Source organism: Mytilus californianus, unplaced genomic scaffold, assembly GCF_021869535.1.
Source record: "Mytilus californianus isolate M0D057914Y unplaced genomic scaffold, xbMytCali1.0.p SCAF_4, whole genome shotgun sequence".
NCBI lineage: Eukaryota > Metazoa > Mollusca > Bivalvia > Mytilida > Mytilidae > Mytilus > Mytilus californianus.
In genome coordinates, this window is record NW_026262690.1 from 12,393,759 (window position 1) to 12,454,706 (window position 60,948).

Sequence of the window (60,948 nt, forward strand, 5' to 3'; positions counted from 1 at the left end):
TACCGAATTTAAATGATTCATATTTTGATGATGTAAATAAAAGTCAAACGCACCCACAAACGATTATCTCCCTCCATTCTGTATCTGTTATATAACTTCTGCCAATGTAGGCACACCTCTTCCGAGTAGTGTATTTAACAACATGAATAAAAATATCTTCTACCAATATCACTGTACATTATTTATATTCTTGGCAATAAAATTGGGCTTAATGTCAATTTAGACTGCATCAACACTTTAAATACTTTAAAATCTAAATTATCTATCTAAAGATATCACTGTTTAAGAGTAGACAACCATTAATCACTTAAGGGTTTATATAAAGTTATTATCTACTTTTTCTTCTTTTTCTTTATATCATCTAATTGCAACATTGAATAATACAAGTTTCGATGTAAATAATCAACATGCAGAGTCGGTCTTTCAGAGTCTACTTGGATCCAGGAAAAAACACCCAAGTAACTTCAAGGTAGCATATATGAAAATAAATAGCATTAGGTATAAGTTCAATGAGATTAAAAAACTACTATATGATAAAATCTTAGATCTCCTTAAAGTTGCAGAAACGAAAATTGACCAATCAAAGAGGTCAAACTATTAGGCATAACCATTGACTTTCAACTAAATTTCAACACACATATATCAAACATCTGCAAAAAAGCATCCAGACAACTAAATGTCTTAAAAAGACTTGGCAAATAATTGAATAAACTTTGAAAATTAACATTATATCACTCTTTCATTATGTCAAACTTTAATTTCTGCTCATTGTCCTGGCATTTCTGCAGCGAGGCAAACACTACAAAAATTGAAAAAGTACAAGAAAGAGCACTCCGCTTCATTTACCAGGATTACAATAGCACATATGAAGACTTACTTTTAAAATCAAAAATGCCATCACTTCAGTAAGGCGCCTAAGAACCATGGCAATAGAGGTATTTAGAACAGTCAATATTGAAAATCCAGTATACCTCCATGATCTAATAAACATTAAAGAAACAAAATATTCTTTCAGATATCAAAACTTAGCGGAAATACCTGCTGTAAGAACTACAAGGTATGGCTTAAAGTCCTTCAGATATTCTGCTGCCAAACTATGGAATGAGTTGCCAAACCACTTTAGAACTGAAACATCTTTTACAAAATTCAAGAGTCTAATAAACTCATGGAATGGCAACTCATGCCATTGCAATGCATGTGCTTAGTATTTATTTTTATGTTTTATGTTACAGCTTTGAAACATAATAGTGCTGCTTTTTTGTGTTTATTTGCTTAGCTTTTTATAATTTGTGATTGCTGTGCTTTATTTTTTACAGTTGCTTTAAGCTTAGTGTTCATGCATGTATAAAATATATAGTATTTAAATTAGTTCAGCCTAAATGTGCATGAAATGTATGTTCTATGTCTTTTATGTTTTAATATTAGTATTGTGTATGATTATTGTGTAAATGTATGTCTTGGTCGGTTATAAAAGCTCAAAGAGCTTATGTTTATTTGCTATGTGACATGCCGACTATAAATAAAGCTTTGAATTGAAAGCTTTGAATTGAATCGTTTAATGATAACTTGTTCAAAGTGGATGGCTACAAACTTCATCGACGAGATAGAAACAAACAAGGTGGTGGCATCATGTTATTTATCAATTCTGACTGTCCATCTGGTCGTAGAGCTGACAAAGAATCTGATAGTTTAGAGAACATTAGTTTATAGGTTCACTTGAATAACACCAAATGGCTGATGATGGCTATTTATAAACCCCAATCAGTATCTGACAATCATTTTTCAGATAATTTTACAAACATATAGACAAATGTATAATGAATTATGACAATATTTCAGTACTTGGTGACCTGAATTTTGACATGTTAAATAGTAAAAAATGTCAACCTATGAATGACACATGTGATATTTTCAACTTATCACAATTAGTATTAAAACCAACTTGTTTTGTGAAAGGATCTAAACCCTCACTTGTTGATGCTATACTTACAAACAAGGAAAATATGTGTTTTAACACCCACAATTTATCTACAGGTATTAGTGATTGTCATAATCTTATATCAGTTACAATCAAGGGTAAAGTTCATGCCCCAAAACAGCAAAAAATATCATATTGAAGTTAGGGAGCTACTATTTGATTTTTAGGGGGGGGGGGGGGGGGGGACTAGGATGAAATTTGAAAAAAAGGCAGGACAGGAGTTTTGAGTTAAAAAAAGGCAGGATGACAATTTATGTAAACAAAAGTCAGGATAAACTGACAAAAAAAAAAAGCAGGACCGAAAAGAGTGAAAAATAAAAAGGCAGGATAGAGATTACAACTTAAAACAATGCAGGACAAAATTTTTCATCCTAGCCCCCTCCATAAAATTCAAATGGTAGCTCCCTTATAGAAATTTTGATGTAGATAAATTTAACACTGATCTTAACCAAGTAAAAATTCCACTCACAGAAAATGTCACTATTTCTGAACAGTTAAACCACGCATACAATGAATTTGAAGATACGTTCACAAAGATCCTGAACAAAGATGCACCGATTAAAACAAGACAACCAAGGAAACAACCGTTACCATGCATGAATAGTGAACTAAGACGAGCCGTACACTTGCTGTACACGTAATTTACAATGCATAAAGATTCAAAAACATGGGAAAAATATATAAAACAGCGAAATCTTGTTACAAAACTTAAAAAAGTATCCATGAAAAATTATTTTTTAGAACGTTGTTCAGGTGGGGTCAAAAACATTAACTTTTGGACAACTATAAAGCCGTTTTTCTCAAAAAAACAATGTCACTCCGGGGAACAAAAAAATGTTTTATGTGAAAACAACAAAATCATAAACAACACCAAAGATGTTTCAGAACACTTTAATACATTTTTTTCGACAGTTGCAGACAAGATTGGTAGTGATGTGATATACGACCCACCAACTCATGCCAGTATCTTGCAAATAAAAGATCAAAATTGCACAAACACAAAATTTGATTTTCAGAAAAACAACAACAGAAAAAGTATCAAAAATTATAAACAAAATTAACATTAAAAAAGCTACTGGAGTAGATGGCATACCAGCAAAGGTAGTGAAATATTGTAAACCTATAATCGTGTCTATACGCGAACAAATATGTAAAAGAATTTTGTCGTTATCTTTTTAGGTTACGAAGGAGATACACTAACAAGAAAAACAGTGTTTAGGGAGATAACTCTTACAATAAAAAAAAGTCTTCAGCTTAACAAGATGAGTTTTGAAAGCGCAATAACTGTTCGATATAATATCCAAAATATCTAAGCAACATCTTGCGAAACAACTTTGTACCGCAAGAAAAGAACAAATACAATAGGTCTTTCCACAAAAAAGTGGAAAGACCTAATAAACGATCGTATTGACTACTTATGTTGTTACAATATATCTCTTCAAATTTACTTTTTCACTTCCAAGATGAAATTTCTCAATTCTAACTTGACATTGCTCAGTTCCAACTTGACATCTTCCAGTTCAAAGTAGATAATTATGTATCCAAACAGAAATATCCAAAAATCCAAAGGATAACTCAGCATCTGGTGGGATTTGTACATGGCGTTTCAATAAAATGCCATTTTAATTAAATTACGACAAGATGCATATATAGCTATTTCATTTTTTTTTTTGGAGAGGATTAAAATTTAGTCAAAGGTTTGAACCATTTATGATACAGATTTCCTTGACTTGTAATCAAAATAGTGTTCGCATTAAAATCAAAACTGCTACTACAAAAACGGAGAGTACGCCAGAAAATTAATATAAATTCTATAACAGAGAAACAACAGAACATAAAAATTTAGTAAGGGAAACAATGAAATGTGCTATCGTATTTTGCGTCCAGAAGCAAAATGAAAAATCATATAAACAATTTAAAGATTCCCGTAAAATTTGCAGCTAAAAAACTCGGATTAAACAACTGCAGACACCATACTCTCTCCGTTTAAATTATAATATCATGGGACAATGAAACATATCTAAAACTTCCTCTAAAAACATCACGAACATCGTTGATCAAATAATAGGTCTCATGGAAAATGATTCAATCGAAATCAACTACTTAAACATCGTAGAAATCAGGGGCGGATCCAGGATTTTAGCTTAGGGGGGCCGTAAACTTAAATGTTTTTTGAGGTAAAATTATCGAAATATTCTTTATTAAGCCGAGGACAACCCATGCTTTGCAAATTTTAGGGGGGCACGCCCGCCACGCCCCCGCCTAAATCCGCTCCTGGAAATTATACATTCGATGATCTATTTTAAAAAGAAAAACAACAGGTTTTATAACTAGCTCCCTTACTACTATAATATAACTTATCATTAACTTCTGTTATAAAGCATATGAAAAAAATAGGTATTCAGTATTTCTAGAGTGTAAAAATCATTGGATGTTTTTGACAAATATCTCGTTTTTGATGGTCATTCTAATTCGTTTGACAGTTTTGATTTGCCGACTCTCTACACTACAATCTTAATAAACAAAACAATTCCTATAGTAAATTGAATGGTCCTTTGAAAAATCCGATTGCAAATTTATTTGCTGCATCTCATGTAAAGCGTTCTTCTGAACTACACTGAAAATGGTAAATATACTAGATATACTTACAGGATATGTGATTAAATGATTACACAAGTAAAATTTCGTTTCTACAATAAAGTTTATCGACAAATTATAGGGAGTCCTATGGCACCAATTGCGCCTCTTAAATAGCAGACTTCCATACATTTTATATATATCCCAACTCGTCCGGTATGCCCGTGTGTGTAGTGATGTCATAGGTTTTAACGAACGTAATCAATGCATCACTGGTAAATTATTAAGTCAGGGATTTCGTTACCATAAATTACTTAAAAAGATTTGATTAGTAAATTTGGCTGTACCTGTAGAAAACTTATTAAAAATGGTATTTCACATTCTTAATTTTATGGTAATATTGTACTTAAAGCGCGGAAATCATTATGTGATCAGTGTAAACTCATCGAACCTTTAAACAAACTTATTAGTAAGGGTTATCGTACCAATGTTGTAATTAGATCTCTGAATATAGTTTACATTGGCACTAATATCGATTTTGTCATTAGCAAATTAAAACATAACTAAATTTGTATTTTCTTTTCAAACCGGATGTATAGAGACACACACACGTTCATTTTTATCAATAAAGAAGTCACTCCTAACTATCCTACTACCTGTCGATACATTTAGTTTTGGCATTGCACAAGTCATGTCTTCTTTGACTGTTCATGACGTTAAAATACTTAATCCCTGGGATGTATTTTAGTTGATTTTAGTCTCTGATGCATGATTTTTTATTATTAATTGTTTTGGCTTTTAACTAGCTGTCAGTAACTGCGAGTACTCTCAAATCGTACTTTCTTTTTAATTTGACCTGTTGATACTATTTGCAATGCTTTTTTGTTATTTAATGTTAACATGGATCTTGTCTATATACCAGCTTTGATTATTTGGTATTACTACAAATTTTCACTTCTTCGTACTATGAACATCAAAATTATTTCATTTTTCCTTAGATGCTGTTCTTGGACCGGTACAGGAAGTTTTATTTAGCACTAATTGTATAGTTTTATTGTTGATATTCACCCCTTATGTACCAAGTGTTAGATTAGTTTTACTGATATTAAAGAAATTTCTTGGTATTCCTAAACGGAAGATTTTATACACACAGAAGAAGAAGTATACTTAACAACAAAATTATTTTCATTTACCTGTTTATAATATGACGCAGGTTTCTTCAAAAGTGATGATTTTCTAAATATTGTTTGACATTTCACAGTGATATCATACTTTAACTTTGTTTAAACCTGTTTATTTACTTTTGACTTTAATTATTTATCCCTTGTAATTTTTTATTAACTGTGTATTTGCATTCAGGTGTCACAGGTCAAATTTATTCGTTCATTGTGTGTTAATTTACGTTTTTTGATTGAGTTAAGCCTTCCAATTGATATTTTATAGTGTGTTTTTCTATGTTGTGATGTTATACTATTGTTTCAGAAAAGGGAGAAGGTTTGGTACCATTAAAACGTTTAATCCCGCTGCAAATGTTTGCACCTGTCCTAAGTCAGGAATCTGATTACAGCAGTTGTCGTCTGTTTATGTAGTTCATACGTGTTTCTCGTTTCTCGTTTTTATATAGATTAGACCGTTGGTTTTTCCGTTTGAATGGTTTTACACTAGTAATTTTTTGGGGCCCTTTATAGCTTGCTGTTCGGTGTGAGCCAATGCTCCTTGTTGAAGGCCGCACCTTGACCTATAATGGTTTACTTTTATAAATTGTAACTTGGATGGAGAGTTGTCTCATTGGCATTCATACCACATCTTCCTATATCTATTCAAAGATTTGGTCTGAAAGTTTGGCTGTACCTGTAGAAAACTTATTTCAAACGTAATAGCACATCCTAAGTTTTACGGTGATGTTGTTAACCGAGCCCGGAAATTTAGTTACGATCCGGGTAAACTTATAAATCCTTTAAATAAACTGTAATTGAATCTTTGAATATTGTTTTTGTTGGTATAAATATTGATTTTGTTATCAGTAAATTAAAACCATACTAAATATTATTGTTATACACAAATGTACATTCACGGTACTACAATCTGTCGATACCTATATTTTAGCATTGCACAAGGTCATGTTTTTCTCTGACTGTTTATGACGTCATACACTAAATCCATTGGATGTTGGATGTGAACTGATTGATAGTCAAGTCTTAGTTGTTAATTTTCCCTTTTTGGACGGTGATGTTCCTTTGGCCCATCTCATAGTGTCTATATATATCTAAACTCGTTCGCTACGTCCGTTTCCTTAGTGATAGATTTGGTAAATTATTCAGTCAAGGATTTCGTTACCACAAATTCCTTAAACCTTACTCAATCCTTTTATTGATACAAAGATTTGGTTAAGAAGTAGAAAACTAATAACTAACGGGATATCACAAATTGCATCGCGTACCCAATCTGCATCCATTTTGCTAAAAAAAAAAGCTTCGAAAATCTTACAGGTTTTCTTACAGATTAAACATCTTATATTTTATAAATTGTCTTTCAACACAGCTAAATATATTTAGATATGCAAAAGACGGTCACATTATATATCAGCAGATGAAGTATTCATTGAAAAAAAGTAAAATCTACGGAAACGTCGCATGTGACGTTCACAAGAAATCAACTTTTAAAAACGAGCAATTAAAATAATTCACAGGCATCCATTTCTTATAAAAAAAAAAAATAGTAAGCATAAACTGTTGAAATACAGCAGCTGGACGTAAATGACGTCAACAATCCTTAACAAGACGCTTTGTCTTCCTATTATCAGTCGAGTCGCTTGAGATGTAAAACTATCACACAAAAAGATCAAAACAAAATTACAGAAAAAAACGATAATAAAAGAATTTCAGATAAATTGGTTTTATCAGATTTAGATTCTACACATAACATTGCTGGAAAAAAAGTAGATGATTTTACAAAAAAGATAGAACATATGCCCGGGCAAAACTACAACGTTTCGTGGTGAAACTGCGGGACTGAAGAGGGGGAGAAACCAATCAGACCCAATCAGGCAAATTCCATGTATTACATTTGATTTTCAGTCACAATATAGTTTAACGAACAAAAGTTGTAGGACACTTTTTCCAAATTCTATGACATAGCCCATTTTCTAACAACTAATTTTGATCTACATCGCTGGACTTTAGATCTCCAGCGCTGGACTTAAGATCTCCAGCGCTGGACTTTTTATCTACAGCGCTGGACTTGACATCCCCAGATCTGAACTTTAGATCTACAGCGCTGGACTTTACATCTCCAGCGTTTGACTTTAAAAACTACAACTCTTTATCTGTATGAGACCAACAGGGCTTCGTATGTTAATTAGCTATGTTATCAGGGTAAACATTTCATGGTATACATGCATTGCCCGTCATATCCAGTGATAAGTTCAAATCCCAGAAAACCGATAACTTTGACAATACCAGAAACAACGTACTTTGTTTACGTTTTTCAACGTCATATTTATCCTTGCAATGTAATTTCAGTAATGCTTTAATAACAGTATATCAACCAATTTTTGCCAGTGTGTAAGTCTTTTATGTTGTTTTTATTCTAACAAATTTGCAATATATCAGTTCGACATTCTTATTGTGGTATAAATCATGTGATTTTCAATTAGGTATGCTTTTTCACATCCTGTACATTGTATATCAAATCAACCGTAAACTCGGATTGACAACTTGTCATTCGGCTATTCTCTAATTAATATTAATGTTAAAATGGCTTCGTATTAGCTGTTTGATAAATAACTTGTGATCAAAGGAGACAAATAATTCATTTATCTTGAAACTCAAAACTGCACTTCATTTTTGTGAACGAGAGGCGAAAGATACCAAAGGGACATTCAAGCTCACAAGTCAAAAATAAACTGACAACGCCGTGGCTAAAAATGAAAAGATAAACAGATAAACAACATTACACAAAACACAACATAGAAAACTAAAGACTGAGCAACACGAACCCCACCAAAGTTGACCTTAGATGGATTTGGCAATTTTTTTTAGGTCCTTTTTGGTTATATAGCTCTTCAACTGTTTAGGTTCTTATACATCCTTGGCTTTCAAATATTCGGCTTTGAGCGTTCCTGATGAAGGTAAATCCAGAAAAGCGCATCGGACGCATGAAATTTTTAACGTGTTGTTTTCATTTTTCTACATAGAAATGGAACGTTCACAATTGGGAAGCTGAAATCATCTCTTTTGTCGTAAGGTTTTGTTTTCAACCGGCCCGCATTATCAGTTTCTAGATGTAAGTAAAGATATGAGGCAGACTTAACTGTATCTGTTGTATCCTGTATCTCAAGTTCGATGGGTTAGATGCGTTCAACATAGTCACCAAATTTTCAGTTATTTAGTGAGAGAACATCGTCTATATAGCGGAAAGTAAAGTTAAAGGATACTGCTAACTTCTTTTCTTTCTTCCTAAGAAGTTCCTGTATGAAGTCAGCCATATGTCTTAAAGTTTGAAATGGGGAATACTTGTGTAAAGTGTAGAAAAGTCAACATTTACTAAATTTTATCATCGGTATAAGGACATCATTCGTAAATATAACTCAACATGCAGACATCTTATACGTTCGGGTATTTCACATCCAATCTTTTATGGTAATATTCTTTACAAAGCACAAAAATACCAGTATTCACCTCAAAAGCTTACAAAATCTTTAAACAGACTTATTAAGAAGGGATATAGTTAAGATACTGTTGTCAGGTCATTAAAGACTGCATATTTTGGCTTTAATATTGATTCACTTATAGGGTCTTTGCATCGGAATTAAACATATTTATTCTAAAACCAGTTGTTGGCATGACACGGGTTGTGTTCTTCTCATATATTTTATGACGGTATAATACTAAACCCCTAACAGGAGGGATTGTGCCTGATATTCATATGATGAAGACATAATCTTTCAATCAGTTTAATTGAGGTCTGGAGCTGGAATGTCAGTAACTGCTAGTAGTCTGTTGTTATTTATGTATTATTGTCATTTTGTTTATTTTCTTTTGTTTCCTATTCTGACATCGGACTCGGACTTCTCTTAAACTGAGTTTTACTGTGCGTACTGTTGTACGTTTGTTTTTTCTACATTGGCTAGAGGTATAGGGGGAGGGTTGAGATCTCAAAAAACATGTTTAACCCCGCCGCATTTTTGCGCCTGTCCCAAGTCAGGAGCCTCTAGCCTTTGTTAGTCTTGTATCATTTTTAATTTTAGTTTCTTGCGTATAATTTGGAGTTTAGTATGACGTCCATTATCACTGAACTAGTATACATATTTGTTTAGGGGCCAGCTGAAGGACGCCTCCGGGTGCGGGAGTTTCTCGCTGCATTGAAGACCTATTGGTGGCCTTCGGTTGTTGTCTGCTCTATGGTCGGGTTGTTGTCTCTTTGACACATTCCCCATTTCCATTCTCAATTTTAAATGTTTTAATACTTTTGCAAGATGAAAGAGACATAGATTGTATGTACTCTAAAAGATTTTTTGAATTTTTTAGTATCCACATCTGATTCACGCCACCTATAGAATAGGTAGTTTCACAATAACTTTGAAACCCGGCTTTGATTGCTGATAAAATTGATGTTAATAATTTAGAAGAGGGTTTCGTGGAGCACATAGAAGACCCATCAATATAACGTTGTTTGTATGGACATTTATGTAGTTTGGGTATCCAATACAGTAATGGAAGATCCAGTTCTTCATCTTTGGTTGAAATTCCTAAGGAACATAGAACAGACCAATGATTATCCAGGATTTTCTCTTTGGTAAGTGTCGTGGGGGTATATGTTGAGTTTCCAAGTGAATTGTCAATGCCTAATTCATTTATCAAGCAGTTAATGTAATGTGATTTACACACAAAAACGATGTTGTTTGGGGCTTTATCTGCGGAGACAACAACATATTTGTCATGGAGATAGGACAGGTGTTTTGTAACATTCGAATCTTTTATGTAGCATGGGTATTCATAGACCCATTCGTTTTTTTTTTTTTAATTCTAGTTTGTATCAACGACCTCACAGCCTTAATCCATTCGGAAAGAGTCTCTACGTCTTCTTTCTCGCGTTTAACACATTGCCTGGCATAATCCTCGACTAAATCTATCATAATTTTGAAGTTGTGTTCCAATTGATTGATTTAGACGCACGATATTTCGGGCCTTTGGATAACACCTTTCACAAGAAGAGTTATTGACAATGTTTAGGTCACCAGTGATAATGTGGCCAGCTGGATTATATATGAATGGGGAACTAGCACAGGTGTAATCAGGAGGCTTAGACTTGAAGTCCTCAATATTGAGATCCTGCAACACGTGTTTGTAATTGAAAATGTTAGTTCCAGTTGGTTTGGTATAGGTATAAGAAATTATAGGTACAAACCGATCTTTAAAATAGGGAGGTATTTTCCAGTGAACTGATTTACGATGAAGGCTATTACCCAAGAATGGCATCGAGACCTTTGTTGGCAAAGACAAGTTTTAGAAAGATCTTTTCTCCTTTCATCTTTTCCAATGCGAACTGGTTTGAAAAGTCTGTGACTTGCAATATCCCAGATAATATCTGTAAGTTTGTATTGGTTTGAATAGGGGTTTGTAACAGTTGTTTCCAAACATAGGTTGTACAGAAGATGAAGTTTTGAAAGGGGTGATGAATAAAGCTTCTTGTGGATGTGATGAATACCTAACGGCTTCTGTATAAATGGCAGCAGGTCATTAATAGAGACATCATGGAGAGTAGGTGACCATAACTGCGTCTACGTATGTGAAATATGAATCAGGCAAAAGTCTTGGAAAATTATTTGCATATTTAGATGCTACATCCATATAAACCAGATACAACCATGGGCTATGGGTAATTCTGTCATGTAGGCAAAAGAGATTAAATCATGGGGATATGGGTAATTCTGTCTTGTAGGCAAAAGAGATTAAACCATGGGGATATGGGTATTCTGTCATGTAGGCAATAGAGATACATTAGTCGGTGAAAAACATACAAAATTATCAATAAAAGGAAGATAACAAAATGGCAAACAACTTTCCACAAAACATGTCCCTGGAAACTGAAGATTGAGTAACACGAGCCTCTATCGAAGCTTCTGATGTGACTTCAGGTGGTCTGAGTAATTCAGCAATTCGTTCTCAACTAATAGCACAGTTAGTGTTAGCCATGTTAAAAACGGAAATTTCGCGTCAAAGTTTCTTCTTTTACTCTTTGTATACCGCATACCTTATTTACAGGGAAAACGGTACTATTACATTTTCCCAGCATTAGGTTGGTCTTTTGTGTACCCAAGGCAGGTGAAGGAAGTCAACTTAGGAGCGCTGTGATTGGATGTTAGGGTACAATATATTTTTTTATTTATCTATGAATAACTGCAGTGTGTATATTTACAATATAAATTTTGAAACCTATTGAAATATTTTCTAGAGAATTATTCGAAAAGACTTCAAAAATTTCATAAATTTGGTGTAAAATGACGGTGGGCATGGATAACATTAACAAGCTCCATTGGAAGTTGGTCATGATACTATTTGGCTTCAATTTTCAAAACAGAATAATAAAATACTAACACCACACATAACTGTTTTATCGGGGTTTTTATTATAAAAAGTGGTAAATTTAGAAAATGTTAGTATTGTCGCCTATGGCAGAATAAATAGTACCGTTTTCCCTACACTGAGTGACTTCTTTCGTTTTGAAAGTTCTTTTTTGCTTCAAGATGTTGTTGGGTTTTTGAGTCATTGCATATTTCGTATCTATAATTTAATTGACTCCTTCTTTGCTTGTCTTCTTATACATGGAATTTTAATCGGTTTATACATCTATGGTTCGTATTTTATACATTTTAGAATGACGATTAAAAGGACAGACAAACTTCCAAAAGACATTAAGAAGTCGACAATAATCAGATGTCTGTATATAGAAGTCGTTAAGACTGAATATATAGCCACCTTTGACCTTTTGATGGAACGAATAACACTCAACTGTTATCACCTCAATGATATCATTTAAACTTTGTTTAAGTCATCCAGACGTTTCAGTCAATTAACAAAAAATGTTTTACAGAAGATATACACCGACTGTTATATATGCCATCGTACATCGTATGCCTTTAGGACGTTTTTATCAGTTATTTTTTTTTTCTATTCTCTGCTGAACCGGTTCAGCATTAATGTAAACAAAAATATCCGATAAAAAAAACGGTTCAACATTGAGAGAAAAAAAAACTATCCGATAAAAACGTTGAAAGCAAACGACTGGGATCTACGAAGCCTCATATTATAAAACTAACACCATCTGGCACGCTCAAAATGGGTGTCATCATTTAAAACAAACGAATGTCACTGGATACAAACTAATCTATATCAATTATATAAGTAGGTACAAGCGTGGTATTTTGAAAAAATACAAATAACCATATATAACGTGTTATAATTAAACAATTAACTCTCCGTGATACATTGTCTGAGGGTTCCTGGTGAAACTGTACAACAGACCCAATAATTAAAATATGCTGAATATGTCTCGGTGATACATTGTCTGATGGTTCTTGGTGAAACTGTACAACAGACCCAATAGCTAAAATATGCTGAATATGACTGTCTCGGTGATACATTGTCTGATGGTTCTTGGTGAAACTATACAACAGACCCAATAGCTAAAATATGCTGAATATGTCTCCGTGATACATTGTCTTATGGTTCTTGGTGAAACTGTACAACAGACCCAATAGCTAAAATGTGCTGAATATGTCTCCGTGATACATTGTCTGATGGTTCCTGGTGAAACTATACAACAGACCCAATAGTTAAAATATGCTGAATATGTCTCCGTGATACATTGTCTGATGGTTCCTGGTGAAACTATACAACAGACCCAATAGTTAAAATATGCTGAATATTTCTCCGTGATGCATTGTCTGATGATTCCTGGAAAAATTGAACAGACCCAATAGTTAAACTATCATGCTGAATATGTCTCCGTGATACATTGTCTGATGGTTCCTGGTGAAACTGAACAGACCCAATAGTTAAAATATGTGAAAATGTCTCCGTGATACATTGTCTGATAGTTCCTGGTAAAACTGAACAGACCCAATAGTTAATATATGCTGAATATGTCTCCATGATACATTGTCTGATGGTTCCTGGTGAAACTGAACAACAGACCCAATATTTAAAATATGCTGAATATGTCTCCGTGATACATTGTCTGATGGTTCTTGGTGAAACTGAACAGTACCAATAGTTAAAATATGTGAATATGTCTCCGTGATACATTGTCTGATGGTTTCTAGTGAAACTGAACAGACCCAATAGTTAAAATATGCTGAATATGTCTCCATGATACATTGTCTGATGGTTCCTGGTGAAACTGAACAGACCCAATAGTTAAAATATGCTGAATATATCTCCGTGATACATTGTCTGATAAATCAATAAAATAAATAAATAAATAATCTTTATTTCAAGAGGATAATCCCATTAGTTAAAACTAATCTTCCTGAGAGTCCTCAAAATAATAATGACATATTCATAAGTACATACAGTATTATAATGATATATTATACACAATATACAATTGTATCTAGATAATAATGAAAAAGCATATTAATTTGCACAATTGATGAAAAATATGTAACATTTTGTTTTAAAAGATACAAGTACCCATTGGTGGCCTTCGGCTGTTGTCTGCTCTATGGTCGGGTTGTTGTCTCTTTGACACATTCCCCATTTCCATTCTCAATTTTAAGTGTATTACTCATTTTTATTTTATTTGGTAAACTGTTCCATATTTGAGAACCTGAATATGTAAATGTTTTCTTTAAAAAGTTTGTTTTTGGTTTCGGAAGATTTAATAGTTTTTCATCAGCTGAACGTAAATTATAATTCTGATTACCAATAAAATGAAAGTTTTCTTGTAAATAGTTAGGAACCATATCATTTAATGATTTAAATACAAGTATTGCCTTTTTATATTGAATGCGTTTTTCCACATTTAACCAGTTTAAACTATTAAACAACAAACTGGATGATGTCATTATGTCAGCTTCTACTATAACCCTAGCAGATTTCTTTAATAACTTATTAAGTTTATTTAGTCCACTTTCATAACAACTTCCCCATATATTGCAACAATAATCAAACAATGGCAGAATATAAGCATTAAAATATATAATACGTATATGCATAGGTAAATATTTTCTTATCTTTTGTAATAAATTGATTCTATTTGATATTGTACATGACATTTTATCTATTTGCTCATTCCAATTTAGGTTTTTGTCGATATATAAACCGAGAAGTTTTTCAAAATCTACATTCTCTATTTGTTCATCTGAAATTTTTATCTCTAAACTGTTCCCAGTTGAATAAAGCCTCTGTTTTGAACCAATAATCATTGATTTACACTTTTTGGCATTTAGTTTCATACAATTTTGCGAACACCAGTTTTCAATTACATTTGTATATCATGAATATCATTTTGAAGGTTAGCAGTTACCTGAAGTACATCATTACCTTTACTATGTAATGTAGAATCTTCTGCATATAAATCTATTAATGAATTTTCTATGTTCAGTGGTAAATCATTGATATATAAAATAAATAACAGAGGGCCAAGGATAGAGCCTTGTGGTACACCAGTTTTTATGCATTTAGTATTAGACAGACCCATGACGTTATTGACCTTAACTTGTTGACTTCGTTCATACAAGTATGACTTAAACCAGTCTAGTGTACAGTTTGAAACATTATAATATTCAAGCTTTTTTAATAAAATAATATGATTAACCAGATCAAAAGCTTTCTTTAAATCTAAAAATATAACTCCGTTTATTTCTCCATTATCTATATTTGCTAACCATTCATCTACTAATTTAGTAAGTGCAGTTGTGCACGAATGTTTAGGTCTGAAACCTTACTGTGTAGTATTAAGAAGGTCATTACTATTTAAATAAATATACAAACTATTAGCTATATGTCGTTCTATGATTTTGGAGAGACAAGGCAAAACTGATATTGGTCTATAATTATCAGGATTACAAGCATCGCCACTTTTAAAAATTAAGCAAACTCTTGCAGTTTTAAAAATATCTGGAAATTTACCACATTTGATGCTTAGATTAAATAAATATGTTAAAGCTGGTGCAATGACATCGCTGCACATACTCAAAATATTTGGTCCAACATCATCTAAACCAGTTGCTTTAGACTTGTCAAGTTTTTTTAAATACATTTTTACATCTAAAATACTCATTTCTGGTATAATGAATTTTTCACTACCCCTTTGTAACTTTGATTTCACAAATTTGTTGAGTACATCGAAACTTGGCCCTTCATCATTATTACATAATTTGTTATCAACTATACCTTCAGCAATATTTGTGAAATGCACATTAAATGTATTTGCTATATCAACATCATTTTGAATTACACTATTTTTATATTCCAAATGCGTGATATTATTATGTATTTTTTTGGGATTTAGACTTTTGACATACTTCCAAATAGTTTTACTATCTTTACAATTTGAAATAGCATTTTGGAAATAATTTTTCTTTGCCTGTTCTACTAAAAATGTAACCTTATTACGCCAAATTTTATAATTATATATATCCCCAATTCTATGAAAATAATCTCTTTGGTGTCTAGCGCTATTTATATCAGAAGTCCACCACTCTGGTTGTTGAGTATTTTTCACCCTTTTAATTTTCTTAGGAGCATGCTTGTCTAGGGTGCTCAGAAATATATTATACCGATAATTAGCTGCTTCATCAACATCTCCAATCGATTCAATGAGATGAAAAGGAGTATTTGTTAAATTTTCAATAAATTTATTTTCATCAAATTGTTTGAATGATCTATATTCTATGGACAAATGCTCCATTATTGATATTTTTGGGTTAAGTTTTCTTGTTACGCAAACAGGATAATGATCACTGACAGCATAACTAGGCACATTTACTTCTGTAATATGGTCTACATCGGTAGTATGAATATGGTCTATAATAGTTACACATTTATCTGTTACTCTTGTGGGTTTATGTACAATTTGTTGTAAACCATACAAATTAATACAGTCCTTCCATTTTTGATTTCCGACAACTGTATGATCTATATGTGAATAGTTTATATTGAAATCTCCTAAAAGTATAATTTCTTTATTTTCTGCTGACGCTTTCTCTATTTCTTTTTCAACTGAATCAATCCAAGATTGCAATGAACTCGGTGGACGATAAAAAATGCCTATTAAAATAGAGTTTGTGTTTGGAAAAATAATTTCAATCCATAAAGATTCAATACTACCCATTTCTAAATCGATTCTTCTCTGGTGACATACACTATTTCGTATGTATGCAATCACACCTCCGCCATCATTAATAGCGTTTCTATCTTTTCTTTCTATTTTGTAACCTTCAATTTGTAATGTTTCGGTACCAATTTCACCAGGCCAAAAAAAAAAATATGTCTGTTTACGGTTACCCGACCGACCCCACTTTTGAGCGCCGACCCTAAGTCATTTTATTTCCGTCTTAAAGTGAAAAATAAACTGAAGTCGTGTCAAAAGCGAACTTAGTGTTGCAAATAATATAAATCAATTGCCTGATACATCTCAAATGTTTACAATCGTGAATATGACAGCTGTTTTAAGGAAATTCGCAACTCGTGTGAGGATACACTTTGCCGCCATTTTTTTCCAACCAATTACCAAGGGAAATAATCCAATCATTAAAAATATGGGTAAACTCGGCCCATGATCAACTCGGACCACGACAAGACGAAACGGCATGACTCAAAATCATGTCACAAAAAATAAAATAAAAAAATAAAATAAAATGGAAATACCGACCTACCTACCCTATTTTTTTTAAAGTATGTAACCTTAAACAGACATATATATTTTTTTTGCCTCATTTAAAAATGTTTCTACCATACCAAATATATCAAATAATTGTTCATATTTTAATAGGAATTTTATTTCTTCAATTTTTGGTTGTAAATGTTGAATATTTAAACAATCTAGTTTAAACCCTTTTCTAAGTAACCAACTTGCTTCATTATTTCTACTTCTATTTACAGAACTATGTGTTTTATTTTGACTCTTTCTATATCTCTTTTGAGATTTTCCCCAATTAATATTATTAATGTTGTGTATATTACATGTACATTGTATACTACTACATTGATCACATAACAGATTTAAAATATTATATCTGTTTGAAAAATTAGAACAAGCTAAATGCTACCTCTGAATATAATCTGACTTACGTACAGAATTTGGTAAATGGAAGTAAAAAATGGTGCTCTATCTACATTTTGTCTATTTAGCGCATTATTGTTTCCCCACGAGTCACGAGAGTTCATATTGAGATCATTCCTGTCCTTTACGTTTTTAGTGTTGACTCCTGAATGGTTGAAATTTCTTCCGCTGTCTGTTGTGTTCATGTTACTCCGTGATTGATATCTTGGTTTTATAGGGCTCCTTCTGAAGTTGTTTGTGTAATATTGGTGACCGGAACTTTGGAATCTATTTCTGTTTTGTTGGTTCAAATGATACTGTTGTGGTTTTCCCTTGAATACTTTAATTATTTTATTTACATTTGTCAACAGCTTTATTGTTCCATATCTATTTAGATGAATGCCATCTATAGTGTAAAATGATTTAGCTATATGATCATCCTTGTAGACAAAAGATTCATAATTTGATATAAATTTGACATCATTATGATGACACATTTGTTTTAGGATTGTGTCATATTCAGTGACATCACATTGTATCCTTGGCAATATTCCAGACACAATTGCTCGACAGTTTTGACTTCTTACATAGTTAATAATTTCTTAGTAAATGTCCACAAATTGTTGTACATTCATTTTGCTGCTTGCATCATTGCCCCCGACATGAATTATCATTGTATTGTATGAACTCAGATCCATACTTCTTATGTCATCGTACAAATCTAGAACATTTGCTCCTCTGTGAACATGAACATCTAAATACTCTTTTAATTTAGATGGGTTTATTCCTTTTAAAACTGAACTTCCTGCAATCAAAACTCTACTTCCTGATAAAGGCAGTTTCAGTTGTGTGTCATACACAGGATTTTGTGGTTCTTTAATTAAATCAGCATTTATTGGCTGTTCTGTTTCATAGATAAGCTATGTTCATGTATAGGTTCTTGTAATAAATTTTCAAATGTTGTTTTTGGAATTGTTTGATCTTCATCTAACATTTGGGTACATTGGTTACTGAGATTTTCCACCTGCGTAAAGCTTTTTTGTAATTTAACTGTTAATTGATGGTTCCTGGTGAAACTGAACAGACCCAATAGTTAAAATATGCTAAATATGTCTCCGTGATACATTGTCTGATGGTTCCTGGTGAAACTGAACAGATCCAATAGTTAAAATATGCTGAATATGTCTCCGTGATACATTGTTAAATGGTTCCTGGTGAAACTGAACAGACCCAATAGTTAAAATATGCTGAATATGTCTCCGTGATACATTGTCTGATGGTTCCTGGTGAAACTGAACAGTCCCAATAGTTAAAATATGCTGAATATGTCTCCGTGATACATTGTCTGATTGTTCCTGGTGAAACTGAACAGTCCCAATAGTTAAAATATGCTGAATATGTCTCCGTGATACATTGTTAAATGGTTCCTGGTGAAACTGAACAGACCCAATAGTTAAAATATGCTGAATATGTCTCCGTGATACATTGTTAAATGGTTCCTGGTGAAACTGAACAGACCCAATAGTTAAAATATGCTGAATATGTCTCCGTGATACATTGTCTGATGGTTCCTGGTGAAACTGTACAACAGACCCAATATCTAAAATATGCTGAATATGCAAGAATTTGACACGAAATTAAATTGTTCACCTACATTGTAAGATTATCTTCTCACACCCTTGCCATTGATCAAGCTAAGAACAGAGCTGTTAGTGTCCTGTGAAAAAGTGTCCACCTGGACAGTTTTTCATAGAATTTTGGTATTAAATAATGTCCATTGCCATGAAATATTGTTCCTCAAGTGGACAGATTTATACTGCAAAAGTTATGAAATAGTGTCCACCCACAGGACAAGTTTTCATAGTAGTTGCTATTAAATTGTGTCCTCCAAGGGAAGTAATACAAAGGTCATTAAAAAGTTTTATTATACTTAAATTTTAATAAATTCTGAACGATTGATTAGAAATTGATTATTATACAAGTGTAAACAAACAAATAATGGATGGAAGTGAATATAGAGACATTTAAGTTCTAAGAAATACCCAGCTAATGCTAATGACAATAAGGAAGTGTGTAAAGTGTAATATCAAATGTGACGAACTTTACTATATATTAATTATGAGAAGAAGGCAAAAGAAAATATAGAACTTTGGTATTAAATAATGTCCATTGCCATGAAATCTTGTCCCCTAAGTGGACAGCATTTTACAGCAACAGTTATGAAATATGGTCCACCTACACAGGACAATTTTTCGTTGTAATTGTTAATAAATTGTGTCCTCCAAGGAAACTAATACTGAACAGCATCTGTTACTTGTTTGAATTTAAATCATTGTACATGTATAAATATTAAAAAATATAAATAAGAAGATAAGGATGGTATGAGTGCCAATGAGACATCTCTCTGTCAAAGTAACAATGTATTAAAGTTCGCAATTATAGGTTAAAATACGCCCAGTTATAACAAGGCAATTGATATCATTTAATACTTTAATAATATCAAAATGTAACAGGACTGTGTAAACCTTGGAAATATATATTTCGTGGGTTAAGACAAAGCTATCGTCTCTGGTTTGTATAATTAAGAGTTCTCCGTGATACACTGTGTTGATATTGTATTTAGAATACCCTAAAATGGACGACTTTGCAGAAGAAAACACTTTGCTCTCATGACGAATAACAACTAGGCTATTTATAAGGCCTCATTCTCTATTCTATGCACGATATTAGTTTCACTGCTGCTAACAGATAGATATTTGATGTAATTGTTGGATTGATGACGTTCTTTTTAGCCTTCCCTCTCGAGGTTAAAGCAATAAAATGGTCAATGTAGTTACCATCTTGACAATGCCCAGGACACAAAAGAGAGACAAAGTCTAAATGATATTGCATTTAAATTTGTTTATTTGTCTATAAAACTTGTGTCCAGACATGATAAGAATTTAAAGTTAAGATTCAATTCCTAAAAGTTAAGATGACTCCTTCTGAAGGTCTGTGTATTACAATATTTTAGAAGTGCAATAATATCAAAACAGCAAAGATACTAAACAAAAGAGACGAGTCAATTTTGTATAAAAACAATTGTTTACAGAAATTCCCTAAATGGACATCTCTTTCTTTTTTTTTCTGTAGTAGTTTACTTACATTTGATATGCCTACTAATTCGTCGTTTAAGAATCTAATACAATCTGGGTAATATTTCCCTTTAGAATAAACATTGCATTAGTTTCCAATCCACTATATCACAGAATTGTTATAAAAGTTTTACAATAGACATCCGATAAACATACTCACATATACACATATAGTGTGTACATGTTTTCAACAGACAGTCTGGTCCTCTTCTTCCTACTTTGTTGTTATGTTCGTATGATACAAAACATCATATAGGGTCTTCTCAAGACAAATGGAAAAAATATAGGATCAAGTCAGTAAGAAGAGTTTTACAGTCAGTTTACATAGCAGTTGTCTGTTGAAAAATAGATCCACAAAACATAACGAATATGTTGTCATTCAAAAAATCAAACACACCGAATAATTCGAAGTTCAATGAGTAAAAAGGATACAACAAGTACATTTAAGTCTCCTTTTCCTTGGCTTACATGTAGAAATTGACAATGAGGGTCAGTGTAGAAATTGACAATGAGGGTCGGTTTTGTACATGTAAGTCTCCTTTTCCTTGGCTTACATGTAGACATTGACAATGAGGGTCGGTTTTGTACATGTAAGTCTCCTTTTCCTTGGCTTACATGTAGACATTGACAATGAGGGTCGGTTTTGTACATGTAAGTCCCCTTTTCATTGGCTTACATGTAGAAGTTGACAATGAGGGTCGGTTTTGTACATGTAAGTCTCCTTTTCCTTGGCTTACATGTAGAAGTTGACAATGAGGGTCGGTTTTGTACATGTAAGTCTCCTTTTCCTTGGCTTACATGTAGAAATTGACAATGAGGGTCGGTTTTGTACATGTAAGTCTCCTTTTCCTTGGCTTACATGTAGAAATTGACAATGAGGGTCGGTTTTGTACATGTAAGTCTCCTTTTCCTTGGCTTACATGTAGAAGTTGACAATGAGGGTCGATTTTGTACATGTAAGTCTCCTTGGCTTTTATGTAGAACTTGACAATGAGGGTCGGTGTAGAACTTAACAAGAGAGATGATTTCCATGTTTCCACGATATCGCAGTGATTGTGTTTCCTATCATTTTTCGGTAACGCATTTCTGCTTACATGGAAGCTATTGAACCAAATATATTCGTTTTATTGTAAAGTTCAATTTATTTCTTTGAAAGTTTTACCGTAGTTATTATGATTAAGTCGATCGTATGGAATATCTGTGATATCCATTCCTAGACTTTAACTTGTAACGAGCAACATGACGGGTGCCGGAGTTTATCCCTGGTGTTTAAAGGGCTGTTTTACATCAATTGTTTCTTTTGTTTTTTTTCCTGCATCGAAATTCTGTACAGTAAGTTCCTGGCATTGTACAAGATCGTGTCTCTCTGTTCCTGACGTTATCATTTAGAGTATTCTATGAACTTCATCAACCGATATTATAGTGTAAGACGGAATTATGTCAATCAAAAGGTTAAATATTTTGAGTTTGCATCCAATAACTGCTAGTATTCTTTGATACTGAATGTTTACTTTTATTTATTACATTGTTTGCAATGAAATACCGTGATTTCTGTATAGTCAAATGAAAACTGATTATTTCACATGTGAAATAAATTCGATAATTTCACTCCTCTGACGTCATACAACAATGGGTGTTGTCAAGACGTCAAAACGGAGAGAGAATGCGTAGAAAAAAGATATAATAGTAGTTCCTTGTATTTTTTGCTTTATGTTCATTAAAAAGACCAATGCAATAAAAAAGAATAAATAATGGAAGAATGGAAATATCGAAAAATATTCAACTAGTGACCGAACAACACAGATGATTAGCTTCATCTTCGCTAGCCAAGGGTTACGATCCAGAGGCCGATATCATGAAGCAATATTAGTGCTTAAGATAATCTTATGATCATCTTATCTGCTAAGAGTGTATCTTGAAGTTATCTTAGAATGATTGACAGCCCTTAAAATTCATGTCCCACTCGCAACCCCAAGAGTACTCTTTGTCCTTCTCGGAACGCTCTCTTAGTTTTAATCTTATCGACTGGGTATCTCGAACGTCGATAATCAATTTAAGATCGTCTTTGATTACTCTTAGCAAAATTTTAAGTGTATCAGCATTCTTTTTTTACTGAAAACTTAACAGAAATTCTAAGAGTGGTCAGGGGCACCCCTATCTCTCTCTCTCTTAGTTGATAAAATAGCGCCTGCAGTGTTCTTGTATGTGCGTTCTAGAGAACAAAATAGGATATCCAAAAGGGTCTTCAGAGATCGAACAAATCCATTTGTTTTCCTAGACGATCGTAAGATTGTCCGTGATTACAGAATCGGAAAATGTCCATAGTAACAGTATTTTGTTCTGCTGAATAGCTGTTAGAATTGTTCCAAATCATCTTTGTTAAAGTTGGTTTTTCTCATCATGTGGTATGATTGCCAATGAGACAACTATCTTCCAAAGTTCAAATGAAGTGGATGTAAGCAATTATAGACAACTTTCAACAATGAGACAAGAAAAATATCAAACAATTCAATTGAGAAAACCAACGGCCTAATTTATAACAAAACAATTACGAAAAAACAAATATGACAGACATGAACCAACGACAACCAGTCCACTAAACTACAGGCTCATGACTTGGGACAGGCACATAACGAATGTGGCGGGGTTAAACATGTTTGTGAGCGCTCAATCCTCCCCTAGTTGACAGTGGAGTTACAGCACAATATGAGAACAAACTATAATAAACAGCTGCGCCATGAGCGCATGATACAACCGTCGTTTTGTGTGTGAATTTTTATGCAATAATCATAAATAGTTTCTGACATACGGCGCGACATGCGAAAACCCCCCTTTTTTTTTACAAAAAACTCAATATCTCTAAAATAAAATTTTGAATCAAAACCAAAACGTATACAGATCTTAAGATTAATATAGCTAAGAAGTGTGTAAAATTTTAAGCAATAATCATAAATCGTTTTTGAGATACGGCGCGACATGTGAAACCCTCCCCCCCCCCCCCCCCCCCCCCCCCTTTTTTTTTAAAATCAATATCTCTAAAATAAAATTTTGAATCAAAACCAAAAAGTATACAGATCTTAAGATTAATATAACTAAGAAGTGTGTAAAGTTTTAAGCAATATTCATAAATTTGTTTTTGAGATACGGCGCGACATGTGAAAAAAAAACACACGCATACGCGCATTCCTAAATTTATGAGTTGTTTGGTCCCTCGTTTAATATTTTTCTATATTTGAATTCTTCGATTATTTATTCTATAATTTTATTATTTTTTTCTATTCTATTATCTAATAACCGATTTGTGAATTATTCAAATGATTGGGATTACAATGGAAATCTATGATATCTAGCTGACCCCCGCCACAATTGCATGTGCATCTTAATGTTTTGTTGGGTTTATTTCTTTTTTTATGTTATCTTTTCCTTTTTTTTTTATTTGGAGAATTAAGTATTGATAGCAGTCTTTTGTTGTTTCCGCTGGATTTATTTATAGAAATTATGTCATTTTGCACTCTATATTATCAACCACTGTACTTCAGAGCAGATTACAATAACAGTGTCCTGAACACTCATGAATATGATATTCTTATGAAATGCCTAAATTGAATGAATGTCAAATTAATTTAATAGATAAGAAAAAAAGCAATACAAAAGCATCTCATACAGTATGCTGATCAAATTGTTGCTAAAAGCGGTATAACCCAATTTGACTTTAACTATACATCCTAGATTAACATCTCAATTGCATGTGTCTGTGTTTGGTGGGTTGGGAAATATTGTCACTTGCAATTTATTTTTCAAAAAAATATTTAAGCTTTGATATAATTTTGGCAATCAAGGAATCATTGACAAATTAGATGGATGATAATTTGATAAAAGTCTTAGATGCCATATGTGGTATCCAAAACAAAAACCTTTATGTCCTTTAAGGAATTCAGAGTAAACAGGATATATTTTACAGTCTTTTAAAGTAAATATGGAGTTTTTTTACTTATGATATAAACACTTTTCTCTAATTCTTAGCCGATATATCATTTTCCTGACCTGTTGATTATCTTTATTTAATCAACGTATGGTTTGTTTGATCTCAGTTCTACATTGGTCAAAATTCAATTCTGAGGTGTTTTCTTGCTTTCCTCTGAATTTCCCATTATGACGTCACGAAAGAAGGCGACCATGTCTGAAGACGTTACAAAGAAAGAACACATCTTTTGCAGATTAGAAAAGAAGAATTAAGTATATCTGCATATCGTCTAAAAATCATTAAAGAATCTGATTCTACAACCAAATTCCGTGCAATACGTAAAATATTTAAAATGCTCGTCGAGCCTTGCGTTCTAAATTTGAAAATTTTGATAGCTGTCTCGAGTGATTAAATATCGCATCACACTCGATGCAGTGGTAGAAAATATGTCTACATTGTTGAGGATAATGGTATAAAATGGTGATCTCTAGTTTTTTTATGATGTTTGTTTGCGTTCTATATGAAGTATTTCCCAGTGGGCGGCAGCAGATATATCGATATATCGTAAAACTCCCTCCCCCTTTTTGTAAAACTGTGAAGATATCGGGAGATTACAATTTTTGATTGGTTAGCCAATCAACACCAGCACTCAAAAATGTGGAGGTTATCTTTTGTATTATTGGCTAACCAATCAGAAGTAATATTATACTCCCATAGGGTATGTATAAATACCCTCACACTTTTACAAAAGAAGGACGAATGAATTATGGTACATTTTAGTATAACTTTGATTAGATGGACGTCGATTTGAGAAATGGACGTCGATTAACAACCTGACGTCGACCTGAGTGCTTCATAGACATAAAGGTCCATGATTGATCAATTATTAGCAGAGATATAGAAGGATTTTTTCACAGCATCTTAAGAAAACACGCCAGTGAAGAAATCGAAACTTTGGTTAGTAAAGTGTCATATACAATTTAGATTTTCTGTTGTTTATAAATTATCTATATACCACTGCATAAATAGTTAAGGGCATACTCCACTCTACTCAGTCTATCCGTCATTCCGTATGTTCGCTTAAAGTCTACGTGAGTCAGTGTAGCCGTCGCACCTCTTCTTGTTTTTTTGTTTTTTTGTTTACTTCACACATCATTGTGCATATTAGACTTGCGTATCATGATGATTTAATTTTTTGGACAAATTATCCTATGATAATGATGAGTTATTGAAATATACCTATTTCAATTCAGCATTGAAGTTACATAGTTCGTCGTTGCAACCCCTCCTACAGTTTCGACCTACAATTAAATCCGATTGTAATCATACCTGTTCGGCAGCCAGGATTGTGTTGTATTACCAGCAAGATTGCTAGCAAGAACTTGTTGTGACGGGATTGGGTGTATTTGAAGATAAGAGAAGGGTATCACCCCCCTTTCTAAGTCGATAATTTGCCAGAGGGGTAAAATCCGCAGAATTACTATGCAGCTTTTTAGCACCCAGATTCAGTTATTGAAGTTCAGTGAAAATCCCGACCCATATATATACTTCAATGCAAAATCATAGCTCATTCATATATTTCTCAGTTATCACATATACAAAGGAGAGGATTACCTGATGTATGCATGTTACTAGTTTTACAAGAAAAAAAAATCGCATTGGAAAGTTCGACATTCGTTTAGCAGCTATCCATCCACTGAAAATTTCACCATTGTGTAATGATGTGTAAAGCGAACAAAATATCTGTCATGTTCCATACACTTACGGCGTTCTGATGTAGCTAGCGCTTTAATCGTAGAATTGATTGTCGTTTTCCACTCCAGTTTTAATTTATGGGAAAAGTTTTTTTTTCAGCATATTGCGTAAGGTAATGATCGAGTCTATACAATAACCTTTTAAACATAGTAGCAACATTGTATCATCAGTGTATCTGTAACCACACATAAACAAGTACAGTCTATGGAGAAAAACAAGCTTTGCTGTACAGGACGCATTTAGGGACGCTTATTTCTGAAAGAACATTAGTTTTTTTTTCTTTCTGTCGATCTCAAAACAATGCCATTGTGTTCCTCCAAACTATCCATCATATCAGATCTTGTCAGTCTCTGCAAGTCTTGGATGTGTTTCAAGAAATTCCTCATTTTGTTTTTAAATGGATACTGCCGTAAATCAGTTCGGCAAATTACGTACTAGAAACATATGCAACTTTGTTAAAATAAGATTTTCTGACGATTTGTAAAGGAATGCATGGAAACGACCAATATGGAAAATTTACATTTTGTTCAGCTAGTGGTCGCAGCGTAAATGGCTCTATATGTTAGCTACAACAAATGACTTTGATAAAAACACTAATTTTGACATTCTTCACCTAAATGAATTTTCGGACCATTCACCCTTAATGTTTGAAATTGACAGAGAAATGTTTCTATGAATGAAACGTTTTCTTTCACATTTTCATTTCTGTAATAAGTATTTTACTACATGGTCTAATTCTTTTATTTTCTGGTTATTCTTTATACCTTTGCGCCCTATAATTGTCTTTATATTTTTGCTCATTTTTCTCTATTCGTTATTCTTTTGGTGCCATTATTCTCTATTCTGTAAACCTCATCCAGACCCTCATGCATACTCACAATATTATAAGTATACTGAAAGTACTGCAGTCAGTAGTGTGTGTATGTTCTGGATCAATGCTAAAAAGTATTAAAAAATTCTAAAAAGAATACCGTTTTTACTATAGCACAGAAAATACTACCGTTTCACTTTCATCTTTCTTCTAAACTGGAATCCGCTTGAATTTACGCCCAACTTAGTGAAGTAATCAGCCGTGAACCGTCTTCATATTTTCCCGCGATAAATAATTTCCGAATCGATCACGAAGTAGGCATTATCATGTGATCCGGAAATAAATAAAATCCATACACGTTGTAGAAAAAATCGCAGTGCCAGCAGCGATCATGTATAATTAATCAATAACAGCTAATACACATGTGTAGATAGTTTTGTTTTGATCGCCATTTTGTGTTTTAATTCAACAACTTTCAAAGGAAAAATGACATAAAAGGTAAAGTTATTTTTTTTATTATTGTCACGTTGCTTGAAATTTTCAACACAAAGACAATTATACTTTTAACAGACGACACCTGACATATCCAGTAAAACATAAACATGTACATGAACATATATTATGTATACATAAGTTTTAGGTAAATGTTGTAACTGTGGAATACTTTCTCAGTGTTAGTACTTGAAAGTTATATAAGGTCACAAGATGGTAGGAATGCATTATAATTATTTTTTCCAATCATATTGTGCTTAATATTGTTGTAAATGATGCCCTTTATGGGTTCTTGATTAGATTAATAAAATTCTTATCTTCTTATCTATCTTATTTAAGCTACATGTATTTAACCTTCTACAATAACACATGTATGATATTGCATAATATGTCGTTTCCATAAAATTGTGTATTGTGTCACATTAGATCGTAAGATACAAGGCCGGAAGTTAAGTGTTTGTGGAAATATTGACAACAAACTGGGAACCCCATTAATCATCATTCAGGTCATTTAGGTCACTTGTTGTATGGGTAAATATGCTAAGTTTTGCTGGAAATTCATAAGAGGTCACCAACTTTGTTGAGGGGATGCCTCGCTTTTGGGATGTGGGATATAGGGGGCCAAAAAGTTGGAACTTGGAAAAAGTGGGAAATTAAGAGGGAAAAATTAAAAAAAGTGGAATCTGGAAAATGAGCAACCCCGGGTCACCCCCACTTTGTTTTCGTATATTGCTTTCCCATATATGAGGGTAGGAATGCCCTTTACCGTCAGACGTCAAACGGTCAGTTTCGGCTACCGTTAGCGTCAAATTGGTTAAAATTTTACCGTGATTCGTCAAAATATCCTTATAGTGATTCGTCAGAGGTCTCAAATAATTATCGTTACCGTTATTTTTGAAAAAAATTAACGTGATTCGTCAAAATCAGTCGATTTTTTTATCGTCTAAAAGAAAGTGTACATTTTATCGTCATGCACCAAAAATTACCGTTAACGTCATTTTGCAAGAATTTTTACCGTTATTCGTCATGAAGGTGCCCCCATTAAGACCCTCATATATACATCATGACAGTCGTCATTTTGAAATCATCTTTTAAATATTATATATTATTTATTAATTTTATTTTTATTTCTCCTTTTATTTGATAAAGACAAAAATCTAAGAAAGTGCAAATGCATTGATCATCGGAAAGATAATTGCATTCAAATTGATAATAGGTGTTGAAGGCATGTACATTCACTTTGTAACACCTTACACAAGAAAAAATATCAATAAACCAATACAAATAAAAAAAAAGCATTTTGGTGTTAAAACCAAACTGTCAATGCTTGGGTAGTTAAAATTATAAATCTTAAGATTAAGAGCTTGAAATGACCTTAAAATTTGCTTTGTTTTGATTTTTCGCTAATTTTAAAGCAGGTAAATTTGCTCTTTTTATTAACTTATTCGATTTCTTTTAAATGTTTCTGTTGTATATTGATTTTCTATCTATGAGGATAAAAGATTGAATAAAACCATTATTTTACTATAAGGGTTGGATTGATTGATATCGGGTCAGTTTTTGACGTACATTTATATCATGAATTGTTTATTTCCGAAACAATTTTTCAACTTTATACATTTATAGTGATACTGTTGAATAATTCTTATGGTTAGGTATACTTTATAGCTCTGGCAATGTTCCTAATCATGACACGAAACAATAATACAACAATGACAACTTTTGTAGATCGCCAACGAATTTACATGCATGACGGTTTGCAATATGTAGAGTAAGCTATTTAAAAGGAGTGTATATGTGTGTTAAAACAGTTTGTGCTTACTAAGTTCTTTATTAGGGTATTATTTCTTATAAAGGAATGTCTAACATTGTACGTTGCTCCTTGTTTAATGGGAAAATAAAATCTTCTTCTATACAATGAATTTAATCTGAAATTTCGTGTTAAATAAAATTTTATATTTAATTAACATTTTACTTCGCTCAAGACCGTATCTTTTCGTCATAAAACATACTAGCTTCGCTTATCTAATTTTTTAGTTTTAATGTTTTACTTGTGATGATTCAAGCCTGGATTATAACATTAACAATATATTGGTCATAGTTATATATGTATGATGGTCAGCATTGGTCCTAGTATATTAATGATGAAATACATTGCATTATTTGAAAATTCATATCTCTCCCGTATTTTATTCTGACTTTAGTGATCAGATCTAAATATAGATATGCCTGTAAACAAAGAGATCACGTGGGAAGCATAGTTATGGACTTGACCCACTTAAAATCAGCTGATTTTTGTTTTGATGGGCGATAAAGGATAACTCTGAACAAGACTTTTTTTACATTATATCAATGATAAAAAAATAATGGAGCAATATTAGATACATTTCTTGAAGAAAACGAAAAATGTCAACATGATAAAAGGTAAGACCTTGTTTTCTATCTCATCAGGTGATAAAACTAATATATGTACAACACCTGTACAAGATCACTCGTTTCACAGGAGTAAATCTTCACAAAGTAATTACAAACACGATTGCAAATTATTTACATCATCATATTTATTGAATTAGCAGATACTTTGCACAGAGTAGAAACAAAATTGACTGCATTTAAAGTTACTTAAATCCCTATGTACAATCATGTAGATATTGATGTTTAATAGTGGGTTTGGTATACATTGTATATGATTGTCTGTGTGTGGCAATAGACAAAGAGTTGATAAAGAATATAAAATAATGAGTGTTAATAACTAAAATATATAGGATAGAGAATATTGGACAATAAAAATAAAGAATAGAGAAATATGGCATAAAAATGCAAGTGCAGTAATTACCCCTCCCCAAGTCCCTCTCATCCAGATCCTTTATTATCATTATCCGAGACTACTTTAACACACAGTAGTCTCAGTCATTATGTATTGGCATTGTTCATGTCTATAGTTATTATCATTATCTGAGACTACTATAACACACAGTCTCAGTCATTATGTATTGGCATTGTTCATGTCTATAGTTATTATCATTATCTGAGACTACTATAACACACAGTAGTCTCAGTCATTATGTATTGGAATTGCTCATGTCTATAGTTATTTGGAGAATTGGTTGTTAATTGCAGATCTCTGGTTGTTTCTGTTATATTTATTCTCAATTTTTATAGACGGGCAACATATGATATTTTATAGACATTTTGGCTATAATGTTGAAGACTGAGTGCTGCCCTCTAGATGTCATTTTTGTTATCAGTATCGTAGGTTATCGTCTCATTGACGGTTACCCGACATCTCCGTTTATTTATATGTATCATGAGGGCCCATAACACATTAATTATAAGTTGAAGGATAGACTACACCATAGCCAAAATAAAAGGTGATCATATGTACATGTACACAAAAACTAAAAATTGAGCAACATGAACCCCACCAAAAACTCCAGGTGAACTCGAGCATCTCTGGCAGAAAACAGTACCTGTTCCTGTATAGCCGGTTGCGTTCATTTTCACTTTTGTTGAATATACTCTATGAATTTTATATATGCAGTGATTACCTAGTCCTAATAATTATGACGTGTTGAAAGGCTATTTTAATGTTTTGCTATATATCCATTGTTGTTAATAAAGTTATTCGTATCTTAGATATATCGCCAGGTTTATGTGCTATTCTTTCATGTTGTTAACATGAACGTGTGATTATTAGCCCAACAACTTGTTTAAGCTGTAAATCTTTTCAAACTCTTCTCATTTACAAACATTATAACATGATATTCAAATTCTTTATATTTTCTTGGTACTGAGTGCGAATACAATTCTAACAAACACTACAACATTATATTCAAATTCAAACTCTTTATATTTTCTTGGTACTGAGTGCGAATACAATTCTAACAAACACTACAACATTATATTCAAATTCAAACTCTTTATATTTTCTTGATACTGCGTGCGAATACAATTCTAACAAATGTTGACATAGCAATTAAATGTCATGAAAATATAATATTATATAACCAAAATAATATGTTCTTCTGTTAATTCTTTTTGGGTTAAAGGTCATGTAGATGGATAGTGTCAAATGGGTTTTATTCGGGACGTAAACAGTCATTCTAATGTTCAGGAATCTGATGTACAGTAGTCATGGTAGTTGTCGTCTGTTTATGTAGTTCATACGTGTTTCTCGTTTCTCGTTTTTATATAGATTAGACCGTTGGTTTTCCCGTTTGAATGGTTTTACACTAGTAATTTTTGAGGCCCTTTATAGCTTGCTGTTCGATGTGAGCCAATGCTCCGTGTTGAAGGCCGTACCTTGACCTATAATGGTTTACTTTTATAAATTGTTACTTGGATGGAGAGTTGTCTCATTGGCACTCATACCACATCTTCCTATATCTATTCACCAAATAACTAAATGGGCTTTTTCCAAAAAAAAGATAATGGTTTTTATAAAGGGGGAAAAGGGGGAAGGGGGGGGGGGGGGGTTAGGGGTCTAATTTTAAAATGATAGAAGAGAGGCGAAAGATACCAAAGGGACATTCAAATGAATGTTCTGCTATTTTACAACCTTCGATAGGGGAAGACATCCGATCTACCTGACATTTTATAAGAAGAAAAAAATCACTGTTAGGTCACACGAACTATTTTAGTAAACTGCATTTTGGAAAGTGTCTAGCTATAGTAAATTAAACGTTGAAGAGTTGGAATGAAAGGTACATGCATACATGTACATAGTCAACTGCTAAGTAGGATTTCAATCCACAGGGATAACTGTGTAGAATGTATCGATTTTGAATCATGAAATGAGGTCAGTGACAGGTGACTAGTATTTCATACTCAAATTGTTTGTAATCTGTACCTTATTGTTTTTGTCTTAAACTTGGTGTTCAGTAGCCCATAGGATACGGTAAATGTGCGGAAAATGTATAAACCTAACTTTAAGAACATTGATATACCTCGTTTGCAGATTTTTTTACGCCAACTGTAACCTCAAATTTGGTCCTGTTGATAAAAATAAGTATAGTTCTTGTATCAGGTGAGGGATTGTGACACTTATGACATATATATTTATTTACAGATAAGGATGATAACTGTATTGATAATTTCTGTATTACTTTTAGTATAGGAAGAGGAAAGGTATTCCATCCACAGTGTACACCTAATTTAACATTTAAATATGTTATCTACTTTCAATTATTTCTACTTTGTCCTTTACAATAACAGATTATAGTTGTACTGTGTTATTCACCCTCTCGTGTTAGTCCTAAAGTCAACGAGAGCAATGGTAAGGATTTTTATATATATATATATAGTTAAAATACGTTTATACTAAAATGTATTCAATAGAAGTAGAATAAAATAAAATAGTTGATATTCTAACTATTTCAGTTTGGTAATCATTTTTTTGTCTTTAATTTAATCTGAAAATTGGAGGCCAGTCTTGCAATCTGATTAAAATTAGATCTTTAACGCTGCTCTGTTAGTTGGCTGCAACACACACACACATAATGGAGCCTTGTCAAATATCTGAATCAGATCGTTTTTCTTTAAGAATGTTACGAATTGTATATAGATTTAAAGTCCTTTATTACAAGGATAATAACAATTGTCAGGTCTATAATACAAAATAAGTGTTACATAAGATGACGACCAGAATGTTTATTGTTTATTTTTCGTTATAATTAATTGCCTAATATTTTTTTTTTTATTATTTAGTTTGAGATTCAGGAACAGTAAAAAAAATAAATAAATTAATGGTCCTTTCTTTGAAAATAGTTTTATTTTATTATAAAAATGTCAGAAAGGTGTAGAATCCTATCTTAACAATTTAAATACAAACTGTTATATGTATTATATTTCTCAATTCTTTTTAAGTTCCTGCGAATCCCTTGTTTTTGTTTACCCTGTTTTGTCTCTAATAGATGAAAGTTATGAGGCAATTTAACTAACTTGAACAAATATTTAGTAAGTATGTTCAAGTGTTTTGAAGATGCAATACCCTGCGTCCGCGCGGCCGGAAATCAGCGGGCATTCATGAGTTTACCAAACAAAGTGTAGCCAAAAGTCTAAGGTGCGCGGATACACCGGACTGCTCTGTATATGAAGAGTTTTTAGTCCCCTACCCACGAAGTCGAAGGGGACTGTCTGTCTGTCTGTCTGTCTGTCCATCCGTCAGTCCGGCAAATCAGTTTTCCACATTTTTTTTCTTCGTGCTTGAAGATATTGAATTGATATTTGTTTTATTGTTTTATCATGACAAGTTACAGATCAAGTTCGAATTTTGTTCCGGTCTAATGATTTTGTGCAGATTTATGGTCCTTGGACTTAAAAAATTCACTCAAATAATCAGTTTTCCGCACTTTTTTTCGGCATGCTTGAAGATAATTGATTTGATAATTGGTATATAGTTTTATTGTCGAGCTTGCGACTTTTATCACAGAAAGCTCGACATAGGGATAGTGATCCGGCGGCGGCGTTAGCTAACTTCTTAAAAGCTTTATATTTTAGAAGGTGGAAGACCTGGAGGCTTCATACTTTGTATATAGATGCCTTATGTTACGAAGTTTCCGTCTGTCACATGTCCATTGTCCTTGACCTCATTTTCATGGTTCAGTGACTACTTGAAAAAAAGTTAAGATTTTTTGTAATGTTGATTTCTCTCTTATTATGAGTAATAGGATAACTATATTTGGTATGTGCGTACCTTGCAAGGTCCTCATGTCCGTCAGACAGTTTTCACTTGACCTCGACCTCATTTCATGGATCAGTGAACAAGATTAAGTTTTGGTGGTCAAGTCCATATCTCAGATACTATAAGCAATAGGTCTAGTATATTCGGTGTATGGAAGGACTGTAAGGTGTACATGTCCAACTGGCAGGTGTCATCTGACCTTGACCTCATTTTTATGGTTCAGTTTTTATAGTTAAGTTTTTGTGTTTTGGTCTGTTTTTCTTATACAGTATGCAATAAGTCTACTATATTTGGTGTATGGAATGATTGTAAGGTGTACATGTCTAGCTGGCAGGTGTCATCTGACCTTGACCTCATTTTCATGGTTCAGTGGTCAAAGTTAAGTTTTTGAGTTTTGGTCTTTTTTTCTAACACTATATGCAATAGGTCAACTATATTTGGTGTATGGAAATTTTTTATGATTTACATGTCAGTCTCGTAGGTTTTATTTGACCTTGACCTCATTTTCACGGTTCATTGCTCAGTGTTAAGTTTTTGTGTTTTGGTCTGTTTTTCTTAAACTATAAGCAATATGTCAACTATATTTGTTGTATGGAAGGATTGTAAGCTGTACATGTCTGCCTGGCATGGTTCATCTGACCTTAACCTCATTTTCATGGTTCATTGGTCAATGTTTAGTTTTCTTGCTTAAGTCTGTTTCTTAGAAACTATAAGCAATAGGTCAACTATATTTAGTGTATTGAATGATTGTAAGGTGTACATGTATTTCTTGTTTGGTTTATATGACCTTGACCTTAGAAAAATGTCGAAGTTTTTATTAATATAAAACAAGTAGATGTGGTATGATTGCCAATGACACAACTATATAACAGAGTACAAATGACGTTGATTTAAGGTCAAGGAACAGTCAATGGGCTATGTCACAGATTTTGGTAAAATTTTGCATACGGTACAGCTTAAGCTCGTTGAACTAGAACTGAAATTCGAAAAAATAATGCATTTTTCTATTTTATTTTCTGAAATATGAGTGATTGAATTTTTTTGAAATAGGTGAACATTCGTATAGAAATACATAAAAGCAGCTTAAAACGGTCTTAAATTTGTCTTAAAATCATCAATTCTCCAATTTCAAATACATAGATTTTCCATAAAATATGTTGTTGATACATAAACTTCCATGCTATTGATATGAAATAATCATATGGTCACCGACTTCGTTTTTTGTGTATTAACCAAATGGTTACCTAGTTGGTAGTGAAACACGTCAAAAATGGACGTTTTATGGCCTACAACGCGACGATGATATATAGATACCACCACTGCAACAAGTGTGTTACGATATTTCTCCATTCGAGACAGTTAAATTTTAATATTTAAAGCGCGAGGCTTGCCGAGCTTTTTAAAAAATTAAAATTTAACTGTTGAGGGTGGAGAAATATCGTAATACACGAGTTATAGTGGTGGATTCTGTTCCTCTAATGATTTTTATCCTTTTTTTTCAAAGATTTGCAGAAAGTTGTGTTCTTTATATGTGACGTCATCAGGCGTGGTCGCCTTTTTTCATGACGTCACAATAGGAAATTCAGAAGACCGGCACCAAGAAAATTTGACGTCATAACTAACTTTCGAACAATTATTTGCCGAGAACAGTTATTTCACTAGTGAGGAGAACAATTTTTTTCACAATTGGTTTGGAAATGTGAAAACAGTGAAAAAATTAGAGAAACGATTATTTTGACGTTTTTCACATAGAACACCACTTTGAAGAGTCTTTGAATGAAGCTGTTTTTGTACAGGTATTTGATGATTATATCCAACTGTGGTATTGAAGTTGCTTTCTGTATGGGTAGTTGACGGTTTTTGTGTGTGTTAAAGCTGCTTTTTGTAAATGTATTTAATGCATACATGTATTTTTCAGTGTTGACAATTGCGTTTATATAATAACTATGCAAATTATACCTTATTATCATGTGGGAGATTATATCAATATTAGCAGAATTTTGGTGCCTTAATACGTGTTATTTTTTCAGGATATAAATGATTGTCATCGCCGCCAAGGGTGATTCGAACATGGTGGAAGAGACAGGAGATTGGAAGTGGGCTGTGGTTGTGGCATCTTTTTTCGTTCAGTTTATTATATGTGGGATATCCTATAGTATTGGAATATTCCATATAGTTTTCAAAGACATTTTTGAACATGATCATTTTGACACTTCATGGGTCGGATCTATCTTACTGTATGTTACAGCTTTAACAAGTAAGCTTTTTTTATTTTACTGATGTTAAAATTGAAAAGTTTATTAACATAATACTATAAGGCTGTGCTTTGTTATCAATACAGACCCATTCATACTGTTTGTCAATGCAATAATAAAAAAAGACAATAGGAATGTGTTATCCTATAATTTAGCACAACATACCTTTCCTACTCAGTACAAGTATCCGCCTGTCACTAGTCACAGATGTAAAAATCAACAGATAATCTAAGTGGCTGTTTAAGTAGTGACAATTGACTGTTAGACCCATTACAAATTGTGTATTAGATCAGTAGAACAGACAACTTGTGATTTACAACTTTTCATCAGTTGTTGTTGACCCCCCACGCCTTGCTAATTGATTTGTAACATGCATATATGTATTTTTTTTTTCTCTGTACTGGCTTCAATTTGTTATTAAATTGAATGTTCTATTCGATAGAATCTGCGTCGCTTATTACTTATTTCAAAATAAAAGCTTCGCGTTTAGTTTCTTTTATTTTTTAAATCAAAACTTTATTTTTTTTGTAATAAATTGACAAATACGCCAACAATTTTTGAGCTTTGTCTTATATATATATATATATAAAGTGCCTAGAAAATCAAACTAACAATGTAAGAGTAGATTTGATTCTTTATATATATTCAGATAGAATTACTGAATGTTGAATGGTTTTTACCTTGGTCATTTTGTCGATCTGTTCAAACCTAAGATTATATATGATTTCAAAATAAAACTTACTAATACCTTATATATGAACCTATAGCAATTTGAAAATGGCAAATACATGTGTCGATGGTCTTCATACACAATTGTCTATATTACAGGTATCGTTTTAAGATGCTTTATGTCCCAATTTGGATATCGGATCAGCGTGATGCTAGGAGGACTGATCTCCTCCATTGGTCTAGGACTGGGGATGTTTGTGACGGACCTGTATCAGGTTTACCTCACATTTGGGGTTATAACAGGTACGTGAAACAAGATAATAATTGTAATGCTATTTTAATGTAAAAAAAATTATGGAATATAGACAAATTTTACACTGCACAATATGAGTGATTGAATGTAGAAAAGGCGTACATTTACACATCCAGGTTCGAATTCTGCAAAACTACGAAAATTAGTATTGATTTTGAATACATATTTTAAACGAAATATCTTATGTAATTGCTCTTACTGTTTTATAGGTATTGGATTTGGACTGGCATGTACACCATCTATAATGGCTGTCGAGCAGTATTTTAACCATAAAAGATTTCAGGCACTATCTATTGTTATGGGCGGCATTGGAGCCGGTATAATAACATTCCCTGTAGTAATAAAATACCTCTTAGAATACGCTGCATGGAGGGGCACTTTACTAACATTATCAGGAATAGCACTGAACTTGTGTGTATGTGGTGCCGTCATGTTCCCTGTTGCCAAAGGGAGGCAAGTTCGTCTCATGCCTCTACTGTCATGTCTACCTCTCCGTAATATTGTCTTTCATGGCATGTGCATTGCTAATTTATTCTGGAGTTTTGGATCTACAATCATATATATTTATTTACCTTCTTATGCTATGGAGTTCGGAACAGACTTCGGCACTGCCTCATTCTTGATTTCCTGTATCGGCATGTCAGCCTTTACAGCCAGGATGGTATTTGCTTTCATGGGACATAACAGTGCATTGGATGATATAACATCTTTATTGTGCTCAGTAGGGTTAGGGGTTGTTGTGACTGGTATCTGCCCTCTATTGATAGATGACTATGCAGGGCAGATAGGATACTGTATTCTCTATGGATTTTACAGTGGCTATTGGACGACATTTTTACAACAAGCCTCACGTGAATTAGTTGGACCAGAATATATTGCTATGGGCAATGGTTACTTGTCGTTCATGATAGCTCTTGGATCTTTACTGGGAGGTCCAGCAGCAGGTAATATGTTAATTATTTGTAATGAAAGTGTTACGGTAAAAAGTTCTTATTTTTTACTTGTATTGCATACAATGTATTAGATCACCCCCTTCTGTGTATAAGATGCGACCCTTCTTAATCTTGTGTGCATCATCACGTTACGTTGTCCTTGTCAAGTTGTACAGCATTTCAGTAAAAAGGGAAATCCTTGTATGGTACATTTTCGTTCTAGCCAGAATATATTGACGTTTGATTTGTTTCTTCTCAAATAGTGAATCAAACGGCAGTGTGCCTTAATGTGTTGCTATGGTAGTTTAAGATCAGTTATCTTATTAACTTAAAATTTTATAAAAAAAGTATTATGTTAATAATGACAGTACCGAAGCATTGGCTGATGTTTACATTGCACCCTTATAGACTGGCAGTCCTCCACCTGTCGCACAAATCCAGTACTTACCATTTAAACATTTGTTACCGATTCCAATGCGCACTAAAGTTTCTGAGATAACTGCAAGCAGGTGCACTTGATGCCAACAGTAATGGAATCAATAAATACAACATTAAATAGCATCCAAACCAAAATGACACAATATTTAGAATCACACTAAATTCAAAGGCAATAACAGGATAACTTATTCATCTATTGCATGCATCAACCATCATGTGATTCAAAAAGCACATACCCAGTACAAAGTTTCATAGTCAGCAACGTGGAAATAACAGATGGATAATACTGGCCATGTGCAATTTTTAACAAAGTAAACATTTGTCTGGTAAGAAGGAAAACAGCATGATTGTAACCATTTGTGAAATTATAATCTCAGTCGGCTTCCTTTAAAAAGACTGTTGTAGTGGAATTTACATATCTATTTGTGAAATGGTTGAATGATAAAATGGGATTGCATACTTCGTACCAACAGAAATACACTTCATAGACAGGAGCATCTGGTATAACTAATCAAGAATGAGAGCTTAGCTTTTAGTAACTGCGAGTACTCTTAGATCGGTAATCTGTGCCTTTTGTCTTTATGTTAGATGTTTTTGTTGTTGGTTGTTGTCTGTCATATTTGTTTTTCTTTTATTGTTTTGTCATAATTCAGGCTGTTGGTGTTTTCGTTTGAATCGATTCACATTTTGTCATGGCGGGGCCTTTTATAGTTTACTTTACGATATTGGTTTTGTTCATTGTTGAAGGTCGAACTGTAACCTATTTCCTATTTTTAAACTGACAATAAGAAAACTGTAATCAATTACCATAAGTTCAGTTAAGGATTATTAAGATTATTTTTCTTCTTATATCTAAGAAAGTTTATTTTTGTAAATTCTGATTTATACGAGAACAAGAATGAGATGGCTATCAGGGTGTACAATTAGTTCCCATTAAAATGGGGATTGGGGATTTAAACGAAGTCTAGCCTTGGAAAGTTCAATATCGGACGGTTTCTTCGCTGTGTTGAAGACCCATGGGTGGCCTTGGACTGTTTTCTGCTCTTTGGTCGGATTGTTTGTCTCTTTGACGCATTCCCCGTTTCCATTGTCAATTTTATGTTGTGTAATAAGATTAAGGTTGTGATTCCTGGAGGCAAAATTGGTCATACAAATTTGATACTCTTAAATGTGTTATGTATTTGTCTTCTTCATGATTTATTTTGAGAGTGAATAATGATTATTCCAACTATAACGGCAAAATGCAGAACATTTGCTGATGAAACTAGAGGCGGTCAGACAATCTCTGCCATAGATATATTAGCTGCTGTTACAATAAGTTATTGATTTCACAGTTGCTTTTTAAGATTTCATAGATTTAAAATATATTTCAATAACAATATAGCTAATGAACATTATGCAATATTATTGTTTTTTGTTTAAAGGTCTGCTGATTCAAGAAGAGTCGGAATTTGAGTACGCTTTTTATCTAGCTGGTATGTAATTTGATATACATGAAATATGTGCCATTATTACGTTTCTCTCACGCTGTTTAGATATAGGGTCCTACAAGGTTCGTTTCCTTACAATTAGTACCATTGATTACCCTTCAGACGGATCTAGCTCTGTATTTAGATAACCTCGGAAAGATTCAAAGGAGACGCTTTTTCATTCTAGTTTGTAACCGGTGTTTGTGTTACCGAATAAGTCAAATGTCACCAGACAAAATTAAACCCTCAATAGTAACGAAAAATAATTAGACAATAAACTACTACAAATAAAAGTATTAAGTTTGTCTTCGTGCTATTCATTGTTAACTTTGATGTCCTCTTATTCGGTAATGTAGAAGAGCATGTTAAAGAGAATTAGTTACGATTATGACGATGTAGAACCAAAAAAAAATAAAATATACGATTTTTATTCAAAAATTATAACAGCGAAAATGATATTTCACTATCGTTTATTTTTGTCAAAATAAACTCAGAAACGTCGCTGATGTGTTGTTGGCTTGCAAGTCAATACTTTAACCTCATTTGAATCCACAGACTCATGCGATCTTCGGTTTAACCTTTGAAAAGAATGTCAGCTGAAAAAGTGAAACTAGGAAAAGCAGCAACGGAAATTTATTTCGTTGATTTATTCGATCCACAAAAAAAATCCAGTCGTATACATGTTATGAGTAAATCATTTACGTTTAATTTATATGATTTATCTCAATTAGAACTAAGAATATTGGCATTACACCGTTGCAAGAGCTTACTTGTCTGTTTAGGGAATAACAGAACTGTATTTGAATAGTTGCCACTGTCAATAAGTGATTATACGGTCTCAAATGCCGTTTTACAGGCGCCGTGACACGGAGCGGAGCCAGTAAACGGATGTTTGCGACTGACAAAGCCAAAATTGACTCCAACCACCAACCGTGGAATTAATTCCTGACTTTATCCAATTAAAATTGTCGTAAAATGCCAAATTGCTTTATGTTTACCTGTGTGTATATGATGATAATTATATCGGGGTCAAATACCCATTCACGGTTTTGTTGGATTTTGTCGGTACTCACGAAATATTGATACTTTGTAGTGATTCTGGACATTGTATATGTTTTTCTATGAAACTTGTGTAGTTTTGAATCATATATTAAATAGAATTTGAGAGTTTTAATAAATTTGGTGGGCATAAATTTGGCAGATAATACCATTTTAATTCAGACTCTAGCCGAATTTTACTTCATTAATCTTACCGATCATGCAAAAATGTGTAACCTTATCATGCTTATACTGTAATTGAATATTCACTATTAAATTACATTTTATCTTTAGTCATGAAAATATAGTAGGCCACTTGTTATAATGCAATACTTGTTATTTTGTCCCATTTATATTGGTCAGTGTGAAGTTATCCATAAAATAATATTACAGTCGAAGAACATGGACCGTCTTTTGTTCCTTAAATGCTTGTTTATTATGGAGTTCGGTCATGATTTCACTTTTTCTTTAGGTGCAAGTTTATTATGGAGTTCCGTCATTATGTTAATGTTTAAGTATCAACAATGTGGTACAGACAGTTATCCAGAGGACCACAGCATCAAAGAACAAAAGAAGCCATTGGTCAATCATATACACGACGAATTCAAACCTTCCTTTAGTGAGATAAAAGACGGTGATCGTATCATCGTGTAAGTTACTTCTCATTGGAATGTTGTGTTCTTTAGCAAGGTAAGAGACCATCCTAGCACCATGGGAGATTGGCACCCTTAATCAATCCAGCCATGGCTATCCTAGCACTGACAACATATAACAGAAAACTTACAGATCTTTCCCCTTTAGTGCCCATTTAACTGCATGGTTAATATAGCGTTGTGCTAGATAATGAAATGGAAATTAATAAAATGTTTCAATTCCTTTTGTGCATTGTTTTCTAAATATGTTAAATGTTATATACGTTGAGACATCTAAGTTGTAGAGTTTACAATATTAGTTTTCAAAATAATACTAAGGAGATTACCATCATTTAAAGCATTTTAAATACCCTGGCACAAAATTTGTTTCACTAGTTATGGGTTGCAGACCGTTTCAATGAATTAGAGTTCAAGAGGAGAAGAAATTATGCATGTCCTTTTGGTAATTTTCATATTATTTTATTTATATGATATGTAATTATATAAATATAATGAAAATAAAGCAGGTTTTTATTAGGTTTAATGACTTTCTTACTATTTATTTTAGTACCGAGTTGATAAATTATTCTTCACATCTGCTGCTGTCTTTTCCTCACTGCAAGTTGGTCATACAATTGATAACTTAGTTTAAAATATTAAGCCTAAATTTTATTTTCATGCTGTAAAAATTGATTTGGAGTGACAAAAGTGAACATTGTACTATAGATCAAGTTAATCTGTCGTGGATAAATTAATACATGTCAAGGTGACTTACATATTTTATTGCTTTTAACACTTAATGACCGTTATAGTAGCCTTTTTACATTATCAATTTATCAAGATAAAACAACTCGTTTCATTTCCCCTATTTTCAGATATAATTTTAATGTGATTAAAATACTGACTAAACTAAACTTAAGAACATGTATTGAGTATTGTAAAACAATAAACCTAAGAAATGAATACTTATGAATAAACAACTTTAAAGTGTTATAGTGTATGTACTGTTAGCTGCTTTAAAATCATTAACTATATTTCTAAGGATGAACTTTAATATAAGAAATTAGATAGAATTGCGTAATAAATACTTAGTGTTAGTGCCAAAATCAGCCTTTTTCATGAGAAACAAAAACAAAATCCATTAACGTAGAAACATAACGTAAATTATTAATGATATGAAGTATAGTTAAAGTAATAGAATAACGTTAGTGGCCCTTTGGCATGTTTGTAAAAAAAAAATTAATGACAAAAATTCCAAACCCCAAGGTCAATTTAAAAAGGAGAAGTCCATGAAAACTGATAAAACCAGACACTCAGCTATATCAACCGACGGAACGACTGGAAAAATAACTGCCATATTCCTGACTTGTAACGCATTTTACAGCTAGCTAAACCTCTTACTTGTAATGACACTTGTAAATGTCACCTTGTCCTTGAATTCATCACCATAAACACTCCCATGGTAGCATACGATTGGTCTCTTGCATGTAGTATATATTGCACGCATTATTCCTTTATTCCTTGTAACAAGTTATTGTTTATATCTTAATTAAATTTCAGGCTCAGTGTAAATAAAATTTCTATGTTGCATACTAAGATTTGATTACTTTGAAGAATCCATGTCTGATTTTGTAACGTTGCCAACATCTGCCTACAATTTTAATGGGCAAAGAGTGGCTATCTTTCTTAATTATTTATATTGACATCTTAGTTAAATCTGATGCTGTGCAGATATCAACATAAAATGTATTTGAAAAATGTTCTCTGAATTGTTAAAGTATTGAGTAAGTAACATATGCTTGTCTAGACTGTGTTGTACTTTAGTTAGTAATTTTATTTTGTTTATGAGATCAATGGAGTATTAAGATAGCTGAAATACTAATACTGAGAAAAAATGTAGAAACCAAGGATTCGTGATCTGAAAGGCAAATCAATCTCTTTCTGATAAGAGCTGAATTAACCTGTACACAGAGAACTCTGTTTGATAAAACCTTGTTAAATTACTTGCATGAATTTTGTAAAAAAACAATGACAAAGAAAAAAAGATAATTCAGAACCTGAAAAAGAGAAAAAAAATCTTTACAAAATTGCGTTAGCTGGTTTTACAAGAATGGATAGACTGGAGACACTGGCGATCACCTGTCATTTTATCTTGAAATATTGGTGTATATGCCAATTAGAAAACTTTATGCACGCGATTGTTTAGTTCATTTTCATTGTTTTGGATAATCTAAACAAAATTTTTTTTCGACCGTTAATCATGTATATTCTGTCCTAAAATGTTATTGTTTGTCATAGACTGTAACAGTTGTCTATAGTCAGTATGATTTCATTGTTATTAGCGCTCAGTTAAAAATATGATGACGTAAGAAGGATAATATATACTTATTACATGTATCAGATGTTTTTAATTGCTATAAGGTTCAGTTATTGTAACGCTTTATAACTAAGTTATTGATATGGATGTGTGAATGTCCTTGAGGGGGAAATAAAGATCTCTTCATTTTGATATTATGCCAATTGTAATCTTTATGATGAATCAACATAATTTCGAGCCAGTCATCTACAAAGACAGAAATTGTACAACTATAGTATCTTGAGATTAACATTTCAAAAGTTTTTTCATGTCATGTTTTAGTATCAAGGACATCAAACAGTTAACGAATTAAAGAAGATACATTTTATAGCATTTAAAATCAGAAACAATGTTATAAAATGAAAATTTTCTGTCTGTTTACTTGTTTACCTTATAATTTTATATTTACACTGATGAACTGTAAGTCAAGGTAATAAAAACATTGAGATTTCTACGAGGAACATGTTTGTTCTCTTCTTTAGCAAAGATAAAGTAGAAATATATGATCTTACTAGTTATTGCTCAGAGCTTCAAATATTTATAAGGTTTTTCTTTTTCAGTGAGGCAGCTTCATCTGTGTGTTAGGACGTACATTCCTTGCTGTACTGATTTAAAAAAACTGACCAAATCTATTACTGCATAACAAAGCAAGACATTATTGGCACTCCAAAGATATTACTGAATTTGTTCCGACATTTTGTGGTTTAACCTTTCAAGTTTTAGGATGCAGTGAATCATGCTTAAAGAACATTTAATTTTAAATTTATTATATCATAGGGAAGCGTCTACTTGTTTGGACACTAAAATGTTTTAAAGTTAAAATGTGCAAATTCTGTTAAAGTATCATCTGTTCCTTTTATTTTTCTTGTTGCCAATGGTTCAGCTTGGAGTTCTCGGATGACCACAAGTTTAATAATGTGCAATTATATACAGTTCATGAATCTCTGTTCACGTGTGTGAATGTGTATGATTATTTCATATGTGTAGTACAGCCTTGTTTGTGCTAATGAAAAGAATAGTGGATTTATTTTAAAGATGTCAGCGACGGATCGAATGGTTCAACTTGACTTCCCATATTTAACACGAAGAATACATTAGATAATTCATAATAGAGCCTATTTCTACTTTGATTTTGGTTACATAAGAAATTCAAATTTTTTTTTACTATAGTAGCCTGCAATACTACTATAAACAAAAGTACATAAAAGTTTATATACTGTAAAAAGTAAAATAAAAAAGAAATACAAAATTTGTACAACACATTGCAATCAAGTGAAAATATTCTAATTCTCACATAAAAAGAAATATATATTTGGACACTGTGAAATAGACATCTCTTACAAAGCTGTAAACATTTGTTTGACTCGACAAAAGTGTACAACGTTTCAGAATTTCGTATTTGTTAAAATAATTGGATTGTACTGTAGAATTTGCCTCACATGAAGTGTTGTGAACAACCAAAATGACAAAATAGTTATACGAATCAGGAGTGTCTGCTTCATTTAAGTGTTTAAGAAAATGTGAATCGATCATTCTTTTTCTTGTAGAAGTAATTTTTTGTTTACCAAATCATTTCACGGGCCATCAAAATAAACAGAAAAATTCTAATGCACAAATCAATGCAATGATTTAAAGCCTGGGCATTGTTTTCCATACATTTTCATTTTCATTTAAACATTTTATTCTAATAGTTTACACTAGTTTTACAAGAGACACTATCTAGCAGTGTTACACTCGGTCTTAATATTTTAACTGTATAAGATTCTCCACCTAAATATCGTATTCAAAATTGACACGTTAGATAAAATTATTAATCTATAAACTATAAACATAAGAATTAAAAACAACTGGACATGTTGAAGTTCTATTAAAGTAAGAAAAATGTTCAAATTGTTTAGCAAAACATTTAGACTCATATGTACAAAGTGCTTTAACTTATTTTGTCAAGCTGCACAATATAATTTTTCTGATTATGCAAGTCTTTAATAATAATTTAAAAAATAGCTGAGATTTGCACTTCAATTTCACAGTATATGTATATGTATATAAATGTAAATATTTAAACTTTCTTGAAAAAAAACTTTTTTTTGTATTATTATATTTATCATTTGAACATGTGATTACAGAGACATTATTTGCATGGACATCACATTACTGATGAGACCTTTTTAAAGCAAATATCGCACTAAAAGTATGGGATTTTACTCTTCACACAATCTTCAAAATTTTCTTATTTTCCATTTTCCAAAATCTTTTATTTTTTTTTTGCATTCATGAGCAAAACTGGAAACGAGGATAAAATAATGCCTTGTTTTCCTGAAAAAAAAAGAAAAATACTATCATAGGTTAACGGAAAAGGATGAATATTTTCATGTTCAAAGGTCAAAACTTGTAAGATACTGCTTACATTTGATATTGTGGAAATTCACTACAAACCTGTTTGATAAACATGCTTTGTGTAGATATTGCTGTTTCAAATATGACGAATGGAAGGTGAATTATTTTTTGAACTGTTGATTGTTATGTTTTTCAATGTTTTATTCTTCTATGGATGATTGATAACAATATTAAACTAGACAATGGAAAATAAATTGTTATTTTTTTTTAAAATTATTTTTAATTCTTTTTAGTCATGGTTCTATTGGGACGAATCAAATTACAAGGGATGCACATCAGTACCTTATAAGTGTATCAATTTATGTATTTCCTCAATTTTCGCTCCCAAATAGTGTCGGTCTTTGTCAAACACTACTTGTCATATAAGGAATAATGACTATAGATGCTCTTCAATATTTTCACTTACCTGCCTCCTCACTTTTTTTTTGGCAATTTCCCTCTACCTTCCGTATACATTCATCGAGTTCTTAACTTCAGCGACGCCATTTTGTAGATTTCCTACGATTTTTGGACCATATAGAGATGGAGCGTATTTTTAAGTCGTGTTTTAAATCTTCAAAAATAAAAATACGGTGAAAGATGACAATGACGAGTGCTATGCGATGTGTCATTGCCTATACAACTGCATTCCAAATATCATTGACTTACCATTAGTGGTTCCACTTAAACGTTTTTGCAATTAAAAATGTATTTGTATAATGTATGATATCTACCGATAAATGTATAAAAGGATTATAATTGAATGGGTTACAAGATTACGTCACGTTGTGTTGTTGTGCAATTAAATTATTATTTTGATAACACGTCGTTCCTGTCCTGAATATAGTAAAAAAATTCTTCATCGGCAATTAATCGAAATTTTATTTGAAAAGCAATTTGTGTCAAGTCTTGCAAGAGCTACATTTAAAAAAAAAATTTTAGTCAAAAGGGGTAAAATTTATAATATTACAATATTACCTACGAGTAATGTCCCGTACTTAATCTTATTTTCAATCACCAATAAACATGTCTGAAAATCTTGTGATCTGAACTTTTTAAAACTTTCTAGTTAAGTGCATATAGATGTTATTCATAGAAACGGAATTTCATCAGTCATAGGGAATCAGCAATTCCCTTTAGGAATTAAGAGTCTAGGCTCAGTCCCTGAAATAAATTCCCTCTTAAAATAATTAGTTTCAGCGTCTGTCATGGTGTACAGTTTTTATTGACGAAGGAAGCCGGAATACCCAAAGAGAGTTATCTACCTTCTAAAGTGAATCCTATCAATTCCTGGCATATTTGCGTCCCTAAAATTGATCATGCTGAGATGCAATGTATATATAGAAAATTTAATGTGAATCAACAGTATACGGAGATTTGTATATTTAGTTTTATCTGATTTGGTGGAGACATGTGAAAGTATATTATTTTTGGAAGAAAAAAAATATGTCGAAAGCAAAAAATGGCACAGAGTAGGCTGGGTTGGTGTGATCTGCTTTCATTGTACTTTAATAAATCTTTTTTAAGCATCTTCTTCCCCCTCAGAGCTATCAGCTATTTGATTTTTATCTATTTTTAATCATTTATTGTCTGCATGGTATCTTTAATGAGGTTTTACAACTACTGGGTCGATGCCACTGCAGGTGAACATTTCGTCCCCAAGGGTAACACCAGCCCAGTAGTCAGCACAAAAGAAATATCATTGATATGTTCTGTTTTTTTTTTTTTAAACTTACTGTTTATAAAATGCTGAAATATTCAAAACGTTAAGTGTTTTCTACCCCATGTATAGATTAAATTGCCGTATTCGGCTCAATATCGGAATTTTCGGTTATTAATGTTCTTTGTAATATTTGATTTTACTTTGAAACATACGGTAGACAAAACGCGCGTTTTGCGTACCAGATTACAAACTGGTATCTCTGGTAGAAATTGCATAGGGAGATATATACCTCTGAATTATGAAGAAGCCTCTTTCGAAGCTTTGTGAAATACGAAAAAGGTTTGACGGTTAACAAACCCTACTTCAAGAGTCACTCTTGCTGTTGAATCATTATGAGAGAACGACAGAGCAAAACACACACCAATATGGTAAGAGAATATGATAATTCTACAAATGGAGACCCCGTGTATAATTATGTAACAAAACGTTAACAATGTATGGCTCACCAGTTCGGACCTCTATGCTTTTAAAGGAAATACTTTTACTGTAAATATGTTTGCATAAATGTTCCTTCCTCCAATTCTCAATGCTCATGTTTTACAAAAAAAGAGACAGGATATACCAAAGAGACCGAAAAATAGTGGCAAACAAACGACAAAAACAGTCCTCAAAACACAAAAGATTTAAGAAGAAATGACTGTGCTAGTTTATTGTACCAATGTAGGCACGGCATATAAAATGAAAATAATACCCGAACAATTTGGTTCGTTCAAAGCGTTTTTCTTGACTTACCTTCACTAGGAATGCTCAAAAATAACAAGCATTCTGAGAGTATTGCATGTCAATACATAGTCCCCTACCGGGTAAAAATTCATTATACTGGAACAAAATGCTAACTTGTTCTATAACTTGTCATGGTGAAACAAAAAGTAAATATCATGTCAATATCTTCAAGCATGACTAAAAACAGTGTGGAAAACTGATTATATGAGTGAATTTTTCAAGTGCAAGGACCATAACTCTGCACAAAATTATTAGACCGAAACAAAAATTTGAACTTGTCATGATAAAACTATATATATACCAATTATCAATCAATATCTTATAAGCATGATGAAAAAACATCAGATATGATTAATAGTTCTCTAAAATTAGATATGATGTAATACAGTGTATATCTATTTTCAAATTATAATCAAATATAATTCATAGTTCCAAATATTTTATCTTTCATTTGTCACAAACTAATATAGATTTGTAACTTATCTATAAAATGTCAACAACTTTTATCTACACAATGTAATGTATTGAAATATATACATTAATAAAAATAGATTATTATCTAATTAAAGGATTTCTCTTCATAATTTTTTTTATATATATAGCATTCAGAAAATTCGTTTATACTAAATAACAAACAAACCTGCAAAAAAAAAAATCAAATAATTTAACAAAGAATGTCTTTTAAAAAATGAGTTATCTCCCTTTGTACAGACATATGGTTTAACATAGTACTCTAACATTAGATATGGTCCAGAGTTATGGTCCATAACTCTGGACTAAATCATCAGACCGGAATAAAATTCGAACTTGATCTGTAACTCGTCATGATAAAACAATATACAAAATATCAAATCAATATCTTCAAGAACGACGAAAAAAAGTGTGGAAAGCTGATTTGCCGGACTGACGGATGGACAGACGGACAGATGGACAGACGGACAGACGGACGGAGTGCAAACCTAAAGTCCCCTTCGACTTCGTCGATATGGGACTAAAAACAAATTGAGGTCAAGGATGTATAAATAATTGAATACTTGAAAAGCTATGTGTCAAAAATTGACCTCAAAGAGTAGCAAAATCCACCTACGGTCAACTTTGCCTGAAGAAGTTAGAATCTTAGTTTCTGAAAAATAGTAATTTCTAAATTAATCAACTCGAGTTTTAGAAAAATGTTCATTCTCGTGTATAAGCGGTCCACAAGCAGCAGTAAACCGAGTGCTAGATAATGAAAATAACACCTTATAAATTTGGAGATTCCTACATAAGAAATTATCTAACTGCCTTATACGTCAGTGATTTTCTTCAAAAACCATGACAAATCCTAGAAAAACACAAACACAAAAAGTATTCTTATCCTCAATCTTTTAGAAAATTTAAACCAGACCATACCTGGCTACAGGACAGCTATAACATCGATTCATAAGAAGTGAGTTTTCAAAGTTCTAAACTATTGTCATTGATGAACGTCTTTCTTGCATGAAACCATCCAGGTGTCCATTGACCCAAATGCACTTTTCCACTAGTTTTATTGATGCTGACAAAGGTTTTTAAGCAGTTAAGCTGCTTTATGCGGGCACCCTAGATTTGTGTTCTACCCAATAAATGCTGAAATTGGTGCCATTGTTATTATCTAGCTGGCTATTATGTTATTTATAACTAATTGAACACTTTCTTCATAGTTTTAATTCTGGAATACAAAAAATATGACCAGAAAAGCCTTAAATGATCGTGGAACCACCCAAAACTTTTGAAGTTGCACATAGGAAGTAGTGCTCAATAGTTATCCTTGTGTAGTTTATTATCCCCTGTGCTTTTGGCTAAGATGTCAAAGAACAATTGTATGAATTATTTCATCGCCGAAAATCTCTAATTACAAGTCGTTTACATTTGCCAAATGGCAAAAAGCGCAGGAATATTGTATAACGGCTGTGACTAATATGACACAGTGTTGAAGTCTCAGTTGGCGGTAATTTTAACTTCGTCGACAAAACGTAAATCAAGGACGTTTTAAATTTGGTGGATTCTGATAATTCAAAGGTAATTATTATTTTAATCATTTTATTTGTTTTGTTTGAGATGATTATGATTATTTAAATCATCTTAATTAAATGTATGCTCATTTGTATTCTTGTTAATATTATTCTGTTTATCTCGTAACCGACCTTCGATCAATTCATGCTTGTCAAATCAAATTGTTGTTATTTATGCAAATAAAACTAGAGATCTGATTGGTCGATGTCAAGGTCATTTCAAGATGGTTTCCTTTGTGTTTTTAGTTCAGGCTTTGCCATTGGTGTTACAGACTGCTACATGTGCTTTCATTTAGCTAAAGGTGCTTCAAACAATATTTAGATTTATACTTAATCAATAATTTGCTAAAGGACGGCATTATTTAACTTCCATCGCATATTTGTAAAATATTAAGTACGAATTGATGACGCGTCTCACACCGTCATTGTTTTTGATTTACAAGGACTTTTCAGTTTCCGGTATGAAATAAACAACTCTTTCGATGTTTCATTTTGTGATTTTCTTCATATTTAAACACTCGTGAAGTGTTCTAGAATCATTTCTATGCGTTTCCTTCAGCAACTTGATGCTGGTAAACGACTTTTTCATGAAAATTCTGCAAAAAGAAATACGAAATGAGGTAACGTTGTACTTTATAGTCTACGTTTTCAACAAGTTACAGTTTTTTTTCTTAATTCCTATAACAATTTTTCAAAGCACAAATATATGTTTTTTATTATGATATTAGCAATGGAAGACATAGTCCGAGATTACTCTGACGTCAAACGGCTATTTTGCCAGACAAGCTTGGGCCGTGTCTGGCAAAACAGCTGTTTGACGTCAGAGTAATCTCGGACTATGGAGACAGTGAAACCGTAATCAAGATATTTTAACTCACTTATAATTACAAATAAAATTGAGAATGGAAATGGGGAATGTGTCAAAGAGACAACAACCAAAGTCCACCAATGGGTGTTCAAATTAAATGCTGCGAGAAACTCCCACACCTAGAGGGGTGCTTCAACTGTCCCCTAAACAAAAATGTATACTAGTTCAGTGATAATGGACGTCATACTAAACTCAGAAATATACGCAAGAAACTAAAATTAAAAATCATGCAAGACTAACAAAGGCCAGAGGCTCCTGACTTGGGACAGGCGCAAAAATTCAGCGGGGTTAACCATGTTTATTGAGATCTCAACCCTCCCCCTAGACCTCTAGTCAATGGCATAGAATAGGTAGCAAAGACATAACACCTTAGCAGTTGTCATTCAAAAAAGCTTTGAAAAATAACAGCAAGTATATATGCTTGGAAAATTCGATTCTTAAAACCTGTTGTGTCATTCAGTCTCTTGTGAAGAGTTGTCTCAATCATTGGCAATCACACCACATCTTTTTTTTTTATAACAGAGAATATAAGCATGAGTTATCACAGCATTAATGAACATGGACAAAACTAATACATAAAGATTTTAGACATGAAGCTTTTTTGCTTCATTGTATTTGTCAAAATAAGCAAATTATTTGTATTTGTTTTTATTTCAGCTTGATTCCAATCTTTCGGAATTGCTAATACTAGAAGAAGCAAGGCATACATGTACATGTACAATACATGATTCTCTGTAGCAACTGGATTGTCTATTCACCACAACAATTTTATAACAGCAATGAAACTCTAGACTACTACATGTATGGTGTTATGAAGATATTTACATGTATATCTACATATATAATTAATTTTGAAGATTGTTTATGCCAAGGGTCATCATGTCGACTAGTCCGACAAGTTTTGGTTCAGCTTTCTGACAGGAATTATTATAAACTTGCCAGCAGTTACAACACATGAATATTATTTGTTATTAAGTGTGCCTATCGGTCTAGCAATTTTTAGAGACTGTTTAACGATACTCTCAGAACTATGATCATGATATGTGATCATATGTCAGAATCTGTGTAACTGTTACTACAAAAGGAGATATATTATTGTGCACTAAGAAGTATTCCTAGTTATCAGAAACTTTTTACATGAAGTTTTATATAAAGAAAGTTGGAATTCATGATATTGATGCATTGTGCAGAAACATGAAATATTTTAGTTTGTTTTCCTAACAGTCCAAGAGTAAGGTTAAATTATACCAAGGAGAATTACTTATTACCATAATTACGCAGCAGTATTTTGATCGTGGATTCTTTTAAATTTTATTATTTATTGAATGCATATTTGTCACTTGTTTAATGCCTTGTTCATACGTACGTTTAATTTGAATTGAATGTGAACCGAGTTCACACAATCTTTTTTATAATTTCGAATTGAATTCAAATCTAATGAGAATCAAATTCACTTATCGCATTCACACACTCTTCTTTTTTTAATTCGAATCTAATTCAAATTGGCTAATTTGCATTATCCAATTTTCATAAGAAATACGTTTTTTGTTAATACAAATAAGTTAATTTGATTAATTTGATTAAACTTTGGTGTGGTCACTTTCTAAATTGTAATTCAAATTAAACTATAATAAATTAATTGATGATTTGAATTAAAAGTTAACGTCATTTGGACAGAAAAGCGATTTTGACGAATTTACTTTTGGACATTAAACATGTTAAATGTTTCGAATGCGTATTAAACTAATTCAAATCAGTTAATGTGAATTGAATTTGAATTATGTGTGAATGCAGCATTAATATATCTAAGAAATGAAGAATATTATTATAGATAGAGATAAACTGTAAACAGCAATAATGTACAGCAAAGTAAGATCTACAAGAATATAAGAATATAAAAATATTTAAAAAAATGGACAAAATATTTGTATTAAATTTGTTGCAATTTTTGTCTTGCCTTGACAGAGTCAAAAAGAGATATATATATACATAAAGGCATGCTGTTTTGGCGGCATCAACAATGTATTAGTTTGTGATTTTGTGATAAGGTCTAGTTTATGGTAGGTCAATGATATTTAGTAAGCAGTTGTGTTAGCATAGGCATGTCTCTTACCATGGAGAATATTTGGCCCCACCCCCTTAGTCATGGTCTATTGACTTTGAAACTTTGCATAGTTTTACTTACATCTATAAGTTTGTGATTAGGTCAGTTTAGGGGGAACCACTAGTGGTAGGTCAATGATATTTGGTGTGCAGTTGTATAAACTTTGTCATTTCTAATTTCCATTGAGATTATTTGGCCACGCCTCCTCATCATGCTCTTTTTACTTGGAAACTTATATGTTACTTTGAAATTTCATTTATTAGCTTTTGAATATGTTAGTATTAGAGAAACCAATAGTGGTAGGTCAATGATAATTGGCATCCAGGTGTAGAAGTATTAGTACATCTCATTTCCATAAAGGATATTTGGTCCTTACCCCTCAGTCATATGCATGATCTATTGACTTTGAAACTTTACTTAGTTTACATGAATTAGTTTGTAATTATTATGATTATGTCAGTAAATTACCAGTGATCTTAAGTTAAAGCTGTTTGGTATGCAAACGTATTGGTATTTAAAAGTTTCATTTTCATGGATATTATACAACCCCATCCCCTCATTATCATGATTATGGTTCATTGACTTAGAAATTGAATTTATGTTAAGGTTTGTTTAAAGGGAAAGACTTATGAAAAGTCAATGGTATTTGGTAAGCACTTGTATAAGCATTGGCACATCCCATTTCCATGGAGATTGATCAGCCCTGTACCATCAGTCATGGTTCATTGTCTTTGAATATCACTTACATGTTAAAGCATTTCTATTTTAATTGTAACATTTGCATTATCAAAATAACAAATAGGCATAACATTTGCATTATCAAAATAACAAGTAGGCAAAACATGTCTCTGTGTTAACAGCTTATTATAGATTAGACATGTACAATTATTATAAAAATAAGAAGATGTGGTATGATTGCCAATGAGACAACTATCCATCAAAATTCAAATGAAGTGGATGTAAGCGAATATAGGCAACCGTACAGCCTTCAAAAATATATGTCACATCATTGCTAGGCCATTATAACAACATCAGCATTTATTGTAATATAATATACAAGAAAATTACACCACTTCAGATAGTTTCAGGTATGATTTGATAATTATGCATAATGGCACCAGCTGATACAACTAAAACCGCTAATATGGCATATTCAAACTCTAGTACATAGTGGAATTAAACCATACACCACTGTTGGACACCATTATTGAAATTATTATTCTGATAAGAAATTTAGAATATTCCTCCATGCAGTCCGCAACAATTAGCAAAACCTATACTGCATAGTAAGCTATAAACGACCACGAAATGACAAATGTAAAACAATAAAACTAAAGCAGGCAGCTGATTTATGTACAAAACAATTATGAACTAGAGGCTCTAAAGAGCCTGTGTCGCTCACCATGGTCTATGTGCATATTAAACAAAGGACACAGATGGATTCATGACAAAATTGTGTTTTGGTGATGGTGATGTGTTTGTAGATCTTACTTTACTGAACATTCTTGCTCCTTACTATTATCTCTATCTATGATGAACTTGGCCCAGTAGTTACAGTGGAAAATATTTTGTAAAAATTTACAAAAAAATTACAAAATTTATGAAAATTGTAAAAAATTGACCATAAAGGGCAATAACTCCTTAAGGGGTCAATTGACAATTTTGGTCATGTTGACTTATTTGTAGATCTTACTTTGCTGTACATTATTGCTGTTTACAGTTTATCTCTATCTATAATAATATTCAAGATAATAACCAAAAGCTGCAAAATTTTCTTAAAATTACCAATTCAGGGGCAGCAACCCAACAACGTGTTGCCTGATTGTTCTGAAAATCTCAGGGCAGATAGATCTTGACCTAATGAACAATTTCACCTCGTCAGATTTGCTCTTAATGCTTTAGTTTTAGAGATATAAGCCAAAATCTACAATTTACCCCTATGTTCTATTTTTAGCCATGGCGGCCATCTTGGTTGGTTGGCCGGGTCACCGCAAGTATGGTTAAATTTGTCTTAGTAGTTTCAGAGGAGAAGATTTTTGTAAAAGATTACAAAAATTTACGAAAATGGTTAAAAATTGATTATAAAGGGCAATAACTCCTTAAGGGGTCGACTGACCATTTTGGTCATGTTGACTTATTTGTAGATCTTACTTTGCTGTACATTATTGCTGTTTACAGTTTATCTCTATCTATAACAATATTCAAGATAATAACCAAAAACGGCAAAATTTTTTTAAATTACTAATTCAGGGGCAGCAACCCAACAACGGGTTGTCTGATTCATCTGACAATTTCAGGGCAGATAGATCTTGACCTGATAAACAATTTTACCCATTTCAGATTTGCTCTAAAATGGCGGCCATCTTGGTTGGTTGGCCGGGTCACCGGAAACATAAGATAAACTAGATACCTCAATGATGATTTTGGCCAAGTAGTTTCAGAGGAGAAGATTTTTGTAAAAGTTAACGGACGACGGACGCCAAGTGATGAGAAAAGCTCACTTGGCCCCTTGGGCCAGGTGAGCTAAAAATAAATATGATATACAGCAACAATCAACAATCACCAAATTACTGGGTCCTCACTATGGACGTGTACATACAGAATGTGGCGGGTTAAACATGTTAGCTGGCACAAAACTCTCCCCTAACATTAGACAGTGTATATGCATAATCTCAGACATTGAATCTTTAAAAAACAAATTGGAAATATCTTTTGAAAGTGGTAGGATAAAATAGCGGAAACATTACGGTACAAACATTATTTGATACTTGAGAAATAGCTGAGATAAATATTTTCACCAATTCTTCCACAATATTCATCTTTACTTCTGTCAAGTTTGCCTTTGGTTTTTTAATTTACTGCCTATAGCGCCCTTGGTGCTTTGATTTTAATACACAAACATTGCATAACTTGCACACCCTGCTGTTAAACAACATACTTCATTCGAATGATTTGAATTTTCTAACTTTTGAAAATGTAACCATTGCCTCAGCTATTAAGTTCACTCTATCCTTGTAGATGAATACTTCAAAATTCAGAAAAGGTGATTTAGAGAGGCAGGAGATCCCAAAGGGATATTAAAACTCATAAGTCGAGACAAACAACAGTTTACAAATCACAACATAATAAACTATAGGGGGCGTAGATCTCAGGTGCTCCTGAAGGTATAACAGATCCTGCTCAATTCCATACATATTTCTCGTGCAAGTATAAACTCGGTAATGTGTCACAAACGAGGAAAAAAGGTCGGGATTAGTTACAATTTGAACATATCCATAATCATCTTTGAAACAGATACTCCATAACGGCCAACCAACCTGTGGAGGTGTCCGTAAAATTTTCAAAGGGATGACTTAACTTGAAACCCTTGGTTTAATAGCTTTCTTGCAAGCATCAACCTCCGACCAAGGAAATCATGATAGGAAATGCAAGCTCTGGATTATCATATCGACTGAGAAATATTTACTCAATATACAGGCGCTGCTTGATTGTTGCAACATAGGAATGGTATATTAAACTTTTACAAAAAACTAGTTGACAAAATCACAAACATTGAATAATCAGAAAACACGATTGGTATGGTGTTTACATATCTCAGTTGATACGTTATGCTCGTGCATGTTCACACACCATTATTTGATCTATACGATGTGTCTGTGTCTAAATTTTTAACTAACGACATTTTTACCACGTCTTAGATTGTGATTTACCATCTTCGTCGTCTGGTCTGCTAAGTATCGAACGTGACCTATTCCCGAATATTACTGTTTTGCCGAGTGTGAATTCGCATTGCTATAAGACGTGTTTCGGTATTTATACATCCAATATTCATGTATTTAGATATGATGTTTCATTTGTAATTCTGATTGGATATTGTGTTATGTCTTATGTGGTTTTAATTTTATTTTCATTTTCTATATGTATGTAAAAGTAAAGATAATTAATCAGCTAGTTCATTTATATGATTTTTAGTTTGGAGCAACTATATGCACAGGGTTTATTTGTTTTTACAGTTTGATTTAGAGGATAGAAAATACAATTAAACCATTGTGGTGACGTCAGCCTTTTCATTTACCGTGGATTCTTTTTCTAGAACCAACGCTTCCTAAATCTGCCGCTGAAATGGACTCATCAAATTATATTCAATTGTTTCCTTTGTGTGACTAATTTCATTAAGTTTGAATTAGCTAATTTACTGATTTCTGTTCACTAATGGAATTAATTTAAAAACTTACCTTTATTTTTTGTAATTTTTATATGCCTTCACTGGGAATCGAACCCTTGCTTGAAATCTGTTATTTGTGACTGACATCAACACATCATCGAAACCTCTCGGCTACCAATGGGTTACTATTTAAATGTCTATTTTAAATATATAAATAAACATCTGATATACATCGTTACAACGGATTGATTGATTGTTGGTTGCTTAACGTCCAGTGGTCGTTACAACGGACACACAGGGCTTGTACCTTTATATATACATATTAGGCAATGGTATAGTATAAGTTGGTAGCCGCGAGGTTCGCATGGTTAAGATCAATAGGGACCTATCGGTTTAGGTTCGAATCCCTGTATTCTCTCTGTTGTCCCAATTCATAAGTTACCCCGATTTTTTTTCTAATTTTGCATGTATAGTGGATATTTTTGAAATGAAAGCGAGTTTTGTCGTAAATTTTTTGGATTATTATTGGCTATTTCACATGTTTGAAACAAAAATGATTATATTCTAATTGTCAATTTTTGTTTTATAAATATAGTATGATTTCATCTGTTTTACTACATAATTTTACAAATGTTTGATCGCAAATTCTTATGCGAGAAAATTGTGATGTGCCTAGAGTGCTAGAAATTTCGGTAACATAGTGATCATTATATTTACTGTATATATTATGCTCTTTAGTCGGGAAGTTGTCTCTTTGACACATTCCCCATTTCCGTTTTCAATTTTATTAGAAATAAGTTCGATTATGTCTTATTTTGTAAAAAAAAAAGAAGATAATATTCAGATTCCTGATAATATAAGATCTTTAAAGGTAGAAATGTTATATTTGTATATATTTTGTTAACCATTTAATTGTGATCTGAGATTTATCAATGCATCGTTGGACACGATAAAATGGTTATTTAAACTCTCTTACAATACCTTCTAATTAAGAAAAGGCTTTAATTTTGAAAACACAATAGTTTAAGTTATAGATACAATGGATAAGCGTAGATTCATGAAATACAAACCATTCGCCCTCCGGGCTCATGGTTTCTTTTTCAAGAATCCACGCTTATCCATTGTATCTATATAACATAATTACACCACTACTAACACACTTCTATAATAATATTCTTGTAATGGTCAGAAAATACAACAAATAACACCATTACAAACTTAATCCCAATTTTATATTAAAATTTTAGAAATTTACCTGTGACGTCACTTTTTGTGGCGTTGATACATTCGTGTGACGCAGAGTTCATGATTCTATTGTGCTGTACTTGTGTACTGTCGTAAATTAATTTTAGGTGTTCGTTGTTATTCTGTGGTTTACATGTTGAAATGTACTATTATGTTGTTTATTTGTGTATTTCTGTCCTGAGTGTTCTTGCATTTATTTGTACTGTATTCCTGTCACGTAATGTTGTCATTTTAGCGGTATTTTTAACATTGCCATATAAGCGGGAGGTTTGGCTAGCCATACAACCATGTTCAACCCACCATTTTTTCTTAAAATGTCCTGTACCAAGTCAGGAATATGGCAGTTGTTATCAAATAGTCCGTTTCTATGTTTGTTGGCGTTTGTTTTTGTAGCAGTTCAGTGTTTCTGTTGTTTCCGTTGTTTTCCTCTTATTGATTTGTTTCAGTTAAATCGATTAATGACTATTGAACAGCGGTATACTACTATTGCCTTTATTGTATTCCTTCCTTCGATTCTAATAGGACAGGCTCTGATATAAAACGTTGTCCATGCTGTGCATGGTAAATGTATATAATGAATAGAATGAAATCCATAAGGAATCAAATTGATTATTCGTTACATACTAGGAGAGCAATCAAAAGCATGGTTTAATCAAAGCGCTTGTGAGCACTAAAGGGTGAAGATTGCTTTAATTTTGCAATTTTGTGAATTTTTAAATAAAACAATGAATTGCATTTTGCTCGGCAAATTAAAAATTTGAGTTAGAGTTATCTTTCTTTGTTCATGATTGTACATTTTTAGCTGAACCTATTTTTAACAGATTCATACACTATGCATTAACTTTTAATAAAAAAAATGTTTTCTTGACAAGTATGGTAATTCAAATACACATCATATAATTGTAATTTAAATTTCAAAGTATAACATATCATCAAGAAATTGCATGACA

General features: G+C 32.5%; 1 protein-coding gene and 1 long non-coding RNA gene across 5 annotated transcripts; both read left to right on the top strand.

Annotated features, from left to right (window-relative positions):
* The first annotated feature begins 27,809 nt into the window (after window positions 1-27,809).
* LOC127737480 (monocarboxylate transporter 12-like) lies at window positions 27,810-47,374 on the top strand. 4 transcript variants are annotated; one of them, XM_052248213.1, is made up of 8 exons: window positions 27,810-27,986; window positions 29,709-29,751; window positions 36,693-36,919; window positions 37,746-37,889; window positions 38,109-38,843; window positions 40,694-40,744; window positions 42,249-42,426; window positions 45,325-47,374. In XM_052248213.1, exons 3-8 carry the CDS (start codon window positions 36,700-36,702, stop codon window positions 45,347-45,349), a joined length of 1,353 nt encoding a protein of 450 aa, XP_052104173.1. In that variant the 5' UTR covers window positions 27,810-27,986; window positions 29,709-29,751; window positions 36,693-36,699; the 3' UTR covers window positions 45,350-47,374. The 4 variants fall into 4 exon arrangements, with proteins under 4 accessions (XP_052104173.1, XP_052104174.1, XP_052104170.1 ...); XM_052248214.1 differs by lacking the exon at window positions 29,709-29,751 and having other exon boundaries at window positions 42,249-42,466; XM_052248210.1 differs by lacking the exon at window positions 29,709-29,751 and having other exon boundaries at window positions 27,811-27,986.
* Window positions 47,375-52,078: 4,704 nt separating this feature from the next.
* On the top strand, window positions 52,079-53,810 carry LOC127737483 (uncharacterized). Its single transcript, XR_007999567.1, has 2 exons — window positions 52,079-52,236; window positions 53,142-53,810. It is a non-coding gene; the product is annotated as an uncharacterized LOC127737483 (long non-coding RNA).
* Window positions 53,811-60,948: the final 7,138 nt, after the last annotated feature.

What these genes read in the sequence shown, in the direction of transcription:
- LOC127737480 (XM_052248213.1), top strand. Translation starts at nt 36,700, where the DNA reads ATGATTGTCATCGCCGCCAAGGGTGATTCGAACATGGTGGAAGAGACA. An exon ending in GTATGTTACAGCTTTAACAA is followed by an intron (nt 36,920 to 37,745) that starts GTAAGCTTTTTT and finishes TCTATATTACAG; the next exon opens with GTATCGTTTTAAGATGCTTT. An exon ending in CACATTTGGGGTTATAACAG is followed by an intron (nt 37,890 to 38,108) that starts GTACGTGAAACA and finishes ACTGTTTTATAG; the next exon opens with GTATTGGATTTGGACTGGCA.